This window comes from Diospyros lotus, chromosome 12, assembly GCF_014633365.1.
Source record: "Diospyros lotus cultivar Yz01 chromosome 12, ASM1463336v1, whole genome shotgun sequence".
NCBI classification, from domain to species: Eukaryota; Viridiplantae; Streptophyta; class Magnoliopsida; order Ericales; family Ebenaceae; genus Diospyros; species Diospyros lotus.
This window is the reverse complement of record NC_068349.1, coordinates 27,339,315-27,401,740: the sequence shown is the minus strand read 5'-3', so window position 1 is coordinate 27,401,740 and position 62,426 is coordinate 27,339,315. Positions and strand designations below refer to the sequence as shown.

Below are 62,426 nucleotides of genomic sequence, written 5' to 3'. Positions count from 1 at the left end.
ATCAGCAATCACTAACCTCCATATACTACTACATAAAGACCACACAAAGAACATTCTCACCTCTCACTCCAAATGGTTTCGCTCAACAACAAATCTTTGACATTAGCATACAAGATAACCATGTTACCTTTAGTCTGAGGACTAGTTACACAATCAAAAACTAGTAACAGATCATTAATCCTCTCAGTCATGTGATATGTTACAAGCGTTACATTCCATGGACGTTCAACTAACATCTACCTATATGCCTATTATTTTCATCTCATGGAATATGGCATGCGACTCACCATCCATTATCATTAGCATCTCATACTAATCAATGATAGTAGCTCATGTGGTAGTCTGTAATCGATTAATCATATTTACCTTTTGAGAAATCTAAGGACCAGGAATCACTTTAGGAAATCCTGAACTAAAGATATTTGTCACAAATTCTTAACAACTTAAGAATAAGATCTTTATCAGAATATCTAGAGACTCATTGATATATAAAATGAGAGTTATGAATGAAGATATGACCATTTATTAATTTGTAGGAATACTGATCACTTAACACCTAGCAAGTATACTAGTCCGTATCAAGTAATATAGTGGATATGAGTCCAAGTATCGATCCCTCGAGGACTAACCTATTTAAAGACAAGAAGAATGCGTGAATGACGTAAAGATCTCTGAGAATTTACTCTCCCATTCTATGAAAGGTAAAACAAAAGAATAGAGAGCAATTGTTGTACTAGTTTTTTTGGGTGGAAATATTTTCCACCCACCTAGAGCATCCGAGTGGAACTAATTTTCACCTAGAGCATTACCTGGGTAAGTCGGAGGTAAACAAGAGCATTTACTCGTGGGAACATAATGCTCTAGGCAGAATCCACTCGGAGAAAAAAGGGTAAATGAGAATTCATTTTATCTGGGTGGAACCAATTTCCACTCGAAGCATCTTAAGCAAATTGGAAGCAAGCAAGGTTGCCCACTCAAAGAGGCATGACGCTTCGGGTAGAATCCATCAAGAGCAAGAAGATGAAATGGGAAGCATTTCCTTCAGGTGGAATAAATTTCCACTTGAAGCAAGAAGAATGAGGCATTTCATTCGAGTGTAATATATTTCCACTTGGAGTGATTTCCTTCGAGTGAAATATATTTCCACCTAGCAAGAAGGACGAGAGGCGAGTCATTTCTTCAGGGAGAAAATTAACTTAGTAGCATACCTTGCCCATCAAGCAACCACTACAAGGCTCACTTTCACTCGAAGGATTTCCTTGATGATAAATGCCAACTATTGGAGTATCAATGCAAGGGTTTAATTGGATTTTCAAAACTTTTTCGAAAAACCAATAAAATGGCAGCGGAAACATAAACCAAAAATGCCATTGCAAGACTTGTTTCAATGTCCATATGCTATTCAAAACTAAACCATGCCATAGGAGGTTTAGTAGATATACCTTTTAACTCTTGAAGGCCGATGTAGAGGTTGAAATACTCTTGGTGGCAACAATTCCTTGCTCCAAATAGCTCCCGAACAAATTTCGGTTAGACCGAAACCGTCCTCCGAAACTACGAAGGGCTTATCGAGTCCATGCTCTAGTGAGATGGTGAATCCCAACACTCTCTCTTTGTGCTACATAGAGAGAGTAAAGGAGATTAGGGCTGGATTTCAATTGGGTTCAAATTAAAGGGTTTCTCAAGCTTAATAGTCTCACTATCAAGAACAATAGCTATGAGGAAGCAAGATGAGCAATGGAAAAATGGAAAATCAGAGAGGGTTTAAGCTTTCTAGAAGGAGAGGAATTCGAGTTAGGGTTTTTGGGAGAACAACTCAATGTAACAATTCTCACATTTTGTTTATATATCAAATATATAAACCCTAGAATCCCAAAACCCACCCAATCAAACAAAACTGACTAGGAGAGAGATGGGAGACCAAGGGACGACAAGAAGGACCCATGCCTTCGAGCCTCTTGTCCTCCCATGCCATGTGTCCCAATTTTCGTTGCAAAAGACGACAAATCTATTGTCCAGTCGCGACCTCTGCAATAAGACTGGTCGACAGCTCAAAATGAGCTGTCGACCGTTTCTCTTGAAACCGGTCAACTGGTTCCCCAGCCTGTCGACCGTTTTGGCCCCTTTATTCAAAATTTCCAGAAATTGCATCTAAACCCACTATTAACTCTTAATAGTACTTTCATTATCTCATAATGACACTAAGGCCCCCGTTAACTCTTAACAGCATGCCCGTCAATTCTTGACAATTGCTTCTTATTAATTAAATCATTGAACCCGATCCGTTAATTCTTAACGGCAACGTCATTAACTCTTATTAATAACGATTTCAGCCTTAATCGCTTAGTTAACCATCACACCCGGATATGTGTGTGACCTTCTAGGTTCACTACTATGTAGCAATCAAGACACGTCAAACTCTTTGACCCTGACCAAACACTTTTGGTCTACAACTAGGATCTTTTTATCTCCTCAAAGTACCCTGAAAGACCCTGAGTGACAACTAGTACTATGTCAGAGCGATCCTACAACTAATGAAGTCTTACTCCAAAATAGAACCTATTGGGGCTTCCGATTCCCATGTACTATAATCCCTCCATCCGTTATCATCCCAATCGAGTGAGAGTCACGGACTGATCAAACTCACTAACTCAATGACTATGCCAAAATTAGTGTGGTGAAATTGAGATGATACATCGGAACTCTTTCTGACATTGGAACACTTTCCAATCAAGTGTATCCTGGCTAGAGGTTTCTAGAATCAAAACCACCACTGATCGCATAAGATGTTTACCTCACGCCGGAGGTTGATGGATCCCATTAGCAATCACCTGCCTCCATATGCCACTACACAGGGACCACACAATGCATCTCTCACCCGATAACTGGATGGTCCTTAGCAACAGAAAATCCTCGACACTGACACATGAGACAACTGTGTTGCCTTCGATCAAAGGACCAATAACACAATTGAAGCATGTGATAGATCATAGATCCTCTAAACCATGTGATCTATCACTTGCGTCATATTCAGTAAGTGTTCTACTAACACCTACCCATATGTATAATATATCCCTCTCGTGGATTATGGCATGCGACTCACCATCCTTTATCATTCGCATCTCATACTAATCAAATGTAGTATCTCTTGTGTCAATCCATACTCAACTAATCATAGTCCTCATCTGAGAAGTCTAAGGACTAGGAATAACCATTAAGATATCCTTATTATAAAGGTCAATTGTCACATATTCTTAACACTTAAGAATACGACATTCAACAAGAAATCTAAGGACTCATTCATATATAATGATTAGAGAGCTATGAATGAAGATATGACCTCAAATATGAAAACATTTTTATTACATATTGCAAGAATTACATCATTAGTTCCATAAATATAAATGTCAAATGCCATCTAAGTCTAGCATTAGGGCACTAACACTAACATTCCTAGGCTACGATAATCCTCCAGGGGGATTCCACCGAAACCTATCCAACATCTGTTGACCTCATAACTCGACAAGTGGCCCACGCGAGATCCTCGAGAACCGTGCCTATAAATTCCTCACCCTTTGCCAAAAAGAATGATCTTCTTCCACCTTTGGTAAAAACTAACCTCATACTATTCATTATACTCATATGCTTACATCACTTACCACACACACGTTCCACCCTGGAAAGACCCTATAATCCATCGAAAGCATTTTCCACCACTTGTTACTGACTTAGGCATCGAAGGGTCAACGCATGAGAAATCCCTGTGCCTTCTAACCTTTGTTTGTGATCTTAGTTCACCTGAAATGATCAAGCTTCTCCCAGAGCAAACTTTCTTCTAAGAGTATCGACCCACAAGCAAATTCGCTTCCTCCTGGTGGACCATTCCACCCGAAGCAACTCTTTTCTCCCCGGTGAACCATTCCACCTGGAGCAATTCCCTTCCTCCCGATGGGACCATTTTACCCGAAGCAATTCGTTTCCTCTCAGTGGACCATTCCACTCGAAGCAATTTCCTTCCTCTCGGTGGACCATTCCACCCGGAGTAATTCCCATTCCTCTAAGAGCATTCCACTCTAAGCGATTTCATTTCTTTCAGATCCAACCTTCATTTCAGAAGAACCATTTTCCTGGAGCATTCCTTCTAGAGCGATCCACCAGACATGCGAAGCATCGTCAGATTGAAGCCAGGTAGACATCATATGTCACGTCCTTGCTTCACATGCAAGTTTTGATTGTTGTATTTTGGCAACAACACAAAGATATATAGAGAGAAATAAGGGATGGGGAGGAATTTGTTTATATTTTATGGTAAAATGGTCTATTTCAATGTTCTATTAATTATAAAAAAGGAAATTCTATATGCATCAACTTCTTTTACTCTTTACAGCAACATTCTACACTTACTCTTCGCATCCACGCTCAATTACTCTTTGCAACTATTTTTTTCCAAAATATCCTCTCGCACACAATGATCTCACACATAGCCATCCCACAACAACTTTTTCCCTAAAACCCTAACAACTCAATCGAAGAAGGCAAAATCAGATTTTTCACAGAAGGCAACAAATCGAAGAACATAAGGCAAAATCAAAGAACTAAACAGAAAAGGGCAAAATCAAACGAATGGCCATGGCGAGACCCATATGGAGAAGACGGTAGTGAGCGAAAGGAAGAGGGTTGCTACTATAACGGCCGTCGAGGACTCGAACAGACCTTTACTGGCTACGACAAACACGATTGCTCATCGCAATGTTAAAATCAAACAAAAAGAAGGTAAAACACTAGCGGTTGCCCATTATGCCAGAGAAGATGGTAACACGTAGAGATCAATGCTCCCGAACCCAAGGGCTCGGGAGCCTTCAGTGCACTCGAACCCCTTTAACGTACCGAAACCCTAGGGTTCAAGTATCTTGCAATCCACTTAATACATAAAACTTTGGAAAACTAGGTTGAACATTCGTTTCGAACCCTGGAGCTCGATTGCTTTGGATTTTTGTTTAAAAAATGCCCCACTGCATGATATTTTACTGTCAACTTATTTTATTTCAAAGTGTAGCAATGGCATTCATAGGAAGGAATTATTTTGTGTTTTTTTTTTAAATCAAAATAGAAGCACCTATAAATTAATTTACTAGAATTAAAAGAAATTCTTCTAGATCTTGGATGTGGGATGGGAGCCACTGTGTTAGCCATTGGAGATTACAAAACTTATCTGACTATTTATTGTTGCTAGATTGCATCAAAATTAGATATTGTCCAATCAACATGGAACAAAAAAAAATATAAATATATAATAAATATTACAAGATATATATCACAAGAAACACAACTTCATTTCACTTTGAACAAATCATAAATGTATAACGCTACTCAAAAATTCAATATTAAACAAGAAAAAAAACACATACTCATAAAAAACTTCTGAGAGCAATTCTCCCAAACCCTGAGGTTCGAGAAAATGCATTTTTTCCAAACGTTAGAGTTCGGGAGAAATACTTTCTCCCAAACTCTAAGAGGAAAAAACAAAACTTCCAACCTCTAGAGTTCGAGAGGTTTGCTTTCTTTCAAACTCTAGAGTTACGGAAACATTGAATTTTTCAATTTTTAAAATGCGAGAAAATAGAGAGATACAAGATGGTTACATATTTAGAAGGGTAAAAATGAGTGTTGCTTTTAGATTATTTTCATCATATTCAATTTTAGTAAAAAGTGACTGTTGAGAACAAAACACGTTACTGCTAGACATGGCCAAAATTGAACCGGACCGGTGGTTCGAACCGGAACCGGACCGGCCGGAAGCGGACCCGGAACCGGAACCGGAACCGGCGAAATTCGGTCCGGTTCCGGTTCAAGGTTCCGGAGAACCGGAACCGCCGGTTCCGCGGAACCGGACCGTTACCCCCCCCTCCCCCGTGGCCCCCCCTGTGCGGCCGTCCCCCCCCTCCCCCGTGCCCCCCCCCCCCCGTGCGGCCGTGCCCCCCTCCCCCAACGGTCCAAAATTGGACCGTTGGCTGCCACCCCCAGCCAATTTTATTTTATTTTTTTTTAAATTTTATAATTCCTATCTATATATACCCCTCCCTCCCCCACTCATTTTTCACACTTTCTCTCTCTCTCTCTCTCTCTCTCTCTCAAGTCTCAAGCTATTATTCTCTCAATTTTGTCTCTCATTTAATATTTTAATTTCAATTTCTTTAATCTTCTCATTTTGTTATTTATCAATTTATTCAATTATATTGTTAATTATTTATTACTTGTTACTATATTATTTTATCATTATTATATTTTTTTATTATCATACTTTTTTCAAAAAAATGGCAAGTGAAGGTAGAAATGTTGAAAATGTTGAGTTTGAAGCTCAAAATTTTCAAACACAAGAGAGTGAAACTCAACAAAAGGGAGGTGGAAAAATTTCTACTTCTGATATTTTTAATATTCATTTCAAGAAAACACCAAAAGGAGATGGTAAATTTGATGTATCTTGTAATTATTGTAATCAGGTATACAAATTCAAGCAAGGAGGTGGATATGGTACTTTCGCCCGACATTTGCAAACAAAGCACCCGCTCAAGGTTGGATTGAGCCGCGATCAAACACAAATATCCGGGTTTGCTACCTCTTCAAACTCTCCTCAATTATTTCATTATAATGAAGCTAATTGTAGGTCTGGTTTAGCTAAAATGGTAGCAATTGATCATTTATCTTTTAGTTTTGGTGAAAAATTAGGTTTTACTCGATTTTGTCAAAACTTTGTTAATCCTAGTTTTAAATCAATTCCTAGAAATACTTTGAAAAGGAATTTGTTAAAATTGTTTAAAAACTCAAAAATTGAATTGATAACATATTTTCAAAACAATAATATTAATGTTTCTATTTGTAGTGATATTTGGAGTGATCATTGGCAAACTCATTCATATATGGGTATTACTTGTCATTGGGTTGATGAAAATTATGTTTTACAAAAAAGAATTCTTGCGTATCGATGTTTTGATGAAAGTCATAATGTTGAAAATATTTGTAGATTAATTCAACAAATTTTACAAGAATATAGATTAGTTAATAGAATTTTTTCAATTTCTTTTGATAATGCATCGGCTAATACTGCTTCTATTAATGAATTGAAAAGAATTTGCCAACCAAATTTTGGTGGAAGATTTTTTCATGTTAGATGTGCATGTCATGTTTTAAATTTATGTGTTCAAGATGGTATTAAGTCACTTAATTCTTATTTAGATCCAATTAGAAATGTTATTTCTTATATTTGGGTACACCCTCGAACTGCAAAAGCATGGGCATATTTTTGCACCTCCAATGGTCAAACCCCAAAACGTTTTTCAAAAGATGTCCCTACTCGTTGGAACTCAACTTTTAAATTACTTAATCAATCTTTTGAATATAAAGATTTATTGTGTTCTTTTGCAGCAAATTATATTCCACAATATCCTGTTTTTCCAACTATGTGGAATGTTTGTAGTTCAATTTTGAATATTTTACGAATTTTTAATGATGCTACTCATACACTTAGTAGTGTTTATAAACCAACTTCACATCAATTTTTAATAGAAGCAATGAATGTGGCCGGTGTATTAATGGAAGGAATTAATGTTGAAGAAATTTGTCATGCTGTTTTAGAAATGAGAGAAAAATGGTTACGTTATTATCAATTTATTCCTGAAATTTTTCTTGTTACTATGGTATTTGATCCTAGGTGTAAATTTGATGGTTTAATTGAGTGTTTGTCTAACTATTATTCGTTGTTAGGATTAGAAAATAATGAAGAAATTGATGTGAATATTATAATTTCTAAGGTTAGAACTCTATGCAATCAATTATATGAAGCATATGTTATTGCTCCTAGTAGTGAAGAATCATTTCCATCCATGGCTCCGCATTCCTCTTCCTCCCAACCAATGAAATGGGGTCATAAATTTTTAGATCAAAGGAGGAAAAAACCTAGATCGAGCTCACATTCGGAGCTCGAAACTTATCTAACCACAGTTTTTGAGTTTGGTGATGATACATGTTTAAATTTTGAAATTTTGGAGTGGTGGAAAAGGCACAAGGAGACATTTCCAACTCTTGCAATTATTGTAAGTCAACTTCTTGCAGTTCCAGCTTCAACTGTAGCCGTTGAACAAACATTCAGTAGTGGAGGCAACATTTTGGACGAAAGAAGATCAAGATTGGCTCCAGAATCATTGGAAGCTCAAGTTTGCCTCGATGATTGGGAAAGAGCTAACATGCGACGTCAAGAAGAACTTATCCATTCATCATCATCTGACGAATGGGTTAATGATGGTTCAACAACGGCGACTTCCGACTCCAATGAAGATGCGTAGGATCCAAGTCCATATTTTATTTTTTTTCACATTTGTAAAAATTAATTACTTGTATTACATTTTTGTTGTAATTATTTTTTAATGAAATTAAGTCTAATTCTATTTTTTATTTTTCACTTTTGTAAAAATTAATTACTTGTATTACATACTTGTTTAGTTATTTTAATTATTTTTAATGAAATTATTACTTATATTTCTTCAATTTTTAGTAGTGTTTTTTTATTAAAAATATGGTTGAGAATATTTATATTTACAATTACATTTAACAATTAAAAATCGAAACCAAACCGAACCGAACAACGGAACAAGGACCAAAATTGAATACAACAATATTTAAAAAAAATTCGGTTTGAACCGGAACCGGAACCGTTGACCGAACCGGCTTAAACCGTTGACCGAACCGGTCCAAACCGTTGACCGAACCGGCACGAACCGGAACCGGAACCGAACCGTCCCAAACCGCCTTTGGGCGGTTCGGTTCAGGTTCAAAGATTTCTTGAACCGGAACCGGCGGTTCATGAACCGGAACCGGCGGTTCATGAACCGTGGCCATGTCTAGTTACTGCAAATAAAATTTTTCTTATAAAAAATATTAGTGCATTTTTTAATAAAATAGGGGCAATCAATGCAATTTAGGCTAATTTTTGAACAAGAACAAATCATAAATCTATAACATTACTAAAAAAATCAATATTGAACAAGAACAGAAAAACAAACTCACAAAAAACTCCCAAGAGTTCGGGAGAATTGCGCTCTCCTAAACCCTAGGCTTCGGGAGAATGCATTTTTCAGAATGCAATTCTCTCGAACCCTGGGGTTCGAGAAAATGCATTTTTTCCAAATCTTAGAGTTTGGGAGAAATGCTTTCTCCTAAATTTTGAGAGGAGAAAACAAAACATCATAACTCTAGAGTTTGAGAAGTTTGTTTTCTCCGGACCTTGGAATTAGGAAAACATTGAATTTTTTAATTTTTAGAGTGCAAGAAGATAAAGTGATATAAGATGATAGTATATTTAAAAGGATAGAAATGGGTGTTGCTTTTAAATTATTTTCATCATATTCAATTTTAGTAAAAAGTAATTGTAAAGAACAAAACATGTTATTACAAATAGAATTTTTTTTTATTAAAAATATTCATGCAATTTTTAATAAGGCAGGGACAATCATTGTAATTTAGGCTAATTTTTTAACGGTAAACTTACCCACCCAATGCCCATATTTGAAACATGAGTTCTTTGCAAATAATTCAAATTACATGAAGTCTAAGCTGCAATTGACCCTAAAAGTAAATGCTGAGTTTAAACTTAAAAATAATAAGAAACTTAGATATTCTTAAGAATTTATTTATCATTTAATATAATAATAGATCATATTGTTGGCAATACTAGAGTAGGGACGCCACTTGTTCTTGCCCCCTGTAATATTCGGATTCGGAACGCCATACGACACCACATCAGCATTGACTTTGATTTTTTTAAATAAATTGATTTGAATAGTACACTTTATTAAGTATACTTTTATATAAATAGGAACATTATTTAGGAAAGAAGAAGTCCGGGATGCAGTCGACAGCTCCGATGATCTGCTCCCCGTTGACTTTGACTTCGATTATTCGCGTCCATCCACACATCACCCCCGGGCATGGCGTCAGTGGCGGAGCCACGTGAGGCCCATTTGGTCAGATTTTTATTTATTTTTTTTATTTTTTTATAACGAGTTATAACTAAAAATAAAGAAGGTTATATTATAATTTATTATTATAAATAAATATTGAATAAAGTAGGTATATAATAGTTCAGTAATGACTACCATAGTATTTTTTTATAATTTATTCATAATTTTATTTTTTTTACAATGATGATGCAAAGAAAACAAAGTATTGAAAAAAAATTGTGAAGTAAAAAAAAATAAATATAGAGGAAATTTATATTGAATAAAATAAACAAGTTAACAAAGTAAATATTGAGAAAATTGATGTTGCACAACTTCTTATAGATCCCAAATTAAGAACTCTAATAATGGATTACAATGTTAATCTTCGAGATCAATTAAAAAAGTCTATTTGGAAAGAGGTTTACGTCAATATCGAAATCAAGACGAGTCATTCTAATTTGGTTTAATGAATTTGATGATTCGTTAGAATATAGTATAAGTAAAGATGTCGCATTTTACGTATAGTGTTATCTTCTTAAAACAAATAATGAGAAACAATGAAGTGTGATTGGTTCTTTTGTGAAAGAATGATTTAGTAATTTAAAAAAAAAATAGACTTCAAGTTCATGTTGGAGATGTCAATAGTGCACACAATTAAGCTCGAAACAATTGTGAGACCTTAATAAATCAAGAACAAAATATTGAGAGAGTTTTTTTCAAACAATTAGAACAAATATGGTATGATTATCGAATTCGTCTAAATGAATTAATTGATTGTGTTCGACTTCTTTCACAGTAATAACTATCCTTTCGTGGTCATGACAAGTCTGAATATTCAAATAATTAAGATAATTTTTTTGAACAATTGTAATTTATAGTATGAAAAACCGTAAGAAACAATTATAATTTTTTTTACATTTTCATATTATCATTATTATTTTATTTTTAAAATTATATTTTTTTTGTATTTAAGTTTTCCCCACTGAATCAAAGTCTTGGCTTCACTCCTACATGGTGTAATGGTAAATTACTTAGAGTTTTACATGGAGTATCGGGATTTGAATCAATATGGTGACTTGAAATGTAGAATTATTTCTGAAAGGCAGTATTTAATTGGAAGGCAACAGTAAGATTAGAAAAAAAATCCCAAATGAATTGTACCGAATGTCCAATTCTGAATATGTATAGATTGTAACTACATTTAAATTTATCTGAATAATGCATCAGGGGATAAGGTCATCCGTCCTTAGAAATTAATCGAATAAAGTTTGAATATCCAGGTGAATAAAAAAAAATTCAAACACAATGTAACTATAATTACGATTTTATTTTCATATTAATAAATTTATTTGGGTAAAATTTATTAAAATATAATTGTATTTTTTTTGTCATTTTAATTATTGATGTTAGGATAATTATGTTATTTATTATTTTATTTATTAATAATATATTTTTCAGTCATAATTTTTTAAATTTTCTTTTTATTTTATTAAATATTATTAAAATAATATAAAATAAATATAAAATATTTTTTTATCTGAATAGATTGTAGGTATTTTAGGAAAGTCCTTTTCATGTAAGACTTTGGGGACAGAGTTGGCACATTATTAGTTGCAGGGAATGAGTACTTTAATTAAATGCAATCCGAGGTCCGTCCGGACCAAAGCTGGATGGATGGAGATAAGATTGGACGGTGGGCTGGGAATCAATTTAAAGCAAAGAAAGCCACCAAGCCAACTACTTTATGGTGGGGGGGCAGTTGCCACTGTTGTGTGCTGCCGCTTTTCAAAATTATTATTGTCTAATAATGGAGTATTTGTGTGAGTTTATGGGAATCAATAATTTAATATTAAAAATAAAAAAAATTATATTATACTTTATTACTAAAAATAAAAAAAAAGTAAGTATTAAAAAAAATAAGGTATATAATAGTCTATTAGTAATCATCATAATATTTGTTATAATTTGTTCATACTTTTATTTTTTTATAATAATAATAATAATACAAAAAAATTAAGTATTAAAAAAAATTGTAAAACAAAAAAAGTAAGTATGGAAGAAATTTATATTGAAAAAAATGAGTAAGTTAATAAAGTAAGTATTAAACAAATTAATGTTGCACAATTTTCTATGAATCCCGAGTTAAAAACTATAATAATGGATTACAATATTAATCTTCGAAATCAAATTAAAAGAGTATACTTGTAAAGAGATTTGTGTTAGTCTTAAAATCAAAACAATTTATTTCAATTTTGTTCAATGAATTTGGTGATTCGTTAGAATATACTATAAATAAAGATGCCACATTTTATTTATACTGTTATTTTTTTAAAACAAATAATAGAGAACAAAGAGGTGGTAATTTTTTTGTGAAATAAGGGTAAGTAATTTTAAAAAAATAAGATAGATTTTAAATTAATGTTGGAGATGCCAATAGTATATATAATTAAGTTAGAAACAATTGTGAAGTTTTAATGAATCAAGATCAAAATGTTGAGACAATTTTGTTCAGGCAATTAGAACAAACAATTGATTGTGTTCGATTTCTTCTAGGACAAGATCTACACTTTTGTGGTTAGAACGAGTTTAAAGATTCAAATAATCAAGATAACTTTATTGAACAATTGTAATTTCTTGTATGAAAAAGTCGTAAGAAACAATTATAAAATAATTTTATATTTTAATATTAATTTTACTATCTTATTTTTAAAATAATATTTATTGTATTTAAATTTCTCTCCACTTAATCAAAATTCTGACTCCACCTCGTATGTTAGTTATTGCTATTATAAGTAAGTAATAGCAATATTAATTTTGTAATAAATAATTATGTAATTATGTTTTTAAATAAATAATTATTGCTATTATTTATTGTCTAATAAATAATTTGTTAGTTATTTCTATTATGTTTTTAAATAAATAATTATGTCTTAAAAATAAATATCTACTTTACTAAATATTAATTTTGTAAAAACAAATCGATAAAAAAAAAAAGGAAGTAAAGAGGCATTATTAGTACCTATGTATTCTTCGCAGGGAGGGAAATGGGAAATTTTTTAAATATATTTATTAATTTAATAAATTTTTATATTATTATTTATTAATTTACATTTCTTACAAATACTTGATAACAGTTGGTAAGGTAACTTATATTCGGAACAAAATACTTTCTGAAAACCAAAAGAAAATGACAAAAAGGCGGTATTTCCTTTCTTGCTACCAAACTTAAAACTTGGTGCAAACTGTTCTCTCTCTCTCTCTCTCTCTGCCGAACTCGACAAAACTAGCGGCGGCGGCCATACCTCACCGCGGGATTGGCCGTCTCTCGGCCATCGTTTCGTAAATTACGTCTGCCTTTTTTATTTGCCGATTATTATTAATTTGTATTGTCGTTGTTGCAGCAACCACAGCTAGAGAGAGAGGCAGAGAGAGAGAGAGAGAGAGAGATGGCGGAGAAGAAGTATGTGATAGAGGTGGAGGGGCCAAAGGAGGGCAAGGATGGCAGGCCTTCGGTGGGAGCAGTGTATCGCAGCGTATTCGCCAAGGATGGCTTTCCGCCGCCCGTTCAAGGCTTGGACTGCTGTTGGGACATTTTCCGGTCTCTCTCTCTCTCTCTCTCTCTCTCTCTCTATACACACACACACACACACACGCACGCACGCACGCACAAATATATCTCTCAATTTCAGGTTTTGAATTAATTTACTTGCGTTCAACTGCCTTCAATTCTGTTAAGTGTTCTACACGATCTTGTTGTATTTGAGATTGCTTGATGAAGTCACTTGGTTTATCTATGCTTACCTGCTTTTTGATCTCATCAAGGCCGACGATGGTTAATTTTGTTTCTTTTTTTTTTTTTTTTGTTTCTTTTTATGCTTGCGGTTTATCTTTTATCGCCTGTTTAGTTAGTTTGCGGAAATCAGACTCAATATTGACTTGTCTAGTTGGATTTCGGATGATTTAGCATCACAACATGTGAGTCACACCTAACCTAATCATCTTCATCATCAAGCTGCTTTTGGAATCCAACTGCCTTTTTTTACTGCGGATTCCTTTCCAACCGTTAGGTTTTTTTATTTTTTCAGGCATGACCTTTATTTTACTGCGGTACTCTTCCTTCTTGGTTTTCTGAATTATTATATATATATATTTTTTAAGCGAGTTATTATATTTTTTGTTTGCTTGCTACAGCATGTCAGTGGAGAAATACCCCAATAATCGGATGCTTGGCCGCCGGGAGATCGTGAATGGGGAGGTATGGTCCCCTGCCTTCTAACTTATATTTAAATATTTGACTAACGATAACATTATTAATAATCTCAATATGCAGCCTGGAAAATACATTTGGCTAACTTACAAACAAGTATTTGACTTGGTTGAGAAGGTTGGAAAATCCATTCGCAGCTGTGGGGTTGAGGAGGTATGTGACAATCACTGTATGTTGGTAAACAAGGTTCAGAAGTCAGAACCGCTGTGTGTGTGTGTGTGTGTGTGTGTCTCTCTCTCTCTCTCTATATATATATATATATATAGAGAGAGAGAGAGAGAGAGAGAGAGAGAGAGAGAGGGTTTTTGGGACTAGTCAAGCTTATATACAAACAACAGCCTAATTTACTTTGAATAATGATTTTTGTCTGAAAATGTTGTCCTAAATGGGCAAAAATATTTTCAGACTCCCATTTACGACAAGATTTTTGGACAGTGTATCATTGTTCATTTACTTTATACAGGACAGACTTCATTTTATTTTATTCTACTCCTTTTCTGGGTTGGAAGGGGAGAATGTTATTAGTGGTTGCCATTTTATTTTTTATATACTAATTTGATTTTCTTTCTGCTTGTTCTTCTCTAGATTTCTGTTGGAATATAAACATGATATATGAATGGGATGTGTCTAGAAGGTTAGGTGGTGAATTAGGTACATGAATTGGATGTGTTTAAAAGATTATATTCATTCGGCTAAGGAGGTTCTAAAGACCTTGAGGATTGAAGGGTTGTGTTCGTGAATGAGTGGTTGATTGCATTGTCATTAAGATGGAATCTAGATGGTTTTATTGAGTAGTATAAGTAGATCCTTGTACCAAAGCTACTGCCAAGTGAAAGTTGTAATACAGAGCGTTAACCAGTTAAACCAAAGTTACTCCCTTTCTCTTATTTCCTCTGTTAGTGTGAGTGAGCCCACCAAACTTCCTGTGATTTCTGCATTAGTTTCTATTACCTCATTGTCAAACAGTAATTTTGAGTTGTAAGTACTACTAATTAACTTTGCATGTTCTCATCGAACTAGAGGAGAATGGAAAAGAATGAGGGACTGTTATCAGAAATTTAGATTTGTGAATTGTCTTATTTGAGTATCTTGATGTCTTCTTTTAGGGAGGACGATGTGGTATCTATGGTGCCAATTGCCCAGAGTGGATTATGAGCATGGAGGTACTTATTTTTTTCCTCTGTTCTCTCCCTCCCTCTCTCCCCATCAATTTCCTGTTCATTCATTTATCCTTTCGAGACTTGTTTTGCACAATTACATGCCTTATATATGTACATGAGATATCTCATCTTGGTATCCGATTCAATAATTGCGGTAGGGCACTATTTTGTTGATGGCCATATTCTCTAGAGAACTACACTTCCACCAAGCACAGAATCAAATCAGTTATTTCCCACCCATTAAGGAGACTCATTCTTGTTTTCCATTTGGGATACCTCTTGATTCCATCTTCTGCACATCAACTATGACAGAGAGGAACTAAAGATGAAGGTTGGGCAATGTTGTCTCTGCCATACATTTTTCTTCCCAGCTGCAACTGAGGCTTCTAACTTTAAAGGTGGTTCCCTGGGTTCTATGCTTTGTCCTTGTGATGGATCTGAACCAGTCAGTCAACTAATCATTCTGTATCAGCGATCATCTTTGGTAGCCTTTTCTTTTCACAACTATATGCTGAATAATACACAAGTTTGGTGGCTTATTCATCAATCATCACATGATAAAAAGTTACTAGATGATCCCAAGTTAATCATTATCCTGTAGTTGGAATTTCTAAAATAACTTGGAAAGTTTTAGTTTACTGGTCGTTGTATTTGTAGATTTCTTATCCACTCAACAGAATTAGATGTGATGAATATATTCTCAACTAATTTTCTTCATCATTTTTGAATTTTACTTTTTAAAGCCCTTCCATTTTTCTATTCCACAATTCTTTTTACATCATATAGCCACTCTCTTGATGAAAAATCCATTCAATTTCCCTTGTTTTCTGGTTTACATTGCTAGAAGCTGATCTATTTTTGAACAGCTTCATACCTGTATTTGAAGCATTCTTCTTTACTTTTTCGTCTTTTATTTGTTTTCTGTATTTTGTTTTTTTGATTACCATGATCAAACATGGAATGTTCAGGTGTTTTATGATATAACTAATTGTTTTAATTTATCTGTCCATCTCATTATTCATATGCTATACTTCTGCACATGGACGCATCTTGCCAACTTGGTCTCATTGTGGCTATTATTGTTGTAGAACATTCCTTGCAGTTCTTTTGAGACTTACTTTAAAACTGAATACTAATGCAGGCCTGCAATGCTCATGGACTATATTGTGTTCCTTTATATGACACCCTAGGTATGCCCCATCTCTTCTTTTGCTTAGATATACTTGAACTGGCTGTTTTTTTTTCCTCATTAGATGTTAGTATCTTATTTATACTGGTGGAGTAGCATATCTTCTTTTTTTTTATTATTATATTCATAGTGCGAGAATCATTAGAAAGTTCAACATACTTCATTGGGCCCCTTTCCTAGCTGCTTATGATTTGGGGGAAGTGGTAACTTAACAAGAATAAATATGTCGTTGAAGCTGCTTGACTGCTTCTCTTCCACGGGTTAGGTGCTGGTGCACTGGAATTTATTATATGCCATGCGGAGATTACAATTGCATTTGTGGAAGAAAAAAAGCTCCCTGAGGTAGATGTATCCAATTATTTTTGGTTTCCTAAATAAGATTGTAATATTGAATGCAAAAACATTTCTTAATTACATTTGATGAATACATTCAATTTAGCACCAAAATATAGCAACTTGATTTTCTTCTGCTTTTACAGATTCTGAAAACATTTCCTAACACAATAAAATACTTGAGAAGTAAGTTGCATTTGATTCAATATTCAGTTTCGATTCGCATGTGGAATTTAGAAACAATGGTATAATGATTTTTTCATGCAGCAATTGTGAGCTTTGGAAAGGTTACTCCTAAACAACAAGAAGAATTTCAAGAATTTGGTTTGGCTATATACTCTTGGGATGAGTTCTTGTCATTGGTAAGCTACATGTTGATTTTTCTTCCTTTTTACTAGCAGCCATATGACATGCCTTGACTGCTAGCAAAGTTGTTGTATGCACTTCTGTCTTTCCATGCTGCAGGCATGCACGTGGTAGCTTCTGTTGTATTGCATCAGGGTCACGTAATAGGATTGTGATTCATGCTAAGATGTTTTCTATCAACTAATTCCCTTCTTTTATGACAATTACAAGCCGTAGGAAGGTGTCAGCAACTATTGATCTCAGTCTACAAACTAAAAGTAATTAAAAAAGACTGTTATAAAATAAGATAAAATGACCACAATGGAACTCGGTCTGATTGTTCTTCAAGGTCACAGTGGTCAAATTTAAGGTTCTATGGTCTTCAAATTGTGGGTGCTTCTACATGTTTTCACTAATACTGATGTTGGCTTCAAATATTGTAAGGCGCATCTATGAATTTTGCCCTTCTGTTTTTGTAGGGAGATGATAAACACTATGATCTTCCCATGAAAAAGAAAAGTGATATTTGCACAATAATGTACACTAGTGGCACAACTGGTAATCCAAAGGGTGTTATGATTTCAAATAATAGCATTGTTACTCTCATAGCTGGGGTGAAGCGGTTGCTGGTGTGCGTTCATGAAGCGGTAAGCACATGGGTCAATTTAATTTTCTACATCTTTGGAGAATGTGGATAGAGTTGAAGTTGGAAAATGAATTTTTTTTTCTCCATTTTGAAAGAAGATCTTTCATGTACTAATATACCGTATGAGAGACTGCTCACATGCTGGTTGAAATTTTACAGTTGAATGTAAATGATGTTTATCTTTCATATCTTCCTCTGGCACACATCTTTGATCGGGTAATTGAGGAGTGTTTTATCCATCATGGTGCTTCAATAGGATTTTGGCGTGGGGTAATACAATTACCTTCTCTTTTTTTCATACATCATAGTTCAATGTACCAATCAGGTGTTTGTTTCCATCTTTAGGATGTTAAGTCACTGATTGAAGATATTGGCGAGTTGAAACCTACTATCTTTTGTGCCGTTCCCCGTGTATTGGATAGAGTTTATTCAGGTACGATTTTCTCTCTCATGATATGCTAATTCATGATCGTGACACATTTTGAACAAGATATAAGGGATACTTAAAATCAGATGTTGACTTGTGCTTCATAAATATTGTGGCCTTAAACATCTTTAGTGTTTTGATGCATGAAGAAGAAGAAGAATAGTTTCTTATCTTCATTGATAATACACGTCATTTTATACGCATAGGAGAGACTATATTTGGTAGGTCAACTTGCAAAGAATCAGGAAATTAATCCTAGGAGATAGGAAAGGTAATAACAAGAGAAAGACTAGGGATTATACAAGGTTTTATAGGTTTTCTGAATAAAGCAAATTCTATAGGTAGAGAAGAATTATTTCAAGGATTTCTAACACACCTTCTCAAGCTAGTGAATGGATGTCTTCCATTCCAAGCTTGCTTGTGATCTCTTGAAATCTTAGAGTAGGCAATCCCTTAGTTAAGACATCAGCCAGCTAATTACTCGAAGGCATGTAGGGAATACTAATCAGCCCATTGTCCAATTTTTCCTTTATGAAATTCCAGTCCACCCCAATGTGTTTAGTGCGATAATGTTGGACCAAATCGTGTACAATTTTGATGGAAGATTTGTTGTCATAATAAAGCTTCGTAGGTCATTTTCTCTTGATCTTAAGATCATCAAGAACTATCTTAAGCCACAAAAGTTCACAAATCCCATTTACCATAGCCCTAAATTCAGCTTCTGCACTAGATAATGCAACCACATTTTACTTCTTTCTCCGCCAAGTTACTAGATTGCCCCCTAGATAGATACAATAGCCAGATGTAGACCTCCTATCCACTAGAGAGGAAGTATAGTCAGCATCTGCATAAACCTCCAAGTTAAGTTCCTCACCTCTTTTGAATAAAATCCCTTGTCTTGGCATTGCTTTGAGATAATGCATAATTTTGTGAATTGCTTGCTAGTGCTTTTCCCTCAGGTCATGCATGAATTGAGTCACTATGCTCATTGCATAGGTTATATTTGGTTTAGTGTGGGAGAGGTAAATTAATCTCCCAACAAGTCTTTAATATCGCCCCTTATCAACTACACCATCCTCTTCTTCTTTACCCATTCTATGGTTTAGCTCAATGGGAGAAGATCCAACATATTTCCGTTGAGAAATCAAGATACCCTTCTTTGAGTAAGCCACCTCAATGCCCAAGAAGTATTTCAACCTCTTAAGATCTTTAATCTCAAGTCCTTAGCCAAGCATCTCTGGAGAGATTCTCTCTCGGCTAGATCATCTTTGATTATAATGATGTTGTCAATATACACAAGTAGGGCTGCCATTTCACCTGTGGTTGAGTGTTTTATAAACAGAGTATTGTCTCCTTGACTTTGTTTGTACCCAATTGCTAGCATGGCTTTCATATGTCTCCCAAACCATGCTCGGGGAGATTGTTTCAACCCATACAATGCCTTTTTCAACCTACAAACTTTATTATTACCAAAATTTTGATAAAATCCGAGTGGTGGTTCCATGAACACTTCTTCCAAGTCTCCATGAAAAAAGGCATTCTTCACATCAAGTTATTGTAAACATCAACCAAATTAGCAGCTAGGGACAATAATATTCATACTGTATTTGTTTTTGCAAGAGGGGGCACAAGTCTCTTGATAGTTTACCCCATAGGTTTGAGTATACTCTTTTGCAACTAGCCTAGCTTTGTACCTTTCTAAGGATCCACCAACCTTATACTTAAAGGTAAATACCCATTCGCATCCCACTTTTTTTACCCTTTGGTAAGGTGGCTATTTCCCATATCTTATTCTTCTCTGAGACATTCATTCCCATCGTTTCCTCTTTCATAGCTTGCACCAAGTTCCTATCCCTTAATGCCTCTTGTAAGGGTTGAGGAGTGTTAATGTAGTGTAAGATAGTAAGGAAAGTTTTATACTGTGGAGACAATCTATGGGAAGATGCAAAGTGAGAAATTGGGTGTTGAGTGCATTTTTGGGTTCCCTTCCTAATAGCAATAGGCAAATTCAAATCATGAGAGTTTGACTCATCGAAGGAAGGAGAATAGGAAGATGTAGTACTCGGTTTTGGTTCAAATTCATGAATCTGTTGAGGTTTAGAAGTAAGTCTCTTCTTTCTTGAATAGGCTTGTAGTGGCTTAGTAGAATTTAGATCCAGTTGTTGCCCTTCTTGGATATTTTCAGGTTCTATTTCCATCTTAGTTTTGGTTCCAGGTGCTCTTTGGGAAGTTGGGGTGTCTATTTCAGGTTTTGGGGGAGGAAGTTGCACTTGGGAAGGACTTGGAATTGGAACCAACTGTGTTGGATGTGGGAATACTGTCAAGAAGGAATCCTTCCTTATCTTCCACCTTGAAATTCTCCCCTCAAAGATAAGGGGTTTGGGCTTGGAAGAATGATGCATTTTCATGAAAGGTGACACAACTTAACACTTTAGGTTGTAATTCTAAATGGGATAGAATTTGGAGACCACATGTAGGACTTTGATTTCCATGTACTCTAGATGATATCCTATTGATTATGTAAGCTTTCGTTAAAACAACTTCCTTCGTAAAATGTTTTAGAACATTATTTTGAAACAAGAATGCCCATGTAACATTAAGTGCTTATTTTTCCTTTCAACTATGCTATTTTATTGAGGTGTATCGACACACGAGCACTCATAAATGATTCATTCCCTTTGGAAAATTTGTGAAAGAGTTTGGTTAAAGTAATCTCTTGCATTATTAGATCTAACCCGTTTTACAGACACCCCAAATTGTGTGTTAATCATTTTGTGAAAAGTGGGAAGTATGGCTAACTTCTGCTTTTTCTTTCATGAGGAATAACCAAGTTATTCTAGTGTAATCATCAATGAAAGAAACAAACCACCTAGCCCATGTAATGTTAGGAATTCTAGATGGACCCCCAAATATCAATGTGAATCAAGGAAAAAAGGCATAGAAGATTGTAGAAAATATGTAATTATTTAGTTTTTTAATTTTATATTTAAATGTACAGTTTGTTATAATTTTATCCCTAGGATATTTTTTTCCCATTGCCTTGTTCGGCAGTTTCTAAGACATAAATGACTCTTATGCAACGGTTACATTTGTACCATACATATACTTTGTCAATTTTGAATGAAGGAATGTTGTTTTTCTGTCAAAAACTACATGGTATTAGAGCGGTGAGACGGAGAGTTCAGAGAGAGAGAGATAGAGAGATAGAGAGAGAGAGAGAGAAAGCGGCGAAGATGGTCACAGAATGGAGCCACAGTCATAGATCGGCCACTGCCCATCTCCATTTTTGTCCGCCATCATCGTAGCCACATCCACAATCGTCTCTCTAGTCCCGCAAGAAAGAAGATACATCAAATCAAATCCTAATTAGCCTTTGAGGGGTTGTTGTTAGTCATATCTCCAAAGGAATTGAAGGATGATGCTGGTTGCAATACCAGTAAAATAAATCTACTTTTAATGAAGACACAAGTCCTCAGAGTAAATGTCATCCTCCACAAGACGACACAAGAATTTTGGGATGCCGCAAAGGAGAAGTATTCCGACACCAAAGACATAGTAGAGGCATTGTCAAGGAGACCTCTCAAACACCCAATATTTTAGTTGTCTAACTAAAATATTGGAAGCAACTCTATATGTTCAAGGTGACCGAGTCTTCTAGAAGACAAACTCAGAAGACAGTTGACGGGAAATGTTCTTTTTCAATTCTTTGGTCTAGTAATGATAGTGAGATTATGTTACGGCACTATCGTTTGGGTCATCCTAATCTTTTGTATCTTAAAAGAACTTTTTCCATCCTTATTTAATAAAAATTCAGTTGATGTTCCATGTGAAGTCTGTCAATTATCTAAGCATGTTTGCGATTCTTATCCACATCAAACTTACCAAGAATCTCATCCTTCCTCATTAATTCTTAGTGATGTTTGGGAATCTTCTAAAATTATAAGTGCAACCTGGGAAAGATAGTTTGTTTTGTTCATCTATGACCACACTCGTCTCTCATGGGTATTTCTCATGAAAGAAAACTCCGAGGGAGGACAATTATTCAATAACTTCCACATCATGGTTCAAACTCAATTCAATGCCAAAATTCAAATTCTCAATACTGATAATGCCAAAAAATTATTTTAATTGAATGCCTCCAATATTGGTTTTGAAAGATTATTTCTTTGGTAGGGTTGTTTTGGGGGGATGTTGTTCTTACTACTACGTATCTTATTAATTGAATGGCTTCTTAGATTCTCAAATTTCAGACTTCATGTCAAGTTTTTCTCAAGGCATATCCTACCAATCATCTCATCTCATCTATACCTCTTAAAGTGTTTGGTTGTACTTCTTTTGTCCATATTCCTCATTAAAATTGAGATAAATTTGACCCTAGAGCAATCAAATGTATCTTCCTCAGTAATACTCCAAATCAGAAGGGATATAAGTGTTACTATCCTCTCACAAAGAAATTCTATCATTCTATGGATGTTACTTTCCTAGAAAAACAACCCTATTATTCCAAAACCAATATTCAGGGGGAGAGTGAGAATTCAGAAGAATTTTGGTTTTTGGGATTTTGAATCATCTCCTACTACTGTCCTTCCTTCTACTCCTAGTCCAAAGTCTCATGTCATTGAACATCAATCAAATTTACAGTCTTTGAGTGTTCCATTACAACAGTTACATCCTTTGAGTATTCCTTCAATTGTTAACAACAAAGCAATAATTGTCTATTCTAGAAGGAAGAAAGATCAAGGACATGTAGAAGAACAAGTGCAACTCACTACTAACCATGAAGTTGAACCAAATTCAATTCCAAAAGAGACACAAAAAGGTAATACTGTTTCTAATTCTGAAGAGGTGAATTTAGATGATCTTGATCTACCAATTGCCCAAAGAAAAGGTGTAAGGTCCTGCACAAAGCATCCCATCTGCAATTTCCTATCTTACAAGAGGTTATCCCCAGAATACTGTGCTTTTACTACTAAACTAACAGATATTTAGGTTCCTAATAATATACAAGAAGCTCTCCAGATACCTGAATGGAAGCAAGCTGTAAATGAAGAAATTAGAGCACTTGAAAAGAATGGAACTTGGGATGTAGTCAATTTGCCTCCTAGAAAGAATCTAGTTGGATCCAAATGGATTTTTACCATTAAGCAGAAAGCAAATGGAAGTGTTGAAAGGTTCAAAGCTCGATTAGTTGCTAAAGGTTTCACATAGGCTTATGGTATTGACTATCAAGAGAGTTTTGCTCTTGTTGCTAAATTAAATACAATTCGAGTACTTTTATCTTTTGTAGTGAATCATGACTGGAAATTACATCAATTAGATATCAAGAATGCTTTTCTCAATGGAGATTTGGAAAAGGAGGTGTATATGGAGATACTTGTAGGTCTTGAGGATCAAACAAACTCAAACAAAGTCTATAAGTTAAAGAAATCTCTTTATGGTCTCAAATAGTCTCCTAGAGCTTGGTTTGATAGATTTACAGAAGTAGTAAAGAAGTTTAGTTATTCACAATGTCAGTTTGATCATACTTTGTTGAAGAATATCCATTATTATTGTGTACGTAGATGATATAATCCTAACAGGAGATCATAAAGAGGAGAGTAGCAAACTCAAGAGGTTTCTTGCAAATGAATTTGAAGTCAGAGATTTGGGAAATCTAAAATATTTTCTTAGATGGAAATTGGCAAGATCCAAGACAATTGTTGTAGTTTCTCAACGTAAATATGTTCTTGATCTATTTAAGGAAACTGGAATGCTTGGATGCAAACCTTTAGATTCTCCAATGGAGATTGTAACTAAAGATAGAGAGGAAAGGAAAAATGCTCCTGTTGATAAATGAAGATATCAGAGACTGGTTGGAAGACTTATCTATCTATCATATACAAGACCTGATATTGGTTTTGCGATAAATGTAGCCGGCCAATTTATGAACAATCCCACTGAAGAGCATATGAACCAATTGTATCACATTTTGAGATACCTAAAGAAAACTCCTAGGGAAGGTCTATTATACTTTAATAATAGGAATATTGAGGTATCCACTGATTCGGATTGGGTTGGTTCTATCTTTTGGATATTGTACTTATGTATGGGGAAACTTGGTAACTTGGAGCAAGAAGAAGCAAACAGTTGTGGCCCGAAGTAGTACAAAAGTTGAATTTCGAGCAATGGCTCATGGAATATGCAAAGGAATGTGGTTAAAGCGATTGCTTCTTGAACTTAAAAATTGTATCTTGTGATCAAATTAACATATTGTGTGATAATCAAGTTGTTATAAGTATAGCTAAAAATCCAATTCATCATGATCAAACTAAACATGTGGATATAGATAGGCACTTTATAAAAGAAAAATTTGAAGATGGAACTATCAATATTTCCTACATACCTACTATTTTTCAGATTGTAGACATTCTAACTAAGGTTCTACTGAAGACCAAGTTTGAGGATATGAAATCCAAGCTGGGTTTACTTAACATTTACAACCCATCTTGAGAGGGGGGGGGGGGGGGGGAGTGTAGAAAATATGTAATTATTCAGTTTTTCAATTTTCTATTTGAGTGTACAGTTTATTATAATTTTATCCCTAGGATATTTTTTTCCCACTACCTTGTTCGGCAGTTTCTAAGACAATCGACTCCTATGAAGGGTTACATCTATACCATACATATACTTTGTTAATTTCGAATGAAGGAATGTTGTTTTTCTGTCAAAAACTACAAAGACCTTGAATAATAATTAATGGAAATGAGACATGATGATGTTTTGCAATTTCACACGTTTTCACAATGGAAACTCTTAATATTAACATTACTAAACAAGGAAAGATACATGTTTTCCAGTAATCGGAAAGGTAGGTGTCCAAGTTGGTAGTGATAAAACCAAATTTTGGAAGTATTGGATTTCTCTTGAACATGAAAGGGACAGCTTGTTTTTTTATTTGTACAGTCACTCTTCTCTTCAAGATGGTAGAGTCCATTCCTATCCTTAGCAAATCCCGTCATCTTCCCCATAACCAAATCCTGAAAAACATAATGCGTAGAGAAGAAGGTTATTTTGCAATTGAGATCCTTGGTAATTTGAGGAATGGAGATCAGATTAGTGGATAATTTAGGCACATACAACACATTTTTTAAAACAAGGTGGAGGTTAAATTAACAGTTCCTTGGCCGGCAATAGTAATGGAAGAGCCATCGGCAACTATAATTTTCTTGGTACTGAGACAAGGTTTATAGGAATCAAACTGGGTTGGACTATGGGTTATGTGATAGGTAGCTCCTGAGTCTACAACCCAAGAGTTAGATTGGGACACCTCTGAGGCATTAAAGCTATAGGAGACAAGGCACTTACCTGATTGAGCCACTAAACACTTAATAGAGGATGGAGTAAGGGAATTAATAAGGTCTCTTAGCCTGTCAATTTCTTCTTTCTTCAGTTCTCCAGATTCTGCCTCGCTAGAAGCAACCTTTTCTTTGGGGAGTTTCTTCTCCATTTGTGTAATGTACTTTGCTTTGCTACTTTCCCTTAAATCCTTTGTTTCGACTCGGGACTTGTGCCTTCCCATGAAGCTTGAAACAATTCTCCCTTGTGTGACAGGATTTTTTGTAGTAAGTGCACCAAAGTCCCGTCACAGCTCTCCCGTGAATTTGGAACACTCCTAGCTTGGAATGGATTAGGATATGGTTTCTATCGAAACATAACAGAGTAGAGTGAGGAAGAAAGAGCATGAGAGGGAAGAAAGTGAGAGAAGAAAGAGAGTAACAAAAGCAATAGAAGGAAGAAATCGATTCTGATATTCAATTCAATGATGTTCTTCCCAGCATAGCTCAGGAGTATATATACAATCGATAGGTGGAGGTGCTGCAACAGCAGATCCTTTCCCCATTTGGTTATAACCACCCCGTTTGTCCTATTCTACCCCCCTCCACGTGGGGAATCTTCTAGCCTTACTAACTTGAAGAATTTAGAGAATCAAAATTCTGATTGAGAAAAGATCCAAAGCACAAAACAACTCTAACTATTCTGTGGTACACGGCTGTGTTAAATACAGCAATACAACCTATCTCCAAGCTAAAAAATAGGACATTTAAATTACAAATTAATAACAACTTATTTAGATAATAAAAACCTAATTTTTTCAGATATAAAAAAAGGCTTTATCTTCTATCTTCTTATCTAGCCTTTTGTTTCAAATCTCCAAGATATAATTTCGGCTTTATCTCTTCCAAGATTATCTTCAACACTCCCCCTCAAGCTGGAGCATAGATATCCTTCATTCCCAGCTTGCCTCTTATTACTTCAAAGCCTTGTTTGTTCATTGCTTTTGTAAAGATGTCAGCTTCTTGTAGGCCAGTAGGAATGTACATCAGGTTTATTCCACCATCTTCAATCTCTTGCTTGATGAAGTGCCTATCAATTCTCACATGTTTCATCCGGTCATGTTGAACTGGATTGTTTACTATACTGATGACAGATTTACTATCACAGTATAATCTTGTAGGATCAGTATTAGTCATCTTCAAATCATTCATAAATTTTTCTAGCCATATTATTTCACAAACTGCTTGAGCTATAGCCCGGTACTCTGCTTCAGCACTACTTCTTGCTACCACACTCTGTTTTTTGCTTCTCCATGTGACAATATTTCCCCACAGCTTTGTGCAATAACCAGAAGTTGATTTACTATTTTCAACTGAACCTGCCCAATCAGCATCTACAAACCCTTGAATTCCTCGGTCTTCGTACTTTTTGAATAAAATACCATTACCAGGAGTTCCTTTCAGGTATCTTAGGATATGATAAACTGCATCAAGATGTTTATCATGAGGTGAATGCATGTATTGACTTACCTTACTTACTGCGTATGAAATGTCTGGTCTGGTAAGAGATAAGTATATTAGCCTCCCCACTAATCTTTGATACCGCTCCTTATTTACTTCTTTTCCTGTCCCATCTATATTGGCCTTCCAATTGGGTTCTAGTGGGGTACTAGCTGGTCTACAACCCAGCTTGCCTGTTTCTTTGAGTAGGTCTAGTGTATATTTTCTTTGAGATATAAGAATTCCCTCCTTGCTCCTTGCTACTTCCATCCCAAGAAAGTATCTCATCTGCCCAAGGTCTTTTACTTCAAAAGTCTGCTGTAATTGTTCTTTTAAAGTTTTGATCTCTTGATGATCATTACCTGTAATAATAATGTCATCCACGTAGACAATTAAAATTGTTTTTAGACCATTAGCAGCATGTTTAGTAAATAGGGTATGATCAGACTGCCCTTGTTGATACCCCAGCTGATGTAATGTGGTACTAAATCGCTTGAACCAGGCCCTAGGAGATTGTTTTAGCCCATATAGAGATTTGATTAATCTGCAAACCTTCCCTTTTTCTTCAAATCCGGGAGGAATTCTCATATATATATATCTTCTTCTAGCTCTCCATTCAAAAACGCATTCTTTATATCAAGTTGGTGTAGTTCCCAATCTAAGTTGGCTGCAATTGATAATAACACACGTATAGAATTGAGCTTTGCAACAGGTGCAAATGTCTCTTCATAATCTATACCTTGGGTTTGTGTGAATCCTTGGGCCACCAACCTTGCTTTGTATCGTTCAATGCTTCCATCAGCTCTATGTTTTGTTGTGAAAACCCATTTACTTCCTACCGCTTTCTTGTTCTCAGGTAGTTCAACTAGTTTCCACGTGCCATTTTTTATTAGGGCATCCATTTCTTCCATTACAGCCTTTTTCCAATTAGGATTTTGTAGAGCTTCACCAATGTTTTTTGGTATGTACACCTCATCCAATTTTATAGTAAATGCCCTGAAACCTGGGGAAAGCTGAGAATACACCAAATGATTAGCAATGGGGTGTTTAGTACATGATCTTACCCCTTTTCTCCTAGCAATTGGGACATCCAGATCAACTGATTCAGCCTCCGAATTTCTTGTTTCTGATTCAGCATTCTGTATTCTGTTGCGATCTTCAATTGGCACTGCTGATTCATTTCTTGCTCCCTCTCCATGTGTTGGACCTTGTTCCAGGAATGATGATTGGTCTTGCCTTGGTTCGAGATCCTTTCTTCTTGAATATATCTTAAGTGGCAGCTTTGATTCAGGATTAGGATCGATTGCAGTTTTTTCTATTTTTTCTGCAGCAGATTTCTGCTGTTCTCCCCCTGAATAAGTTACAATATTCGGAATAGGAGTAGAAGGAACAGCTGTTTCAGGCAAAATACTAACATCCTAACAATTATCTCTACCAAAAACTGCTTTAGTCATCATCTCCCCCTGCAGGTTAGTGGTAGGATAATAAGACTGATTCTCGAGAAAAGAGACATCACATGATACCAAAAACCTTTTAGTGTTAGGACAATAACACTTGTATCCTGGTTGGGTGGGTGAGTAGCCAACAAACACACACTTCAAGGACTTAGGATTCAATTTTGAGTGAAAATTATGAACATAGGCTGTGCATCCGAAGATTTTAGGGGATAAGGAATTCAGCATGCGGGTTAGGAGAGGATAGGATGTAATGAGAGTGTTTAATGGGGTTTTGAAATTGAGGATCTTAGTAGGAAGCCTATTAATGAGATAGGCTGCTGTAAGGACGGCTTCTCCCCAAAAAGATGTAGGCACAGAACTAGAGAACATCAATGTGCGAGCAGTTTCTAGCAAATGTCGATTTTTCCTCTCGGCAATTCCGTTTTGTTGGGGGTTATAGGGACATGTGCTTTGATGAATAATGCCATTGTCTCTCAAGTATGTCTCGAATTCAGAGGAGAAGTATTCTTTTCCATTATCCGAACGAAGGATATGAATGGATGTTTGAAAATTGTTGAGAACCATTTGATGAAAGTTCCTAAAAAGTTTAAAGACTTCTGATTTTTCCTTCATAAAAAACACCCAACACACTCTAGTATGATCATCTATGAAAGTGACAAACCAGCGAGTATTGGTTAAGATTAGGTAACCTAGTTGGCCCCCATACATCACTATGGATAATGTAAAAAGGTTTAGTTGGTTGATATGCATGAATAGGATGAGAAGATTTAGTTTGTTTAGCAAGAATGCACTCTTCACAATTGAATGAATCATTCATATTATTGCTAAATAAATGAGGGTACAAAATCTTTAAATATCGAAAGTTCGGATGACCTAATCTTTTGTGCCATAAGTAGATGTTAGAATCTGAAACAGTAGAGGAAACAAAAGAATTCTGTAACCTAGAAAGAAAAACAGGAGCTGCAGCCGATCTTTGCACATAGTAAAGGCCTTCTCTCTCCTTAGCATTGCCAATCATCTTCCCCGAAACGAGGTCCTGAAACACGCAATGAGTCGGAAAGAACGTCACTTTACAATGCATATCTCTAGTAGCTTTGCTGATAGACAGCAAGTTGCATTTTAATGAAGGCACATATAGAACAGATTTCAGCCATAAACCATCTAGATATATCGAACCTTCACCTTCAACATGTGATATTGCACCATCTTCCATAGTTACCCTAATATTCTTCTCACAACGTTTGTAATCCATCATACCACAAAGAGATCCGGTCATATGGTCGGAAGCTCCCGTGTCAACAATCCAATCATTCTTATTAAGCAGCTTAGAAAGATAACAATCATAAACTATACCTTGTTTTACATGGGAGGCTGTTGGGTTTGATACTTCCTCAGAATCAGTGGGTTTTGTAACCCTTGTTTGGTTTAGAACTTGTTGCAGAATTTCCAACTGGTTGGACGTTAGGGTGATACTTGTACCTTCTTTTGTATCTGCTGCATAGGCTAGTTGTGGTTTTTTCTGATTCTGGTTTCTCCCCTTCCAATTAGCTGGCCTTCCATGTAACTTCCAGCAGTTTTCTTTGGTGTGGTTTGGTTTCTTGCAATGATCGCACCAAGATTTATCTCTTGTATGATCTCCTCGAGGTGTTGTTGTCCTTTGTTTGGAGACTGCAAGTGCTGATCCACCCTGATTGTTAACTTCTGTTGTTGTGTGCATCATCACCTTTTTTCTGCTTTCTTCCCTCCTTACTTCGGCAAAGGCCTCCTTGATGGAAGGAAAGGGTTTTATCCCTAGGAGTCGTCCTCTGACTTCATCTAAGTCAGAGTTTAGTCCCTGCAAGAAATCAAACACCCGCTCCTTCTCGACCATCTTAGCATACCTCACTCCATCTTTTGTACACTCTCAGTTTATATCATAATATAGATCCATCTCTTGCCATAGTTCAGATAGAATATTGTAGTAATCAATGACCGAGTTGTTACCTTGGCGGGTGATTCTTAAGGCCGATCTTACCTCAAAGCATTGTGCTGTATTTTCCATATCCGAATACAGACTTTGAACGGCATCCCACACTTCCTTGGCTGTCTTATAGAATAGGTAGGTTTTCCCTATCTTTGGCTCCATAGAATTGATGATCCAAGCCATCACTATGGAGTTTTCAGCATCCCAGGTACTATACTCGGGTGTATCAGCATCTGGTTGTGTTGTTCTGCCTGTGAGATAACCCATCTTGCCTTTTCCTTTCATCACCAACATAACCGACTGAGACCATTCCCGATAATTGGTTCCGGTAAGCTTATGCTGTGTGATTTGAAGGGTATGATGGTCTACTGAGATAGGCGAAGGGGATGGAAGAACTGATTGTGCTGCGGAAGGCGCGATATTGGAGGTTGCACTGGTGGTTGAGACATCGGCCATATTGAGGAGAGTTAATGTGCTACGGAAGGTATGGTAATTTATAGAAACCTAGGCTCTGATACCATGAAGAATTTAGAGAATCAAAATTCTGATTGAGAAGAGATCCAAAGCACAAAACAACTCTAACTATTCTGTGGTACACAGCTGTGTTAAATACAGCAATACAACCTATCTCCAAGCTAAAAAATAGGACATTTAAATTACAAATTAATAACAACTTATTTAGATAATAAAAACTTAATTTTTTCAGATATAAAAAAAGGCTTTATCTTCTATCTTCTTATCTGGCCTTTTGTTTCAAATCTCCGAGATATAATTTCTGCTTTATCTCTTCCAAGATTATCTTCAACATAACTAATATTAATAGTGGAGTTACAGCAGTAAAAAGAACAAAATGACAGCAATAGGGAAATTACACTAGTAAGCGAAAACAAATTAAAATTCTAACTACTCGAATCGGCTGTTCTCAGGACCCTTCCGTGACAAGTCCCTCTCAATTAGGAGACTTAGTGAATTCTGCCTTTTTTGTTCTCAGTTTTGTTACTGTGTCCTGAGTTGTTGCCCTTAATTCCATCTTCTGTGGTCCTTGTGGAGATCATAGCCGAACCTTCAGCTGTCAGGGTGTCAAGCATAGCTGACCTTTTACTTTCCTCGGCCCGAATTATAAAGACGACTTCACTGAGTGACGGTAACTTCTCTTTCCCTAGTACTTGTTCCCTAACCTGATCAAACTCCACATTGATACCTGCAAGGAAGGCGAACATTCTGTCTCTTTCCACAAATTCTTGGAGTATCTTGGCATCATTACTGCACTTCATCTTAGTACCTTGATAATGATCCATTTCAAGCCAATAACCATTAATTTGATTATAGTATTCAGTCATCAATAGTGTACCTTGCTTGGTGGTTGATATCCTTTATAGTTTTCAGTCAATGTACACTATTGATGACTGAATACTATTCAGTCAATGTGCTAAGCAAGGTACACTATTCAGTCATCAATAGTATTCAGTCATCAATAGTATTCAGTCATCATGTGGTTGATATCCTTTATAGGATATTTGATATCCTGACTAGGTGGTTACTTTGGATTCCATCCAAAAGAATTCCACAGTGGGAGCCAGTCGGATGAGGGAAGTTCCTATGAACCCAAGGGGACCCAAGTCTCAAATTGCCTCGTCTCAAGGACAAGGTTGCTGAACCTTGTGCAAGGCACATGTTATGGAGCAATCCAAATATCCTACATTTGTCAAATGATCATTTTAACTTCAAGCTTTTGTTAACCCCATTAGGCCTCCCACTGCTCCTTAAACTCAACTTGTAGGCATTCTACATCAAGATAGTTATGGTAGGGTTATCAAAGGGGTTCAGGAGGGGAAGAGGGAGAGGAGGGAGGGGAGAGAGTGTTGGTGGTGATAATTGGATAGAGGATTAGTGATAGTGCATTGTAAGTATGTTAGGTTCAAAATATAAGGGGCTTGATTAACAGAAGAGGAAAATTGGGTGAGTTTGCAATGAGTACAACTGGCAATTGAACTAACAATGCCAGGACTATTTGTAATTTGTATACCATAGGGAGGGGATGTGTTGCAAGGAAATTTCATAACGGTTTTCATGTATTGTATCCTTATTTGAAGTATACATTTAGAGAAACAATAATTTTATTCACCACTCTTACATTTCATGTTTTACCTCTCAAAATTTATTTTTAATCCAAAAAATCATTAAAAGAAATTTAGCTTGCTGATTTTTAGTTTTGGAGCCTGCTACTGGACTAAAGTCTGGATAGAGAATACTCAAAACATTTATTTTTTGGAGAGAGGTCACAGTTAAGTGAAAATTGCAATATTTCATGTAAGAAGCATGGATACAAACAATGGATGCAGATATGAAATAGGATAGATATGAAACACAAAAATTTTCAAAAAATAAATGACATGACAAAGACAATTTAAATAATAAATATTTTATCTTGGGGTAAGTTTTACCTAAACCTCTTGAAGCATCCCATGAAGCTAGAGCCCAAAGTTTGAAAAATAGGCAAAAACCTCTCCCGCTGTTAACTATAGGTTAAAAAAAAGAATTAAAATTGGAGTGACAATAATATGTCTCTTATCACGTTTTATGATGTGGATAAATTTCATCTAGACCCTTTTGTGTTCATATATGGGCAATTAGAGCCTACAAATTTGATTGTTGATCTTTCTCTCTCTTTGGAATTATGTGAATAAGTGTTAATAGAAAATTCTAATATTTTCCCACCATTTTAAGAAAGAAAATACTGTAATATTGTCAATGTTCAAGTTTGTGAGATTTGAGGTAATGTTTTCAAATTTGAGAGTTTTTAACATTATAAAATAACTTCACTGAGATTTTAGTTATGATATTGTAATATAAAAAGGAAAAAGGGAAAAGCTAAGGTTGTGACTTTCTTCTTCTCCTTTAGATTTCAGTTTTCAGTCTTTGAGAGTTTAGATGAGGTTTGAGATTTGAGCTTCTAGTATTGTGTGCTATATATCAAAGATTGTTTGAATTTTAAGTTATTAAGATTATGTAGAAAAGTACACACACACACACACACACACACACATATATATTACATTTCAGTTTTGAAGCTTATATGATTTAATAGCTAATAAACAGTAATAAAGATTTGAATGAATTCAGATTGACTAAGTTATGTTCATATGATAGGGATGGATGAAGAAAGAGTATTACATGTATATATAGGTTATAGCTTCTTTTTGTTATTGGGAAAATAGCTAATTTTTAGAAGCCAAATGAACAGTAGTCCACTTAAAAGTGGCACAAAGTCATTTTAGCTGGTTTAGAAACTGTGAGAATAATTTTTTATTCAAATCATTAGCGAAATAGTTATTTTCACTACTTAAAGATGGTCAAGAAACAAAAATCAAGTTAGCATTAATGGTAAGGGATCTCTCTACTGATAGATCAAACTCTGCATTAGGTCTCTGCTTGTTTTCTTAACCCTTGGGGTTCCAGGGCCACTACAAAAGATGTCAGTGGACCCAGAAAAATTTTAACCCTATATCATATAAGTAGACACAAAATTTAACTTTCATTCTACATGATAAGAAATTATTTTGATCATGGAGTCCTAATATACATTTTAGAAAACTTTATTCAGAGAATGCTTTTTAACTCAGAATTCTTAAAAAGTTTTAGAGGGAAATTTGTACATGTAAATTTATGTCTGTTTTTATTTTTTATTTAAATTTAATTTTATACATATAACATGTTGGAGTGATGTACGGAAAAGATTTCATAATGAACATTGGTGTTCTCAAATCGTTAGCTGGTAGAAAACATTGAAAAATAATAAGACATGTTTGGAAGAGTGTCTATAGCACTTTTAGAAGTTGCAAATGAGTCTTGGTGTATGACATTTAATGGTATTTTAAGAAGTTTATGTGCTCTTTAGGTTTTTTTTTTTTCTACAGGCATGTGGTCTTCTTTCATTCTATTGCTATTATATAGACAACTACAGATGTTTGATCTTTCTCATTGTTCTATTCAAGTTTCGTGATTTTCATTCTCGAAATCCCATTATTTTCAGGATTGCAACAGAAGATTTCATCTGGGGGCTTCTTAAAACATACCATGTTTAACCTTGCATACAAATAGTAAGTTCTTCACATACCTAGCCTTGTGGTTATGATGATCTCCCGTGTTGGGGGGGGGGGGGGGGGGGGGGTGTGAGGGAATCTAATATTTCAAAAACTGTTGTTGTTTTCTTCCTAGTAGAACAATTTCATTTCCTGTTCATTTTCTTATTGTAATTTACTTAGCCCTGAAAATTCACTCTTAAGATCTGCATCTTGTACTTTCCTATTTCAAGCATCATTTTATTAATCATGCACATTCCACAAGCAACATTGTAATATAAGGTAATGTAATCTACTTTGATGTTTTCTTAGTTTTGTGCTCTCTCATTTTTTTGAGTCAAAATACTGCAGCAAGCTACATAACATGAGGAAGGGGAGTAAACATACAGATGCAGCTCCATTTTGTGACCGAATTGTTTTTAATAAGGTGGTGGACATCTACTTCCTGCGGCTTTTAAATCTTCTTTTCCTTAGTGGACCATAATTCTTTGGTATATCTCTCAGTTGTTTCTCCATCTTTAAGGTCAAGCAAGGTCTAGGGGGAAATGTACGAGTTATTTTATCTGGAGCAGCACCTCTTGCTACTCATGTAGAAGCTTTCTTGCGAGTGGTGGCATGTTCTCATGTTCTTCAAGGATATGGTAGGCTGTCTTTTCAAGTTAGTGCATTGAAAAACTTATCTAAGTTCTGTTGTCTGCTTTATTTGAATTAGCATTTGAATCTCACTTATAGGAGAAGTTTTTGGTAACTTGGAGCCTAGTAAATATGTTTATTCCTCTTTCTTAAAGTCACTTTCATGGAGGTGTGTAATTATTGTGTCCTGGAATGTAATAGTCTTGAGATCCAATGTAGTGAGTTTGCTGGGAGATTCCGGCTGCCCAAGGTGCATGGGTATGGATATAAATATTGTTGGAGAGTCCTAGGATCCGAGGGAACCTCAAGGTAAAAAAGAGTCCAAAGCAAAGAAGGAGACTGCAATTGATGTGGGCTTCAGTTGTGGGCTGGCACATCAAGATAAAGGAGGAGAAATAAAAGGATAAAAAACAAGATAAGACTCCTAATCAAGTAGGAGAAATTATAGGAATAGATTTGTAAATTATCTTGTAAATATTCTCAATTATGTTGCTTATCATCTGCTAGAAATTAGGAATTGATAACATAGAAAGCTGTATATAATTCTTCTTTCATGAGAAATCAAGTATGTTTTGGGATTTCCACCAAATCAGTCTCTCGTTTCTAGGTTCCATACTTTAGGAACCAAATTTGTTCATGGTATCAGAGCTCGGCTCTTCTTAGTCCAAAGATCCGAATCAGATGGAGCCTCAAGACCATGAGAATGCAGCCCCAACTGCAGCGGAGTCTTCCTTGAGTTCGGATCTTCAACAACCAGCGACTTCAACTGCTGGAGCGCCTAACAACACTCTTTCCTTGGATAGTCATACTCTGCATATCATCCAACATAGGTTGAACGGAAGAAACTTTAGAGAATGGTTTCAATCCGTAACCTTGGTGATTAAAGGAAAAGGGAAATATGGCTACCTCACAAGTACAATCCAAACTCCACCAGAAAATTCAGTAGAATATCAAAGATGGGAGATAGAAAATTCGATTTTGATGGCTTGGATTATCAATTCAATGGAGCCCAAGATAGGCTGACCCTATCTATTTTACAAAACAGCCAAAGAAGTGTGGGAGGCTGTTCAGGAAATCTATTCTGATCTCAAAATACAGCCCAATGCTTTGAGATTAGGGCTGCAATTCGGAATACCAAGTAGGGCAATCTTGGAGTGACTGAATACTACAATAACCTAGTGGAACTATGGCAGGAGATGGATCTATTTTATGATCCTAGCTGGAAGTGTGCAGATGATAGCCAAAAGTATAGCAAAATGCTGGAAAAAGAGAGAATCTTTGATTTTCTCCAAGGGCTCAATCCAGATTTAGATGAGGTAAGAGGAAGATTATTGGGTACAAAGCCTTTACCATCTCTTCGGGAGGTGTTTGCTGAGGTTAGACGGGAGGAAAGCAGAAAGAGGGTTATGCTACCAACAACCGAACCTAATTCAGGATCGGCCCTTACTGCTGCAAGAAAGGAAGACATTCCAAAGGATAAGCAATGGTGTGAACATTGCAATCGGCCTTATCACACCAAGAGTACATGCTGGAAGCTGCATGGGAAACCCCCAAACTGGAAACCGAAACCGAAGAAGGACAGATCGGCTTATGCTGCAACAAGTGTACCCACTAGTGAAAAAGGAACAGGTATGGGATTAACTACTGATCAAATTGACTTCTTACAGAAATTGTTACAAAGCTCATATATTGCAAAGGAATCAGATGAGGCAGCACCAAATTATTCAGCATCTATGGCACAAAAAGGTCAGTTTCTTTCTCTGGTTGCTAGGAGAATGAATAAGAGTCATTGGGTAGTAGATACCGGGGCATCTGACCACATGACCGGATCTACTACTACTCTTGATAATTTTCAGATAGGAGATAAGGATCTAACTGTTTTGATGGCTGATGGGACTCAATCATTGGTGAAAGGAAAGGGAACTGTTTGTGTTGCTGATTTATTACTTGAATCAGTATTGCATGTGCCAAACCTAAGTTGTAATCTGTTATCAGTAAGCAAACTAACGAGAGACTTGGATTCTATTGTAACATTCTTTCCTTCATATTGCATTTTTTAGGACCGATCCTCGGGGAAGGTGATTGACAGTGCTGAAGAGAAGGAGGGACTTTACTGGCTTTCTGATAATAAGGAGTCTCTTAGTCAAGTTTCTCATAGGTTTTCTCTTATGGTTAGTTCAGATTCTGAAATTTTGTTATGGCATAAACGCCTTGGTCATCCTAGTTTTTCCTATTTGAAACACTTGTACCCTAACCTATTTATCAATAAAGAAAAAATGGTACTTAAGTGTGATCATTGCATCCTTGCTAAACAAACTCATAGTACTTATCAATCAGTCCCCTATACTCCTTCTAAACCGTTTTATTTGATCCATAGTGATATATGGGGACCGGCTAGAGTACCAAATCTAAATGGGGCAAGATGGTTTATAACTTTTATTAATGACCATACAAGAGTGTGTTGGGTATACTTGATGAAAGAAAAATCTGAGGCATGTGCAATCTTTCAAACTTTCCATAAACTCATTTTAAATGTCTTTCAGTCCTCTATTTGTATCCTTAGGACTGACAATGGTCGGGAATACTTCTCTCACTCGTTTACCCAATATCTTACTACCAATGGGATCTTCCATCAAAGCACTTGTCCCTGTACCCCTCAACAAAATGGAATAGCTGAAAGGAAAAATCGACACTTGCTTGAGGTGGCTAGATCTCTTATGTTCACAAGTTTCATGCCTAATAGATATTGGGGGGAGGCAGTTCTAACAGCTACCTATCTAATTAATAGACTGCCTACCAAAGTCTTGAAGTACCAAGTCCCACTACAAAATCTCACTTCCATCTTTCCCCGTGCTCGTATTCTAAATACTCTTCCTCCCAAAGTTCTTGGATGTGTGGTGTATGTCCATCAAACCAGTCCAAATCAGCATAAACTTGAACCAAGAGCATTAAAGTGTATATTCATTGGGTATTCTCCAACCCAAAAGGGTTATAAATGTTTTTGCCCTACATCAAAAAAAGTCTTCATCTCTTGTGATGTAACATTTATGGAGAATGAGTCATATTACTCAAATACCTCTCTACAATTGAAAGATAATCATTGGGATCCAGCAGTACCTATGCCTATTTCATTACCTATACCTCAGCTTAACCCAAATAATGTTTTTAATCAAACTGCTGCAGCTGATTCTTCCCAGCCAGCATGCTCTAAACCTAATCACCCGAGCCTATTATCTTCTCAAGAACCCCAAATCCCAGCTGAATCTATGGAAACTGATTTAGGGGACAACTTGAATCTAGAAAAGCCAATACAAGTCTACTCAAGAAGAGGTAAACAACCAGCTCCTCAAAACTGCCAACTGCTAGAACCGAGGGAAAGTCCAGTGAATGAGGAAGAAGTTACAGCTGTTGACAGTGACTTGCATCTCCCTATTGCTATTAGAAAAGGGGTAAGATCATGTGTAAAGCATCATATTTCAAATTACTTGACATATTCCAGGTTATCTCCCGAATTCAAGGCTTTCACCGCTAATTTAGATACAGTGGCTATACCTCGGAATATTCAAGAGGCACTAAATGATCCTAAGTGGAAAGAGGCAGTGATGGAAGAGATGAAGGCGCTAAAAGGCAACCACACATGGGAAGTTGTTGACTTTCTGGAAAACAAGAAGATCATAGGCTGCAAATGGGTATTCACCATCAAATACAAATCAGATGGGAGTGTGGACAGATACAAGGCTAGGCTGGTTGCTCAAGGTTTCTCTCAAACCTATGGGATAGATTATGAGGAGACATTCGCACTAGTTGCAAAACTAAATTCTATAAGAGTACTGTTATCTATTGCCGTAAATATGGATTGGGAATTGCTCCAATTTGACATAAAAAATGCATTCTTGAATGGGGAGTTAGAAGAAGAAGTATATATGCGGATTCCACCTGGTTTTGATACTGAGGAAAGTGGAAAGGTGTGCAAATTACAAAAATCTCTCTATGGATTGAAACAGTCTCCAAGGGCATGGTTCAAAAAATTCAGCTCTACTCTCATTAAATTTGGATACAAACAAGGTGATGCCAACCATACTCTCTTTGTTAAACATGCTGCTAATGGAAAAAAGTGTATTTTAATTGTGTATGTAGATGATATAATTATTACAGGAGATGATACTCATGAGATAGCAGCCCTGAAACAGAAATTGAAAGAAGAATTTGAAGTCAAAGATTTGGGTGAAATGAAGTACTTTCTTGGAATGGAAGTAGCAAGGAGCAAACTAGGTATAGTTATCTCCCAACGAAAATACACTCTTGATCTGCTAAAAGAAACTGGAATGTTGGGATGCAAACCTAGGTATACTCCACTAGAAAGAAATTGGAAATATGTGAAAAAGGATGATGACTTGGTGGTTGATAAAGATAGATATCAAAGACTCGTAGGGAGGTTAATTTATCTCTCCCTAACTCGCCCAGATATAGCATATGCAGTGAGTATTGTTAGCCAGTATATGCATGCTTCAACTCAACAACATATGACAGCTGTTTATCACATATTGAGATACTTAAAAGGAACTCCTAGTAAGGGACTGTTGTTTCAAAAGAGCGATGAAAGAGGAGCTGAAGGGTTTTCTGATGCAGATTGGGCTGGATCAGTAATAGATAGTTGATCAACATCAGGATTTTGTACTAAATTATGGGGAAACCTAGTTACATGGAGAAGCAATAAACAATCAGTAGTGGCAAGAAGTAGTGCAGAAGCAGAATTTAGGGCGATAGCTCAAGGCATATGTGAGCTTATTTGGCTGATGAGGCTTATGGAGGACCTACAAATACCTCTGACTCAACCAACGAAACTATATAGTGATAGCAAGTCAGCCATATGCATTGTTAATAACCCAGTACAACATGATAAAATGAAACACGTCAGGATTGATCGCAACTTCATCCAAAGAGAAATTAATGAAGGAGGCATAAATCTGCTTTATATTCCTACAACAGAGCAAATAGTAGATGTGTTGACTAAAGCCATGTCAAGACCTGGTTTTGAGATCCTTATCGACAAGCTAGGAATGAGAGATATCTATTCCTTAGTTTGAGGGGGGGTGTTGGAGAGTCCTAGGATCCGAGGGAACCTCAAGGTAAAAAAGAGTCCAAAGCAAAGAAGGAGACTGCAATTGATGTGGGCTTCAGTTGTGGGCTGGCGCATCAAGATAAAGGAGGAGAAATAAAAGGATAAAAAACAAGATAAGACTCCTAATCAAGTAGGAGAAATTATAGGAATAGATTTGTAAATTATCTTGTAAATATTCTCAATTATGTTGCTTATCATCTGCTAGAAATTAGGAATTGATAACATAGAAAGCTGTATATAATTCTTATTTCATGAGAAATCAAGTATGTTTTGGGATTTCCACCAAATCAGTCTCTCGTTTCTAGGTTCCATACTTTAGGAACCAAATTTGTTCAAATATGAACACAAGATAGACAGGCATTGGTTATGGTGATTTGATATAGTTACCTTGACAGTATCCCGTGTGTCATTATGGTGATTTGATATAATATCCTGCTCATGCTGGGTTTGTTGAATGTCATCCAGTCTCCTTCAAAGTATTCTGTGTCATAGATATGTTTTATGGGGGTCTCTCTCTCTCTCCACCTAATTTGTGTTCCTTAAATCATAAATTACTGTATACCTTCAGTTGAGATGCCAAGCCCCAACTGTCAACAGGTAAGTTAAGCTATTGGGAACTTCCCCAGTTTTTGGCAGCAAATCCACAACATTAGTAGCCCTTGGGTTGGGGCATTTTGTAACATCTCCATCAAGTTACCATCATATTACCTGCATAAGACCAGTCTAAAACCTAACGTGAGAAGTATCAGATCAGATATATTGGTATCGTGCCTTACAGTGGCTATTGATTCAGCACATTAACTTCAATATAGCATGGGCATTTATCCAAAATCACAAAACCCACTTGCTCGAATGGCAGCTAGATGTATTTTGGCATGTTCACAAGTGGCCTCCTAAGGGCATGGATCTTGTGGAAATTCATGGATATTCTGCAAAAGCCAATTAGTTAATACTAGGCCTATTTTTAGAATTACATTTACAGCACTAAATTTAGATAACAAATTAGATGTACCAAATTTAATTTTCTTTCTATGATTTGTAAGACAAGGATACTGGATTTATTGACTCCAAACCAGAATGCCCAGATGCCTGCACGGATTCTCCATTCACACCTTTCAGTAAATACTCCATAATAAAATATTTTTAATTTTTTTTCTAATTTATTTATTTTCTCTGTAATTCAGGTCTCACTGAAACCTGTGCCGGAACATTTGTTTCGCTACCAGATCAGTTGGATATGCTTGGCACAGTGGGTCCTCCAGTACCCAATGTGGATGTGTGCTTAGTATCTGTTCCTGAAATGGGATATGATGCCCTTTCAAGCACACCACGGGGAGAGATATGCATAAGGGGTGAAACCTTGTTCTCAGGGTACTACAAACGTGAAGACCTCACCAAAGAGGTTTTGATTGATGGATGGTTTTATACAGGTTTGTCTGGCCTGGATTTAGTTAATGATCAACTGACTAATAAATTCATACTTAAATACAATCCTTGCAATGTTTGCATCAGGGGATATTGGCGAGTGGCAACCAGATGGGAGTATGAAAATCATTGACCGCAAGAAAAATATTTTCAAACTCTCACAAGGAGAATATGTTGCAGTTGAAAACTTGGAGAATATTTATGCTCTTGTTTCTGATATTGACTCGGTAGGCCTCTAAATTGTTGTGTATGTTTATGTATTTTTACATGAGTATAATTCCTCAACATCATTGTCTCAGTGAGCATGTCCATTATCATCCATATGCAGGAAGTCAGATGCTTCCATTAATGTAGTAGGGGAATGCATAGTTACTGGTATATGCTTGGGGTGTCTCCCTAATTTGTGTGCCCCAAGTGTCGTAAAATATTTTATCAAAAAACAAAAAGAAAAAAAAAAGGGTGTGGTAAAATGAGGGTGATTTGTTTGATTTTTCCTTTGCATATGTCTCGACTATTGTGACACTGCAAAATGTCCTCCCTCATTACTTTCCCCATTGCAATCTGCAGTCATGAGCTCAAATCGCGAGGATAAACTTGCATATACTAGGGATAGGATTGCATACATTTGATCATTTCCATGCATCAGAATGTAGGAGCCTCATTTGTTTTTTTTTTTTTTTTCCTTTTTACTTTTTTAGCTTTATGCTCTCCTCTCATGGCTATTAAACTGTTAAAGTAATTCCTTTTTCATCTTACTTAGACACATCAGCTGAATCATTAAAAACAAAAGTACATGTTAGCGCGCGCACTCTCTCTCTTTCTCTCTCATGCACACGCATGTGGGCACACGTGCGCGTGCACACGGGCACACATTATACTCTCAAAAACCTACGCCGGTGTCCATGATTATTTATACTCTCAAAAAGTCATCTTTGCATTTACAGTCAGATGTTATTTTGTTTTCTTATCCTCAAGGTGCTAACTTTATCCATGGGTTGATTTACATCTGCATCTTGAGCACCAAGTAAGTTCTTGGTAGACTCAAGGTTATCTATATACTTGGTTCATACTCGCATCAGACTTTTTTTCTTCCCCCAGGTCTGTACACAGATCTTATCCCTCACTCCTAAATCCTAAGCACAGAGAGAGAGAGAGAGAGAGAGAGAGAGAGAGAGAGAGAATGAAAGAAAGAAATGCATATGTTATGTATGAGGGGAGGTTGAAATCATGAAACTCCATATGGAGCTGCTAATTGTGTTTAAATCTCTGACATTGTTCACCTAATCTATTGGAAACAATCCTTGGAGTTGCTAATGGTGATCTCTAACTGCTTGGAACATTGAGATTAGGCTTAGGTGTGGCTGCTGAAAATTTGTTTGTGTTTGATTCCGTATTTCTTGCAATTTCAGATTTGGATATATGGGAACAGCTTTGAGTCTTTCCTTGTTGCTGTTGTGAACCCAAATAAACAAGCGCTTGAACGTTGGGCTGAAGAAAATGGTATATCTGGGGATTTCAACTCCCTCTGTGATAATCCGAGGGCAAGAGAGTACATACTTGGGGAGCTCACAAGGATTGGAAAAGAAAATAAGGTTTGTTTTTTTCTCTTAATTTTGAGAACCTGTCTATTTACTTTTCTTAGACCATTTGGGTGTTTTCCACATCTATTGCGGTGAGTGGAGATGAAGCAACAGTTTTCTTATGGAAGACTTCTGAAAACTTTTTACATGCTTGGCAGTTGAAAGGTTTTGAATTTGTGAAAGCTGTTCATCTTGAACCTGTGCCATTCGACATGGACCGTGATCTTATCACCCCAACATACAAGAAGAAAAGGCCTCAGCTTCTCAAGTACTACCAGGTCGCTTTTCTTCATTCTCTTGAGGAATGTTATCACTAACCTTTGTAGGATATCCAAATTAATTGCTAAAGCAGGTCCTTTGACACATGATATCCAAAATTACTTGCTAATTGTCCAACTTAAGAGAGTTATAAAGGTCTTACAAATGATAAAACCATAGATAGAAATAAGTGATGAACTAGAATTCATAGATCCCACCTCACCTAGTCGTATAAAAGCTTGATATTATTGTTCTTGGTGGAAATTAGATTAGAATACTTTTGGTGATCATTCTACTAAGATATGCTTGTACTGTTGCAGAGTGTCATTGATGTTATGTACAAGAGTGCAAAAAAGTAAGCCCGTTGGGCGACGATGTTCTCCAAGTCTTCTTCTGGCCGCCTTTTTTCAACTTGTTTTTAGCTTTGTCACTGTATATACAAAATCCTTGTATCCGTTTGTGTGCTCCATAATAAAAACAACTGAAATATTGAAACCTTTTTGGTCCTTACAAGTTTGACTGCAGAAAACGACCAAATGAATGTCATGTATCCAGCCGTTACCGGTGGCCACAAATAGCACTAACATATGTTGCATATGTTGAAAGTGATTGTTATTAATCTAGCAAAAGAAAAGGAAAAAAAAAAAAAAAGTGACCGTTATTACCATTCAACTCGTAATTTAGTGGTGTAAGGTTTCAAAATAAAGGTGAAGACTAATAATTTAAATTAGTCATCTAACTTGCCTTGACCTAAATCTATTTTAATCAAAGGGCAACTGAGCACTGTACATGACAAATGGTAAACATCAATTAAGTAACAGTAAGTATTATGTAAGGACTAGAAGTAAATGAATAACAAAAAGCTAAACAAGCATGAATGGAATGTAGAAAATAAAGTAAATAAACAGCAATTTGATATAACAATAGTACAAGGTGTAATTAAAGACATGGCTGATGATAAATGTAAACAATAGGTTGCATAAATTATTGTGATTTAAATACAGGAAATAAATAAGAAATTAATAAAATTATTCCCCTCAATGAATACTTGAGGAGGTAACAAAAATAATTTGATTTCTTATGAAATAGTTCACTTTGAGAAAAGGGTTTGTTATTTGCTAATGACAGAGACATTTGAATGCACAATTTAATGGAGCCAAACATCATAGATGATGTATGGAATGCTAAAGACCTTACGTAAAGAGTATACCTTAATTATACTCTACCTAGAATGTACACTTTAGCATTTCCTTTGGCGAAGTCAAGTTCCTTGATATAGCAAGACATTTTGTAGGACTTTCCTTGATTGACAGTCTATGAAAAATTTCTTCTAGAACTTTGACCATCTGATTTTGAGATTTGTTCTTACTTTTGCATTGTAAAGCTTAGAAGGAACATATTTGGTACCCATTTCTTTTGGGTTCTTAAAGGGTTAATATAATTATCAACAAAGATTACTACCCTTGAAAACATACATGATCTTAGGTACATACAAAGACATGGGAGGAAGTGGCACGTGGGCCCCGAAGACATGGGAGGAAGTAGCATGCGTAAGGGTTAAAGGCCTTTTCCACGCAGCTAGGGCGCGGAGGAGGTTTTTGCGCGAGTGCTTGTGATTGCACGGCCAAATAGGGCCCTACAACAAGGCCTATGGACTAACCCGAATTCTTTGTTGTGATTAAATGCCATGTCACGAAACTAACCCGGATCCCTTGTCGTAGTCCAATGCCTAGCCTCTTAGGCTAACCTAGACTCCTTACGAGGATCCGATGCTAAGTCTCCTGACAAACTTGGACGCCTATATGTTAGTGTTGGTGCTCTAATACTAGATTTAGATGGCATCTGACATTTATATTTATAGGACTAATAATGTAATTCTTACAATATATATAATAAAATATGTTTTCATATTTAGGTGACATCTTCATTCATGGCTCTCCAATCATTAATATGAATAAGTTTTTGAATTTCCTCTTAAATGTCTTATTCTTAAAGTGTTAAGAATATGTGATAATTGACCTTTGCAATAAGGATATCTTAATGATAATTCTCAGTCCTTAGATTTCTCAGATGGGGACTATGATTAGTCAAGTAAGGATTGACACATGGGATACAACCTTTGATTAGTATGAGATCCAATGATAAAGGATGGTGGGTCACATGTCATAATCCATGAGATGGATATAATATACATGTGGGTAGGTGTTAGTGGAACACTTATTGAATGTAACACACGTGATAGATCACATGGCTAAGAGGATCTATGGTTTATCACATGCTTCGATTGTGTTACTGGTCCTTTGACCGGAGGCAACATAGTTGTCTCATGTGTCGGTGTCAGGGATTTGTCATTGCTAAGAATCATCTAGTTAACGGGTAGGAGATACATTGTGTGGTCCCTGTGTAGTGTCATATGGAGGCAGGTGATTGCTAATGAGATCCACGGCCTCCAGCGTGAGGTGAATATCCTATGCGATTAGTAGTGGTCTTGATTGAAGAAACCCCTAGCCAGAGTACACTTGATTGGAAAGTGTTCCAATGTCGGAAAGAATTTCGATGTGTCATCTCAATCTCACCATACTGATTTTGGCATAGCCATAAGTTAATGAGTTTGATCAGTCCATAACTCTCAATTGATCAGGATGATAACTGATGGAGGGATTATAGTACACGGGATTCGAAAACTCAAATAGGTTATATTCAGAAGTAAGACTTCATTACTGGTAGAATCGCCCTAGCATAATACTAGTTGTCACTCAGGATCTTTCGAGGTACTTCGAGAAGATGGAGAGATCCTCATTGTAGACCAAAAGTGTTTGGTTAACGTCAAGGTGGTTAATGTTTCCTGATTGCTACTTAGTAGTGAATCTAGAAGGTCACATGTATATCCGAGTGTGATGGTTGACTGAGCGATTAAGGCTAAAACTGTCATTAAGAGTTAATGACGTTGCTGTTAAGGGTTAACGATTGGGTTCAATGATCAAATTAATGAGGAGCAATCGTCAAGAGTTGACGGGCATCCGTTAAGAGTTAATGGGGGCCTTAGTGTCATTATGACATAATGAAAGTGCTATTAAAAGTTAATAGCGGGCTTAGATGTTATTTCTGAAAAAAGGGACAAAACTGTTGATAGTCCTTTTGAAAATTGTCGACAGTTTCTGTCGATTGCGTTGACGGATTTCATGATAGCTTGTCAATTCGTGAGGTGGAAAGGTTGGGCCCATGGCCAAAGCAGATGAGGGAAGCACGGAGTGCATCTTCTTGGTCTCTTCTATGTTCCCATCCCGATTTTGAGGTTTCTTGTCTATTGTGTGAGTGATTTGGGCGACTAGGGTTTGCTAGTTTCATTTATAAGCAATATGAGAGAAGAAATAGAGAAGGATTGTATTCTGATTTCTCTCCTAAAAACCCTAGCCCGAATCCTTCTCACCCTAGAAAGCCTAAACCCTCTCTGATTAGCCTCATTCCATTGCTCCTCTTGCTTCCTCATAACTATTGTAGCTATTATTCTTGATAAGTGAGACTATCAAGCTTGAGAAGCCTATTTGATTCAAACCCATTTCATTTTCAACCATAATCTTCCTTACTCTCTCTGTCTAGCGCAAAGAGAGAGTGTTGGGATTCACCATCTCGCTGGAGCGTGGACTGACTAGGCCTCCCTTGCTTTCGGGAGTCGATTCGGTCTAACCGAAATATTGTTCGGGAGTTATTTGGAGCAAGAAGTTGTTGCCACCGGAAGGATTTCAACCTCTTCATCGGCCTTCAAGTGTTGAAAGGTACACCTACTAAACCCCCTATGGCATGGTTTAGATTTGAATAACATATGGACATCGAAACGGGTCTTGCAAGGGTGTTTTTGGTTTATGTTTCCACTACCATTTCATTGGTTTTTTGAAAATTTTTTGAAACTCTGGTTAAACCCTTGCATTGATACTCCAATAGTTGGCGTTTCTCATCAGCTTAGTCGTAATCTGGCACAAATCCTTAAGGCAAACCTAGATTCTCCGAGGTGACCGAACTTCAGGGCAAGAGATAAAAGCTTATTTGCATGCCACTTTGCAGCAATCTGGCACCAAGTCTTTGGGTTAACTCGGATTCCCTATCGTGATCCTATGTCATGAGGCTAACCTAGATCCCTTATCATAGTCCAATGCCAAGTCCCTTAGATTAACCTGGACTTTTTGCAAGGATCAGGTGCTAAGTTTCTTGAAAAACTTGGATCCTTGGTCGAAATCTAGAGCCAAGCCCCTAGGCAAATCCAGATTCTCTGAGGTGGCTAAATTTGAGAAAAACTTATTTGTGCACCACCTTATATAGCAATCCAGGGCTAAACCTTCAAGCCAACCTAGATTCCCTACAATGATTCTGTGTTATGCCTCGAGGAAAACTTGGATCCCTTGTAGTTGTTAGTGTAGGTGCTCTAGACCCAATTAGATTGAGCATGTTGTACACTGACAATTGTAATCATGTTTATTAGTTGAATAAGGAGTTGTTCAAATTCACAAGAAGTTATTCTATTAGTTTTTTATTATTATTGTAATAACCGAATGGAACTAGATAGAAGTCCATATGATGTATACTGTGATTAATCTATAAAGATGTGAGATGATGCATCACAATTTTTAGACATCATTAAACGTCCCAAGTCGTAGCAATGTCAAGAATGTACATTGACAATTGTGGTAAGACTTGTATGTGCTATGTTTTTGCTATGTGATAGTAATGGAGATCTCACACCCATAGGCATGGGGATGTCTACACAAGTACATAGGTGACCAATGTTGGAGAACGTGTCACTGGACATGACTCGCCCTAAGAATCCATTTTGATTATATGTTGATGGTATTCTCATACGAGATGGGTGTAACTAATCCTTGGACCTAAGGTTGTCACGGTCATCTTATAAGAAGACAGGTATGCTTTGACATCGTTTCGATGGGCCTAGATAAAGGCTGCATATGGGCAATCATTGGGCATATCGCGAGGCTTATGGAGATGGGTGCATAGCCAAGATATGACTCGTTTATCCCTTGATAGAGGATGATGTATCTAAGGCACCTTCGGTGAATATTCACTTTAAATCCATGGCCATGGTGAAAGAGATCAATAAGGAGTTATTGATTTACTTTCTATTAAGTAAAGATATCCGGAAGACTGAAAAAAAACTCATGTAATCGTTATCTAGCAACACATCGCCATACTTGAGATCACATAAGATACATTGACGAGATGATCGAATTATACGGTAACCATACTCGTGAAAGGTTATTTGCGGATTATGAATCCTTCTGAATAATTGGGTAGGCATGATGCCTTGCTAGAGGCCAATCTCGTCTTATGTGTTCGTACTGACACATTGCCAACATATTCGGGAGTCTAATGAGTCATACGCAATATGCACGGTCCTTGGCTTAAATCAAGAGAGTGGATGTATGGTTAAGTGGGACACTTTTGCAAGAAGTTGTGTCATCGTAGGTTCTCACGAAAAAAGAACAAATAGAAGTAATAATGTCGATATAACGAGGAATCGTCATAATTGAAAGAGTTTTCTAAAATGACAATTGATTAAATTAGGAATGAGTTTCTAATTTAATAATTTTCTATTTGTTGGAGTGGCAAATAGGAAATAAAATATATTTGGGCTTAAGTTAATATTTGGACTAAATTGGATTTGGTTCAAATATTAAATATTATATTTGGGCTTAAATTAGATTTGGGACAAAATATTTTATTTAAACCTATAAAAGGATTTGGGCCATATAATTATATTTCTAGTTGGACTAGGATAAGCCCACTTAAGATTCTAATTGAATTAGAATTAATGGGCTAGCTCAATCCATTAGGGTTTGAGAAACCTTAGGATATTTCTCTATAAATATCTTTTTATGGGTTGCCCAAAATTGAAGAGAGTTTTTGGTGTAGTTTTTCAAGAGTTGAAAAACGTATTGCCGTTCACTCTTCCCCGTTTCTTTTTGGCATCGATTTGAAACGTGGGCATTCTTTTCCGTCCATATACAAGCCGCAAAAAGGAGAAGGAGCTAGCACTCCTATTCCACTCTCCTTGCCAACGAACGTGTGCCGCGTATCACGAGTTAGAGGCTGGACGTTTGGACGGCTCGAATCCGCGAACGACTCAAAAATCTAAAAGTTAGATTTATTTTATTTGTATGTGAATGATTTGATTTCGACGTTAATCCAATTGCTGGGATCGGGGTAAGTTCAAAATTTTTTGAACTACGTTGTTTGCCCCGTAGTGATCTTACTTTACTTTCAGTAGTAATCCAGTACTAAGCCCTTGTGCTAACCCGGATTCCTTGTGATGATCCGACGCTAAGCCTCCAGGTAAACCTGGATCCCTTATCGTAAGACACCTCAGAACCATCCATCGAAGCCTTGCTAGGACCCTCTCAATGAAGGTGACCTGAAGAGATATTTAGTGTCTCTTTTATCGATTGTAAGATGGTTGTCCAATAGTCAGATCTAAATTGGAGAAGATGAAAAAAGAAGCAAAGCAAGCAGCTTGGAGTAAGAAAAAGCTGCTAGCTCATAGTAATGGAAGAAGAAAAAATAATGAAGCATCAAGCCGAGAAGAAGAACCAAAGAAGGGAGTGGCCCAAGAGACCTTCTCAAACCCTCTCAATGTTTTTCTTGACAGAATGAGCTTCCAGTGCACGCCTCCTCAATCCCCATTCTCTTATCATCACATGCATTAGAGCAATTAATGCTCTGATGTGACAAAATGGTTGAGCATTTATGAGGAAAACAGTCGATCGCATGAGAGCACCTGTTGACCGCCTAGGTTGCACGAAAATGGAAATGGGAGACGTTTCCGATAGGAAATGGAAATGCAAAAAGGACATTTTTCTAAAAAAGTAAGAAACAAAAATGCGAGATAAATTGTAAATTTAAAAAATATAGGGATTTTTTTGTAAATATAATTTTTAATATAAAAAAATATTCAAATATAAATAATAAACATAACTTCCATAATGTATTCAAATAAACATTATACAGAACCAATGGTACTCTATTTCTCCTGTAAGGCTAGGCTATTAACATATAAAAATATTGGTCCAATTTTTAACATACAAAAATTCACAACATATAACAAATGGTCCAATTCTTAACTGCATACATCAAAATTACATACAAAACTCACTTAAATATACAGAACATGATTACCCCAACACTGTAATTCTGTAAACACTATACATCATAATAAAAAACTCACTTACAGTGTTGCATCATTACATACAAATTACATACATCGTGATAAAAAAACTCGTTGTACATCATTACATACAAAACTCACTTACAGTGTTGCATCATAACATACAAATTACATACAACATTATGATAAAAAACTCACTGTACATCATTACATACAAAACTCACCTACAACGTTGCATTTAACACTGTACATCATGATAAAAAGCACACCAGGTTGAGAAGCATAAAAAACACAATAGCTATACAGGACTGAGGAAGCACATACAAAATTTTACAGATGAAGCTGGGAGATTACTTACAAGAGGGAAGCATCCAGGGAACACCGGAGTAGACGGTGATGAGGACGACGAAGCAGACGACGATGAAGGCGACGAAGCGAGGCGCTGGAAGCAGATGAAGAGGAGCACTGAAATGAGAGGCTTTGGAACCAGACGACGACGAGAGCGACAAAGCAATCGAATTGGAAGCATGATGTGAATCAGGTTGCTAAAGCCTCACAAGATCTGTTGAGCATTAATGGAGGCCCAATATCTGTTGAGCATTCATGGAGGCCTAATTTGAGCATTAATGGAGGCCCAATAACAAGATTTGGGGTTGATAGATTGAATGATTGAGAAGATTTACAAGATTGCAAGATTTGGGGTTGATTGATTGATTGACAAGATTGCAAGATTTGGAGTTGATTGATTGAATGGTTGATTGATTGACAAGATTGCAAGATTTAGGGGATGATTGATTGATAAGATCCAGACACATAAAAAGGAATGGTTGAATATTTGACCAGTTCCCTTATTTCCTACTTTGTTTTTAAATCTTTTCTATTTTAGATAATTCTTATTTTTTTATTATCAGATTATGTTATTTCCTTCTTGTAATCAATTCCTAATAGGCCTAGGATTTGATTTATTTCCTTCTAGTTTAGGATTGGTGATCGGCTATATAAGCCAATGTAACTCGAGAGGAATTTAGTTTTTTGAACAATATTATTAGTGAGAGTTTTCTCTTTGGTTCTTCAACGAACTACTTTTGAACTTATCAAGATTTCATCTTGTGGCGTTCATCCTTGACTTATCACTCACAACTCTTCTCATATATCTTGAGTGTGGCGTCAACCCTACCTTCTTATACATTTGGTTTTTATCTCTTTATAGATAACGGGTCAAGGTCTTTTGTTTTCTTTATTACGAATCTATTTTAGAACGATCCTTGGCAAAGGAACCATTTTTGATCGTTGGGTCTCACCTTCTTTCGTGGGGTTCACATCATTTGGTATCAGAGCTTTGGCTCTAAATCAGGTTTGAACTATCCTTATTTTTGCTTTCATTGTTTATTATCTCTCTTTATTCCAATACCATTGTTTGTTTTTCAAGTCTGCAACTTTGCCTATTTCTTCATCTTGATATTTTCAAGTTTTTTTTATTTATCATTATATATATAAAAAAAAGTGAGAAGTCAGGAATTCCCCCCCCCCCCAAAAAAAAGTGGAAAGTTGGAACTTCGCAAAGAAAAAGAAAGTGTGAAATTGAAAATTAAAAAAAAAAAGTATAGAAAATTCAGAAATCAATTGAATCTGAATTAGTTGAAGTGTTACTTGTCATTGAAGTTTTGATTGCATAAAGTGTGTATTCTATCTATTCAGAGCAGTTCAACCCTAGTTGCATCAAATTCATATCTCCTTTTCCTCTCTTTCTTATTCATCTTTCTATTATAACTCTGTTCTTTCGGCTTCTTAAATTCTGTCTATTTTTTTTGCAAATTAACCCATTCTCATTCTTAGTGCTGATTGGTTGAGTTTGGATTGTTGCAAGGAAAATTTTGATTGAGTTCATTTGAGTTCAATAAAGAACTAAAAGAGGAGGCTAAAGAGTGGAAAAAGGCAAAATAGTGTGAGCTCATAAGAGGGTAAAAGCCAAGTTTGAGAATACACGAGTGTGAGTGCTATCAATCTTGAGAGGAAACACGTGAGGGAGTGTTTATGAGGTTTCCTAACTTTGTTTTGCAGGGTATTAAACATGTCTCAAGAGAATGAAGCTCAGGAAAAGATAGATTTCAAACTTTTCTTTCAGTTCTTAGAGCAAAAATTTGAACGAATGGAGTTGAGTTTTGATGAGATAAATGAGAAAATAGATAAAGTTGAATCTAGTTCACAAAGGGGGCAGCCACCTAGAGCTCCTACTGTGCAATGAAGAGAGAGGCATCCACATAGGTATGATTATGAAGATGACTATGGGAATGACCTAGATGATGATGATCGTGCCTCTAATGTAAGTGTAGGCCGAATTAGGCGTGGGAATAGAGGAGTTAGACATGGAGAAAGGATTGATAATAACTTGGACAACATTAAGATGAAAATTCCATCTTTCCAAGGCAAAAACGATCCAGAAGTTTATTTGGAGTGGGAGACGAAGGTTGAAATGGTGTTTGCTTATCACAAGTACTCTAAATTGAAAAAGGTAAAATTGGCCACCATCGAATTTACCAATTATGCTATTATTTTGTGGGATCAATTTATTTTGAGCAGGAGACGGAATCGTGAAAGGCCCATTGAGACATGGGAAGAAATGAAGGCTATTATGAGGAGGCGATTCATTCCAAGTCACTACTATAGGGACTTATTTCAGAAGTTGCAATGCCTTACTCAAGGTTCCAAAAGTGTTGAGGACTACCACAAGGAGATGGAAATAGCCATGATTCGAGCCAATGTGGAGGAGGACCGAGAAACTACCATGGCCAGGTTCCTAGTTGGATTGAACCGTGATATTGCAGATGTGGTAGAATTACAACATTACCTTGAGTTAGATGACATGGTACACATGGCCATTAAAGTGGAGCGACAATTGAAGAGAAAGGGGTTCACACGAATTGGGCAAAATTCAGGTTCTTCTTCAACATGGGAATCGAATTGGAGTGGAAAGGATGAAAGGCCTAATGTTGAAACCTTCAAAAATAACAAAGATGGAGGAGCACCAAATAAGGTAAAATCTGATACTCTACCTCCTAGAAATAGAGATATCAAATGCTTTAAGTGTTTAGGAACATGCCATATTGCATCTCAATGCCCAAACAAAAGAGTGATGATTTTGAAAGATGATGGTGATATTGAGACTGAAGATGAGATTGATAATAAGTCTGATAATGAGTCCATGCCACCTTTAGAGGATGCAAGTGGCATTGAGTACCCGGTTGATGGGGAGCTCTTGGTGGCAAGGAGAGCCCTTAGTGTGCAAGTCAAAACGGAGGCGAAAGAGCAACGTGAGAACATTTTTCATACTAGATGCCATGTCAACGATAAGGTATGCAGCATGATTATTGATGGGGGGAGCTGTATTAATGTGGCTAGTAGTAACTTGGTTGAAAAATTGAATTTGATGACTTTGAAGCATCATTAGCCGTATAAGTTACAATGGATGAATGATTGTGGAGAATTTAAAGTAACTAAACAAGTGTTTGTTTCATTCTCCATTGGGAACTATACAGATGAAGTTTTGTGTGATGTGGTGCCAATGCATGCTGGCCATATTCTTTTGGGGCGACCATGGCAGTTTGATAGGTGTGCAATTCACGAAGGTTATACCAATAGATTCTCCTTTGTACTTAATGAAAAATCAATTACTCTTGTACCCCTATCCCCAAGACAAGTGTATGAAGATCAAGTGAGGTTAAAAAAAGAGAGTGATAAGAAAAATGAGAGTGAGAGTTCAAGAGTAAGAGAAACCGAGATGATCAAAAAGGAGAGTGAGAGTTCAAAAGTAAGAGAAATTGAGACCAAACAGAAAGCAAAGGAGAGCAAAAAAGGAAAAGGAGTTTCGGTTAGTAAGGAAAGAAAAGAGAGAAAACAAGTGAACTATTATGTAAGAGAGAGTGAATTCAAAAAGGCTTTGTTTCTAAATCAGCCTATGATTGTACTTTCGTACAAACAGGTTTGTTTTAGTACTACTGACCTTAACCCCTCTTTGCCTAGTGTTGTTGTTTCTTTTTTGCAGAAATTTGATGATGTGTTCCCTGAAAAGATACCCAATGGTTTCAAGAAAGTTGTATTTGATCTTGGTGATTGGGTTTGGTGGCACATAAGGAAGGAACGATTTTCCGTTCAAAGGCGTTCAAAACAACTTTCAAGGGGAGACGATCCATTTCAAGTGCTTGAAATGATCTACAAGTTCGACCTTCCGGGTGAGTATACTACAAGTGCAACCTTTAATGTTGCTGATTTCTCTTCTTTTCATGTAGGTGATGATTTGAGGACAAATCTTTCTCAAGAGAGGGGGAATGATGTGAATTAGGATGCTAAAGCCTCACAAGATCTGTTGAGCATTAATGGAGGCCCAATATCTATTGAGCATTTATGGAGGCCCAATAACAAGATTTGGGGTTGATAGATTGAATGATTGAGAAGATTTACAAGATTGCAAGATTTGGGGTTGATTGATTGACAAGATTGCAAGATTTGGGGTTGATTGATTGATTGACAAGATTGCAAGATTTGAAGTTGATTGATTGATTGGTTAATTGATTGACAAGATTGCAAGATTCGGGGGATGATTTATTGATAAGATCCAGGCACATAAAAAGGAATGGTTGAATATTTGACCAGTTCCCTTATTTCCTACTTTGTTTTTAAATCTTTTCTATTTTAGATAATTCTTATTTCTTTATTATCAGATTATGTTATTTCTTTCTTGTAATCAATTCCTAATAGGCCTAGGATTTGATTTATTTCCTTCTAGTTTAGGATTGGTGATCGGCTATATAAGCTAATGTAACTCGAGAGGAATTTAGTTTTTGAATAATATTATTAGTGAGAGTTTTCTCTTTGGTTCTTCAACGAACTACTTTTGAACTTATCAAGATTTCATCTTGTGGCGTTCATCCTTGACTTATCACTCACAACTCTTCTCATCTATCTTGAGTGTGGCGTCAACCCTATCTTCTTATACCTTTGGTTCTTATCTCTTCATAGATAACGGGTCAAGGTCCTTTGTTTTCTTTATTACGAATCTGTTTTAGAACGATCCTTGGCAAAGGAACCATTTTTGATCGTTGGGTCTCACCTTCCTTCGTGGGGTTCACATCAAAGAAGATGGCGGCGAGGGCGATCGAATTGGAAGAAGAAGAAGAAGAAAAAGAAGAAGAGAGGGAAAAATGAAGGAGTTTAGGGCTTCTTCAAGCGGCAGCGGTGAAAATGCGTTTCAGGTTGGAAACGCATTTCCAGCAAATTTTGTAAAATGCTGAAACGACCCATAATTTTCTGAAGATTACACAAACAGCCTGAAAAATGTTTTGGGCCGTTTTTCCCATTTTTGAAATAGGAAACGGTTTGGAAATGTCGAAACGACGTCTCTTAGTTGTTTTCGTGCTTCATAGTTGATTGCTTGGATCGATCAACCACTCCCTATACCAGCCAATAGCATGAGCTCGATTGATTGCTCCATGCACCAGCCGATCAATTTTTTCCAGCAACGCTTTAGCTTCGTCATATTGCACTTTGGCCTCACAATTAGCTCTTAGTAGCCTTTCCACTAACTCTTAATGGAATTAAGGCCCCGTTAACTCTTAATGGCATGCCCCCCTAACTCTTAGTGGTCTCCCATATCTATATATCCATATAGCTAACTATTGAGAAATTTGTGTTTTGATTTATGGAGAAAATAATTTTGGAAAATCTACTTTTCAATAAATTTGGTTCATTGATGATTTCCAAAACATTTTTCTATAAATGATTTTAAATTGGAAAATTCATGCTGATATACCTATATATTTCCAAATGATAAAGTATGTTCCTATATCAATCGAGCAAAGACAAGCCTTTAAGAAAAGATTTTTTTTTAATCGGTTAAGTATAAAACCCCTCTCAAAAATATTGCTCAATGTTGTCTTCACCGAGTACTGAAGTGATTAAAGCAATTGTGGCAAAAGTTCCAACTTGAGTGTGTGCTATACAAATATATTCTTCTAAAAATTTTAATCGATTTTCGTAGTTCTCATAATCATGAGAAAATCCTTCTTATACTCGAAGTATGCCTTGAGATTATCCATATATCTTCGAGAGCATCAAGGTTTGAGCATTTATTGAACAAGGTAAAGCATATATTATAAATCGACTAATGTACTTGAGTTAATCGAGTATTTGTTGGTGAAAATCTTTGTACATATATTTTTCTTATATATAAAATTATTCAAGTATATATTTTTTAAGATAGTTGAATATGCTTTATGAAGCTAAATTTCAATCGACTATTAAGGATTTATCAGTCAAGTGAGTTATGCATGCTCTCTGTATCTTTTAAATTTAGTCGAGTATATTTTCTAAGATAGTTGAGTAATGCTTAGACTAATTGTGGCTATGCTTCTGTGCTTCAAGATTAATTGATTATAGAGTATTTATACTCGACTATATGTTTTCATTAGTCTAGTAAGTCTAGCTTGTTAGTCGAGTATGTTATATGCGCTTTATATGGCTTATATGTTAATCGAGTGTTGCTTGGTCATACTCGAGTAGACTCTACATAATCGATTACATGTTTTATACAATTGATTGGTGTGCATTTCATTAGTCGAGTATCTTTATCACCAGTCGAGTAAGTGTCATCTGGATTTTGAAATTTATAGCCGTTAGACGCATTCAATGCTTGACAATTTCTATTTTTCAGATCATTAAATGCTTCTCAGACATGGGCTTTCTCGTATGAATTATTAATTGTTATTAAATGCTATTAGAAACAAAAAGTGGTAGTTGTGAGACAAAATGGAACATTCATTTTGAAATTTGTCATGTCAGCTAACTTTAAGTGTAGGAAATCTATAAATAGAGTAAGGAGCCGCTTGAAACAAAATAATAGGGCTACATACGTATTCTAATACTCTAAGCGAACTTCACGATCTCTATTCTATTCTCCAATACTACTTCTCATGAACTATTCATTCTAATATCTTTCTGTGAGAAATTATTTGAGAGTGAGCTTCATTTAAAATCTTGTAACTCTCTCATTCAAGAGAAGAGCTTTTATGTGTACCATTTCATTCATCCTTCTCTTGAATTGTTCATCACAAATCTATTGTCAATTTGTTAAGGGTTACGTCTTATCCTTTAAAAGGTAATGGTTCTAGCTTAGCCTATTTGAAAAGCCATTGTGTAAAGATTAAACCTTGTCTTGTGAAAAGGTTGTGGTTGTGGCTGAGCCCTTTATAAAAAGCCAAGTGTAAAAGGTTCGTAGTGAGCCTATTAAAACTACAAGTGAATGGAATACACCAGCGAGTGTGGTTGAAAATCCTTAAGGGATATACGGATCATAACACAACGGATGGCTATGCAGCTGAGCGCTCTTAGTGCGTCATCAACCCCGTTTTCACTCCATTCTTGGTCGGAATGGCCCGTTTGACTTTTGAACAACCAAACTTGACCCCTTGAATCCATTTTTTCAACTTTTAATTGATCAAATCAATTATTTTCCCCTATGAACACTTCATAGATTAATTATTCCTCAAAAATATCGATTTTAATCTCATTAAAATTATGGATCATAAAATACATGATTTTAATCTCATTAAAATCATAAAACCTAGATTTCAATCTCATTAAAATCATGGATTTGCCCAAGACCCAATTAGAACTCATCATAAATTTAATCAAATAAACAAACCGAACCTATTTCCTATGGAGTTGGCTCTGATACAACTAAAGGGATTTACGGATCATAACACAGTGAAAAAATAAAAAAATTTAATCATAAATACCTTTAGGATCCCTCCAAGGAATATATTATGGAAGAATGACAAAGGATTACCTCTTAACGTGAAGATCAAATCCCAAAAAGCAGTGATCACGAAGCAGTTCAAGTGCCCGACCTTTAATGGTATCCACACGAGCTTGGAATCCAAGAACTTGCTAGGGGCGGCTTTCCTAAGGATGAAAGAGTGTTAGCTCAAGAGGGTGGCATGGGAGCTTTCTCTCATGCACGCCAAATGACATTAATGGCTAAAAAAGGCACACGGTTTGTTACAAAAGGAACCACATAAGGTCTATTTATAACCCTTAGGCACAAAACCCTAATTGATGTTTGGGCCGCATGGTATTTTAAGTCCATGTTTTAAATTCTTTAAAACATAGGATTGAGTTTTCCCTTTTATTCTCATTCTTGGGCTTTATGTTTTAAACACTTTAAAACAACCCATTGGGCCTTAGTTTTAAACACTTTAAAAGAGCCCATTAAGCTCCTTAATACACCCAATGTCCTTAGGTTAGTTTCATAAATAAGCCCATATATTAATTAAGTAATAATCCACCAAGCCCTTGATTTGGGTAGCCTAGTCCAACTAGGGTTTCAGGTGAATTATGACAAACTTAATTAAGAGACTTATTTACTATAAGTTCTAAAATATTAACTATTAATGTTAAGAACTCTAGCTCCTCATTAGGATTCTCCAATCCTAATTAAGCTTGCCATTACCTTGTAATTGCAAATCCTTATTGCGTGTGACCCATTAAGCTTCTACATATGTTGGCCATGACTTTATCGAATAAAGCCATAGACCATGAGCAGAGTCTAGCAACCCATCATGGCCCCCAATTGGTAAAAGGATTAATTTATGATCACTGCCTTTCAGTAATGGTCTTCTCATGTAATTTAATCCTTTCATCGATTTAAAGTGTTTCAATCAAGCGGAGACATGGATTGTGTGTCAATCCTTATTCAGTACCTAATTATAATATTTCTTTGGTTCCCTTAAAGTATAGTTTCATAGGATCTCAATCCTGTTATGACCATAGACTTCAAGCTATATTTCCTCAAAGGGCCTATCTCCCCAAATTGGGGGTCGATAAATCCTGTTTTGGCTCACACACAGCCTTCACATGCTTTATGGCATACCCAATCATTGTCGTACTCACACCCCTAATTGAGATGCTTCCTTAACAGTGTTAAAGTATATGAATCCACATGCAAGACACAGTGGTGACCTCAAGTCAGAGGATCACTTGCACAACCGCTACTAGAGTTTTCCTTAGATACTCTTGCAAGATCCATAAGGAATTCTTTTGATCTGGTCACAATCCAATGAAATTATACTCACTAACAAGCACCTGTGTGCTAGCTTAGGTATCCCATACTCGTAGTCTGTAAGATCAACTACTACCTTTCCCAAAGGTAATGACATAGCACACACCAGTCTCTTTGTGTCATTGATGTCCCATCTCAATGACACTTTTGACTAATGACAAGTTTAAAGTTATACTTTTAGGTGTATCAAGAACCTTACAATTGAAGTCACGTCTCAATTCCTTTCTACATAAAGTAAACCTAGGGAATTTGTCTTTAGGCATATTTTATTTAAGTAATTGATAAATAAACAAATAAATACAAAAGATAGAGCTTGCCAATAAATAACATGAACATGAAACAACTAGATATATTACTCAACAAATATACCATATCTTAATGTATCAAGTACAACTTAACTCTTAAACTGTAGGGCATACACTAATAAACCCTTGGTCTTGGATCAAGGTAGTGGACTAGGCAGTTGAGGCTGAACCACTTTACATCACGCGTTTCTGCTTTCCGTTTTTATTTGCAACACTATTCTTACATTTAGATTTACTCAAGTTTTATTTTGCAAAGGGTGAAATAGATTAATTCACCCCCCTCTTAAGTTAACTTTTCTATCACTAACTCTTAGCCGCAACCAACATCATAAACTCTTAGTGACGAGGAACACACTTACATCAACGGATCACTAATCCAATACATTACTTAGTATACTTGTGACTTTCTAAGTTCACATCCATGTTGTAATCAGGACATGTCAACTTCTTGACATGGACTGAACACTTCGACCTACTAAGAGGATTTCTCCAAATCCCCAAAGCTGAAGGGAACACCAACTCTTGGTGTTATCATGCAAGGGTTTTGACGATTTTCAAATTTTTTTCGAAAACTCATAATAAAAGAAGAAGAAATAAACACAAAACCACCTTGCAAGACTCAGTATCGACAACCATATGAACATAAATCAAAGCCATCCATAGGGCATTAGAAACTTATACCTCATTAGCGATTCCGAGTCGGAAGTAGAGACTGAATGACCTCTTGAGGCAGTAACTTGTAACAACCCGCTCCCACCTACGGGCGCTACCAGTGAATAATCAACTGAATTACTCACACAACAAACCAATAACTGAAGGGTTGGACTATGTTTCAATAAGAAACGCCCTAGGTGGGTACTAAGCTTCGTCCTTCCCTTTGCTCCACTCGAGGAATCGATCCCCCAAACACACAAGGAAATACAACGGAACGGGATCCGAAACCCGAGTGACCTTCACCTTTCTTCAGCTTGCCACACAGCAAGCCAAAGGTGATCCAGACACAAAACTAGCGCATCAAACATCCACTGAGTACTGGGGATTTATGAGAATATACCTTTTTGATCCTTCCCTGATCCAAACCTTGGCTCCACCAACTAAAGCCATATACATCATGTAATCCCATAATCACCTACCACACTATGATGATTATAACAACTAGATACATCTAGCGATCAACAACATTTACATTCAATCACAGTATTACATACATGAATATACCACATACAATTACAGGTGAATATACAACAAACATCTCGGCAAACAATGCTAGTTGCCACTTCATCCTCCCTACGCCATCCCTGCTTGCCTCTAGACTTGCAACATCTACAACATGACGCAAAACCTCCAAGTCCCGGGGCATTCCTTACTGTCGATTTGACAAATTTTATTAATTACTTACTCGAAACCGACTTCCGGCCTTCTCAGACCACCTGAGATCCTTTCCAAATGACTGAAAATTATTCTCTTCCAACACCATGTAATATCGGGTATTACACAACCGTTGCTCACCACGTAGCTCACGAACAACTCTCGAACAACTCTCAGATGATTAGTCCAACCCTCGAAATTACAAGGGCCCTAGTTAGTCCATGCTCTGGGTAAAGAATGATCCCTACAACTTAGCCTATGTCCTAGCCAAGCTAGTTGTAGGAGATGAGGCTAGAAATGGGTTCAAAGAAAATTGGTTTCCAAATCCAATATAGACTCTTTATATGGATTGGGGTTCTACTATAGCAAGCAAGAATCAATGGAGCAATGGGAGCTATGGGAGTAGAGTTTTAAGGCTATAGAAGAAAAGGAGAAAATGATTTTGGCCGAGAGAGAATTTTTAGCATCAAATGTAGCAAAAAACCCTTAGACATTTTTCTTTCTTCTTGCTTTATATATGAACTCCTCAAAACCCTAAATGTCCCAAAATTGGAAAAACAATTACAGAAATGACCATTCAGCCACATGTCCTTCCCATCGTCCTCCTCAGCCACATGTCCCAAAAGCAATAGCAAAAATGACAAAATGATCATGTCGAACACGACCCTCACTTCCAGAAATTACCAACCGATTTCAAAGAAATGGTCGATTAGTTTTTCACCATGTCAGCATGGGCCAATCGACCAGTTCTCAGCCTGTCAACTAGTTTGGCCATGAG

The 62,426-nt window shown here is 36.3% G+C and overlaps 1 protein-coding gene across 1 annotated transcript; it reads left to right on the top strand.

The window, feature by feature from the left end:
- Nucleotides 1-13,210: 13,210 nt before the first annotated feature.
- Nucleotides 13,211-44,189, top strand: LOC127786620 (long chain acyl-CoA synthetase 4-like). Its single transcript, XM_052314128.1, has 19 exons — nucleotides 13,211-13,590; nucleotides 14,184-14,247; nucleotides 14,323-14,412; nucleotides 15,366-15,422; nucleotides 16,561-16,609; nucleotides 16,874-16,950; nucleotides 17,088-17,127; nucleotides 17,209-17,303; nucleotides 17,766-17,933; nucleotides 18,092-18,202; nucleotides 18,278-18,365; nucleotides 34,626-34,692; nucleotides 35,026-35,101; nucleotides 35,198-35,315; nucleotides 41,614-41,859; nucleotides 41,942-42,081; nucleotides 43,264-43,446; nucleotides 43,593-43,712; nucleotides 44,013-44,189. Exons 1-19 carry the CDS (start codon nucleotides 13,439-13,441, stop codon nucleotides 44,049-44,051), a joined length of 1,980 nt encoding a protein of 659 aa, XP_052170088.1. The 5' UTR covers nucleotides 13,211-13,438; the 3' UTR covers nucleotides 44,052-44,189.
- The last annotated feature ends 18,237 nt before the right edge of the window (nucleotides 44,190-62,426 follow it).

What these genes read in the sequence shown, in the direction of transcription:
- LOC127786620 (XM_052314128.1), top strand. Translation starts at nt 13,439, where the DNA reads ATGGCGGAGAAGAAGTATGTGATAGAGGTGGAGGGGCCAAAGGAGGGC. An exon ending in GCAGCTGTGGGGTTGAGGAG is followed by an intron (nt 14,413 to 15,365) that starts GTATGTGACAAT and finishes GTCTTCTTTTAG; the next exon opens with GGAGGACGATGTGGTATCTA. An exon ending in TGGTGTGCGTTCATGAAGCG is followed by an intron (nt 17,934 to 18,091) that starts GTAAGCACATGG and finishes GAAATTTTACAG; the next exon opens with TTGAATGTAAATGATGTTTA.